The 72,089-nt window shown below is 38.5% G+C and overlaps 1 pseudogene; it reads left to right on the top strand.

Moving 5' to 3' along the window:
- Positions 1-37,372: 37,372 nt before the first annotated feature.
- LOC142452488 (selenocysteine insertion sequence-binding protein 2-like) lies at positions 37,373-57,452 on the top strand (annotated as a pseudogene).
- Positions 57,453-72,089: the final 14,637 nt, after the last annotated feature.

The raw sequence follows: 72,089 nt of genomic DNA, 5'->3' as shown, positions 1-72,089 counted from the left end.
CTTGGTCAACTACATGCGAAGGAATTCTAAGGTCTGGGATTGGAGCCACATCTGATTTGAGATTCCTCACAACTTATCAGAAACAGCTTTCCCCACACTTTGTTGTGCCAGGCTCTTCCCTTTCTGCTATCAATAATATATGCTAATCCTTCAGAGGCTATATTTCAGTTTTTCATGACTTAGGTTTATGGTGAGTTCCTTTCATTATGATTCTATAAAGGCTTTACTAGGAATAAAATGTATGCAAAGCCCAGTCCTCACCCTCAAAATAGTCAAAGTCTACTGAGGAAGGTGGTCACGTGCATAGACGATGTGAACACCATTTTACAAAATCCCTAAGATAAATAGAACACCGGTGGCATAGTGGTAATGAGATGGGCTTCAATCCACAAGGTCTGCAGTTCTAAAGCATTAGCTGCTCTGCAAGAGGAGGACGGGGCTTTCTACTCCAGTAAAGAGTTACAGTCTCAGAAGCCCAGAGGGGCAGTTCTACTCTGGCCTATAGGCTCATCATGAGTCAGAATTGAGTGAGTTTTGTTTTCCTCGAAAAGAAATAAGCCCAAAGCTAGGGTTCTTGTTTTCTTTTGTTTTGGTTTTTCTCAGATCTTCCTTATTTATTTATCTCATTCTTTATATTATTGATGGTACCAAAATTAATTTACACTTCAAACATTTGTGATTATTTCACAGCATCCAAAATGAGTTAGCATAAAATGGACATAAGTAAAACTAAGTGACATGCTTATTATTTTATGTCTTAATCAGACTAGGCTAATCATCCTCCACATTATTCCATGACAAAAAATAAGAGTTTAGCATAAGTACATCACTTTCAGACTTCAGGAATAGTTATAATTAAACAAATGCTGTTATCTCCTCAGCCCAGCCATTTAAACTCAAGCAGAGAGTCTTGGCATTGTTTTGTTTAATAAATTCAATTCATAAAATGTGTGCAAATTAATTGAGTGAATGAGGTTCATACATATGTTGTAGCAATAAAATTTCAGAGTAATAAATATCATTAACAAGAAAATGTCATGGAGTACCCTATAATTTCTACCCATTTGTTATTATTACCCATAAAATTACTCAAAATATATTATCTCAAATTTTCATGAAATCAAGTGATTTTACTTAAGAGCTCCATGACTCCTCCACCCTCTACTTGTGTTGTCCTCATTGAAGGACTATGATTCAAGTTGTTTTATTTGGAAAAATACCAGTATGAGTAAACTTTTATATCAAAAGCTTCCAGGAAGTATACCAAACCAGCCATAAAAGGCAACTAAATAAAACAGCAATTAAAATATAGTTATTTTTTCTCTCATTTAAATTCCCCAAACTAAAACAAACAAATAAATAAATAAATAAGTTCCCCAAACTAATAAGCCACCACTTTTATTTATTGTGTTCACTTCTTTTTTGTATGTTCATTTTTTAAGAGTATGAGGACTATTTTTAAAAGATATCTGAACTCCGAAAAATATATCTACTATATGACATCTAAAATAATGGACAATATTTGTGAAACTTCTAGAAAAATATATAAGAGAAAATTCCCTGGCTGAAATTAAGCTTAGGGCAATGACTTTATTGGAGAATTCATGACAAATATTTCAAAATTTTGAAACCTCCTGGTAGATGGTCCTTCCTGGTAGCTACTTTTAAGTTTCGAATTCCTTGTGTTTCTCAGCATTTCTCTGGGACTATTCCTAAACTTCCTAGTTGCTATTACTCAGCTGTTGGTAGTCCAAAGACAAACAACCAAATATTCATAGACAAAATGGTTTTGAAAGCACATGGCTGGAAATGAGGCTATAGAAACCGGACTCCAAGTTGATCTGCAAAATCCTCCCTCTTGGTATTTTAGCAAAACTAATGCTATGTCACTTAAAAGATTAGGTTATAGAAGACTCTATAGTTCGATCTTTGCTCTCTTTCTCAGGCCATTGCTGCAAAAGAAAGAAGCTATCATGTTGTGAGCAGGGACAAAAGAGTCCCATGTCATGATGACTCAACGCCGTTTCCCAACATCCACACAAATGACCATAAAAATTGAACTTCTGAGTCCAGTCAAGCCAACTAAGGACTGAAGCCCTGGCGGGCAGTGTGACTGCAACCGCCTAATACACCCCGACCCACAACCACACCCAGATTCATGATCTTCAGACACTGTGAGATAATAAACATTTTTTGTTTCAAGGTGCTACATTTTCTATACAGTCATATATAACTAATATACTAGCCATCGGTCTCATTTTGATAAAATCCTCTACAGAGTAGTTGAAGAGGGGAAGATATTTGATCCTAATATCTAGGAAAAAGAGTATTTGATATCAAGACTCAGATCTGTATGCAGGGGATTAGCCAGATAGGAAAGTTTTCTTAAAGGCCAGTTTTTGACACCATGAGTTCTACACAAGTGGATCTGTCAAGAAGTGGATTCAGTGAAAGGACAGATTTAAGTTTAATGTTCACAACGGGTATGAAATCAGGTAAGCAGATATTTACAGTCAAACGCTTTTGGAGTAGCATGATCTGACCCCCACCAAGATTTCAATCTTAAGTCCTGACATACATCCCCCAGCTCAGTGTGCTATAGTCACCTTGGTCACATTGATTTTCCATCAATTCTTGGTGAAGGCCAAACTCATTTCTCACGCTGAACCTTAGAAACGCTCAACAACCAGCTCTTGGCATGAGTTCCTTTCCTGACCTCTCTTTATGGGCAGATCCATATTGTGCTATTCCTCTCCTAAAATGTGTCGTAGTCCGCAATCAGTTATAAATTCATGTAATTGCTTTTTAACTATTTTCCTCATTAAAATTTAAATTTCTTGAGGACAGAGATACCTCTCCTCTTTGGTCATCTCTATACCCACAGAGCATAGTACATTCCCTGGCACATGGTAGTTACCCAGAACAGAATTGTAGCACCTTATTAGAACCACGGTTTCTGATTCGGTTGGTCTGAAGTGGGGGGGTCCAAGAATTTCCATTTATACCAATGTCTCAGACTTCACATTTGGAGACCCATTGGTCTAAAGGAACCATTAATCACACCAAAAATCAAACCCACTTCTGTGAAATCGATTCTACCTCCTAGTGACCCAGTATCAGCCCTCTATGCCCCCAAGGACTTCTAAAGCCATAAATCTTTATGGGAGCAGAAAGCTTCATCTTTTTTACCCTTACTAAGATTAAAACATCTTAAAAATGTCTAGGACAAGATCATTAAATGCATTAAGTAGGTGAGATCTTCAAGAAGTGTAAGGAAGCAAGTCACTGCAAAGAAAGTAATAAGGTAGTCTGGGGCCAGACACACATGTTCTAACCTGTAAATGTCAGTGGATGTTTCTCCTGATGACTCTGTTGTTGCAGATGCTCTTAAATCAGCTCTCATTCATAATGACCACGTGTACAACCGAGCTCGACATTGCTTGATCCTGTAGCATTATCACAATTGTTAGATTGGAACCCACTGTTTTAACCACTATATTAATCCATCTAATTAAGATATTCCTCCTTTTACTGACCCGCTGCTTTATCAAGCATGATGTTCTTTTCCAGGAACAAGGTTCTTCTGATAATGTGCCCGACATAAATGAGATGAAGCCTCACCAGCCTTGCTCCTAAGAAGCACGCAGCTCTACTTCCTCCAAATGCCTCTAGCAGTAAATGCATTACTGTAAGTGGCGGTGCTTTCATTTCTTCCTAAGACTGTTATTGAAATGCATCAATTCTTTGCCCGTCTTCATCATGATTGCCCCGCTTTCACGTATATACCATACTGAAAGTTCCCTGGCTTAGGTCAGGCACACCTTTGTCCTCAAAGTGACAAAAATAGCATTTTCCCTTTCTAAATTATGAACAAAGTGAGAATAAGACAAAGGAAGCCAAGTGGAAATGAAACAAAGCTGTAATAGTTAATAGAGATCAAAAAGCAGAGATCTTAATGAGAAAACTAAAATCGTGTTCCCACATGGAACCCACCGGGGTTCACACTCAACTACAGTAAAGATTAAAACCCATTGTTGTCGAGTTGATTCCAATTCAGGGTGATCCCATGTGTTTCAAAATAGAACTTTCCTTCTATGAGTTTTCAATTAGCTACTCTTCTCAAAAAAGGTGTGAACAAAACTTGGTGGTACAACCGACCCAGAAACTCCATGGGAGAAAGTCTTGGTCCTCTGTGTTTGGGAAAAGCTGAGAAAGCCCAATGGAGGAGTTGTATCCCTAAAGAAGGGTTACTGTCAGTCAAAATCAACACAACAGGATTTATCAAAACCATCAAGGAGTCCAAGCTACACAGTGGTTAAGCTCGCAGCTGGTAATCAATAAATCAGTGATTTGAAGCAACTGGTGGCTCTGAGAAAAAGATGTGACAATCTTCTTCTGTAAAGATTACAGATGATAGCCTAGAACATCCTATGGGACAGTTATGTTTTTATATGGGGCTGTAAGCAGCAGTGGACTCGATCGCATTCGCAGTAACAGCAATAATCTATGTCAGTAGATTGCAAGACCTTTCTTCTTGTGGTGCTGCTGGTTGGATTCAAGCTGTTCACCTTCCAGCTAGTTGTTGCTAGTTGCCCTCCAGTCAGTTCCGACTCGTAGCAATGCTATGTATAACAGAACAGAACTGTCTGGCTCTGTGCCGTCAGCTGCAGCAATTCAGTTAGTAGTCAAATACAAATCATGTGTGTCACCCAGAATAGAAATAAAAGAGTGAAAAAAAATTTTTAAGTAAAGAATATTGACCACTGTTTCATTCTTCATGAACTTTTCAACAACCTCCTTTTTCCCATGGAATAAAGTAGTGAAGAAGTGTAGAGAAAACCATAATGTTTTACCAATGAAGAAAACACCAGTCTATTAAACAAGTGTGCCCACATTACTACAAGTACTACTCAGACTCATGCACTTACTCCTACTCTGACTACCGATACTATCACTACGATCTATCATTCACATTATTTTTACCTCTTTTTTTCAAAGTATTCTTTATGTATAAGTATAAATGACATTCTGATGCTGAGTGATAACAAGAGAGGCAAAAGAAAAAACTGGCCTCCAAAAGCAGACGTTGCCCACTCTGTGGTATGTGTCTGCCCCAAGTCCCTTTGCATGGCATTCAGTGTTGCTGCCTGACCTTGTCTCCACTTGCCGCTTCAATCCATTCCTCATGACTCCGAGACAACTAACTCTATCCTACATCTGAGTCGGTGCACTGCTTTATCCCTCCATCAAGACACAATTTCAACTACAGCTCTAGACCCCCCATTGTGGAGCTGCAGAAAATGACAGTCAAAGAGAAAGTATGCCTCACCCAGGCGGAAGCATTTGTCTGAGGCTTTACTCTGCAAAGTGCTACAGTTCCTCCAAATAACAGACTTTGACACAGTTCTCCCTTCAGGGTTAGACACCGGAGCCCTGAGAGACCACGTAACTACAGCTAGACACAGAAACCAGCAGAGGAAGGCATCTACACATTATGCTTATATATGTTTATTATGAGATAAGGGATCTCGGGGAAAGCTTAGGTCTACCTGAAACTCTGTGAAGTTAAAGTTTTAGAGGATGGTTCTAGACAATACTTTCCAAATCATTTCAGCCAGTTAATTAAATATCCATTTTCCAGAATTGGTCTCATAAATAGAATCTGAGCTATTAATAGACTTTTCAGCAAAATGTACTTTAATGTGATCTTATAAGTTTTGACTAGCACCTAAAAATGACAATAAATGCCCTTTACTTTTATATCTTTTTATCACTTGTAATGGTTCTCAAAAAGTTATGGATGCTGTAGGTGTTTTTCATTCATACATTTTCACTAAGGATTCTTCCCCAAGCTCATATCAGTTATATTTTAAAGAAAGAATTAACTCATATTTATATTACTATTATTTAAGGCTGATCTACTCAACCTTTAAATTTTTCATAGTAGCCAGTTAAAATAAGAAAAAAATCCAAAATCTAGAATATATAAGATTAACTGAAACACCAACATACCAAATTATGTGCCTGAGCAGTATGGCAGTGGGCGGTCTGATAAAGTGGTAACCTACAATTCCAGAGAGATATTTTTTAATTGGTGAAGCATTGGAATAAAAACTCCTTTGTACAATGAAAAATGAATCATTCAGCTCATTTTTAGGTTAATAAAGAACCATGGCAGATTTCCTTTAAATGATGAATGAGCTAATAATCTGCATTGCCTAATAATAAATACACATGGATCTGTAATTCTCTGAAAACCTTCAGGAAAAATAACAATAATAACCAAGGTAGAGTTCATAACATAAAGAATGAGTTATCAGGTGTGGGGAAGTCAAGTTGGGAATTTACCTTTGAAATAAGATCAAATTGCTTAGAAATAAACCCAAATTATTTCCAAAATGATGAATAGTATAAATTATCTATTATTATCCTTATAGGTAGACTTTTCTCTCTTCATTTGAAAAATATTCCTTTAACTTCTTCTAGAACACTATGTGATTAAAATTTACATATTTGGTATTCATATTGTTAGGTAGCCAGAATAGGGACTAAGGGGGTGTTCTCCCTAATGCCTGCATAAGGCCACAACAAAGGGGTTGGAAAGAAGTCAAGTACCCATTAGATAACTATGGAAAGATACAACTGAGCATGCTCAAACACAAGCTCCCTAGGCCTAGATGGGAGGTCCACCTGGGTGCCTAGCCACATGACATCACCTGTTTGCACTTAAACTCAGCCAATGAGATTGGCCAATATCTTCAACCATGCCTCCCCAGCCAGAGGAAATAAGAACCTGCCACAGGTTCTTTGACTTCTCTCTTGTGCAGGTATGCTCTTGGAGCTTGGAAGGGGCGGTATGCTCGTGCCACCCTGGTCCTGAGCTCCCTTTCAGGGTGCTCTTTTGGGATTTCTGGCTCCTGGCCTCTGGGATTTCCTGAGAAAACTGAAAACATCCCTTTTTCTCAAAGAAGTCACTTGGATTTACGAAAGTGTTTCTGCTGAATAAATTCTTTCAGCGTTGGCAAGCAAGAACCGAGGTATAAAGTACTCCAAAAACCTAACAATATAATTGATGTCTCCAAAAGGACAACTTAGTTTAAAAGGCTATATCCATTACTACATACAAAAGTTGAAACAATTTAGTTGATTTTCTTGGTAATTTGTGAAATTTGTTTTTTGTACTCTTATTCTCCCTTCAATCATCTCAACTTGTACACATAGTATGGTTTGGACAGTCTAGTTGCTATCGTGCTGCACACCAGCACCTACTTCCCTCATTCTGATGTCCTACCTAGTCCTATATTTCCAAAACAATGACCCAAAGTTTTCCTGATTTCCAATTGGAAACAGATAAACCATACAACTATTTATAAAAATAAACCACAGAAGTGTTAAAACAGGAAAGAACTTAATGAGGCATCAAGTCCACATTTTTGCAAATGAAGAGAACAATTTACTCTGTGTCATTAAGTGATTAATAGTTTGATTTTCTTCCCTTTCATCTTATAGTTTTAACTCCACAGAAATCGTGAGTTATTGTAGGATACTGTAGAGTCGGTTCTGACTACTAGCGAGCCTACGTATAACAGAACAAAACCAAACCCTGAAAATCCTCCACCATTTTCACAATGGTTCTTATGTTTGAGCCCATTGTCGCAGCCATCTCATTGAGGGATTTGCTTTTTGGGGTGACATTCTACTGAGCTGGGTGGCCTTCTCCAAATACTGATTCCTCTTTGTAATGAGCCCATAGTACATGAGATGAAGTCTCACCATCCTCATTTCTAAGGAACATTCTGTATGTAGTTCCCCAAGACAGATTTGGTTCTGGCAGTCCATAATAGTCTCAGTGCGATCATTCAATAATTCTTCTGAGGTTTTTCTACTCATTGTCCAGATTTCACATGCATATTTCACATGCATTTCACAGAACTATGAAGAGAGTGTAAGCGGACAAATTCTCAACATTCATATGTTAAGGAGTCTGGGAGACCAATGCTCCCATGGAGGGAACCTTCACATTCGTGGATTGGAGATGCAGCCCACTCACATTCTCCTAAGTAAAAGTTAGTCTCCACTATGCCCCCATAATAATAACACCAAATTTAAAGTGCTGTTTGCAAACACAAAGTCACTTACTATACATTTGAAGTTCAACTGCTTGGCATGTGCCTTCCTGTTACATGTATGCCTCTAGTACAACCCCTTCCTGTTACCTATGAGCTTTCCATAGCTTGCTTGCCCAAGATTATATAAGTCTATGAAAGAATACAGTACAGTCTCATTCATGTTCCGGTCTTCATTGGAAGAGGTGAGCCCTTGCATGCTTTATCTATTGATGTCTCTTTAATTTACCCCTCAATTACACAACCACCCCTTGGACTCATTTGGTTTGGGGGACGCTGGTCCCCCACAGCATAAGATCACTGAAGATGCCATGCATACCTTGGTCCTCAAAGTGACAACTTTCCTCTTTAATGCTTTAAACACGTCTTTGATAAACATACTGGACCAATCAATATTTGGTTGATTTCTTGATTGTTACTTCCATGAGCATTGGAAAGAAATTATACCTTCTACCAAATGAGGCACATATTTCCTAAATGCAACAAAACAGAAGCAGTCGCATATGAGTACAGTGTGAGGGGAGTCAGGCAGTCATTGAGAACACTCACACTGCCATACAGGGAGCTACAAACTTAAACATGGAGGCAGGTCAATTTTTTCTGAAATCACACAATAAGTAAGCAAATGAAGAATCAGGGGAAAAAGATTTTTATTAATCAGTAAAAGATATGTTGTAATCCCCCTCTAGAGACACTCAATTAGATGCTAACTCTGTTAACATGTGCCAGCAAGAAGCAACAAGGCAGCTCTAGGTCTACACACATGTGTCTAATACCCCCTCGTGAAAGCCATACTGTGTTCTAAAGTATGTTGTCCCTACATTCAATTTATTTCACATAAAAATTATGAAAGTGAACTAGCAATACCAGATTCTACTATCAATTTTTCTTCACTATCTTAATATATTAGAAAGCATACTAATCTTATAAATAAAAGGCCAGTGTTTACACATTAGTCATTCCACTAATTTTCATTTTCGAGTTTTTCATGGTCATCCTATTACAGAATTATCCCTAGATTTTGCTGTATAATCTTGTTCCTTATAATTTAATATAGATAATAATATTTTTTCAGTACTTAAGCAAAGTAGACTAGAATTCATTTTTTTAAATGAACATTTCTCCAAAATAGACAATTCTTTAAGATAGACTCTATTTTAGGCCATTAAAATAAACTGTAGCAAAGATAAAGTGATTGAAGCAAAAAAATAAGTTCCTGTTCTCTTAGAATTAAAAAGCAATAACAGAAAGATATTACTAAAATACTCAAATATTTGGAAATATTTTAACTTATAGATAACTGACAGTGCAAAATTAATATACCTGGGGAAAGTAAAAAATGTGTTTAACTAAATAAAAATAAAATATATCACAGTGTTTGGGAATCAGATGAAAAAGTTCTTAGAGAAAAATACATATGATAACATAGAAGAAAGCAAAACTACCAAAAGGCAGTGGTTAGATAAGCATCCAGTCTCCATCTTCATGATTATTTTCTCTACTACTCCAGCTCCAAAAGTACCATAATGTGTTACATTGGGTTTTCTAGAGAAACACATCCAAAGACATTCATATATGTGTAAAAGCTTGATATCAGGAAGTAATTATGCATCAATGAAACATCCCACCCCAGGCCAACACAAGTCTACATGACTGACACTAGTCCATAAGTCCCTCTTCAGACTCTTGTAGTCATAGACAATGATGTAGAAAGCAGGCACATCACCAGCCAGTGGGTGTCAAGTATGTGGATCCAATGGCGGTGGTTCTGGCACCTCTCCAAGTGACTCGGTAGTAGGAAGGTGAAGGTAAAGAGGTGGGGGGGAGGTTTCCAGGACCCTCCTTATAAGAAGGCCATTCCCATAAGGCGGTACCATCATGCTGTGGCCTGATTGACAGCCTAGCCTCAACCTCTACACTTTTATATCTTCAATGTTGACATGAACTATTTAACTACCATATGATTCAAAGACAAAGGACAATCTTTCAACAAATAATGATAGAACTATTGAATATTCATAAGTAAAGAGAGAAAGAGAACAAGAAGGGGTGTCGGAGCCAGCCGGCGAGTCAAACAATCCTGAAAGGGGGAGTGAGGATTAAGAAAAAAAGAGAAACAGAAAGTACTGGGAGGGCAACAGTCTGATGGACGAAGCACCCGAGTTTATTCTACACACTCCTTATATCCATGCAGAAACAACCCAGGGTTAATTATCTCATTGTTAAGCAAGCACATTTGATACACATAGCAACTCTATCTTCTGCCAAACCAGATATCCTTGAGAAAATTAAACCACCTGTTTTTCCCAGACCTTGCTTGCTTTCTTGCCCTTGACAGTCTGTTCAAACCATAAAGTCACAGAAGAAATCAGCAAACACATAGGTCATGAGACTTCTCAGCCGTTTCAAGGCTGAGTCTTAATGGCCTTCAACAAAGGGAATCTTATCTATACCTAAAATCTTATATAAAAAATTAAATCAAAATGCATTAAAACTCGAAATATAGAACACAAAACTAAAAAATGAGGAAGAGAACATTGAAAAAATATGTTAGCCAAAGTATTCTTAAGTAAAAGAATAAAACACAATTTATAAGAGAATAAGTTGAAGTACTTTAAAAAAAACTAAACCTTTGCTCTGCTAAAGACACTGATAAGTGAGTATAAAGATAAGCTTAAGACTAGTAGGACGAAAAAGTTATATGATGCTACATGAAAGAACTAGGAATAGAAATATCATATGGATGAGTGTAGACCCATGGAGATTGTGACAACATCGCTGGTTTCTTGAGAGGTCTGGCAGGGAATAGTGCAGGGTGGTGGGGAGCTGATGACAATGGGTACACGAAGAAAGTAGATATTCTGAGCTTGATTGTGGAGATAATTTTACAATTCTCATTAATATGATTGAACTATTGAAATGTATGGTATGTTAAACCTGTACCAATAAAACTGTTTATTAAAAAAGGCATTGTAGTATTGAAATTGTTAAGGATTTTATTTGACTTGGAGCTACAATTGATGCTCATTAAAGCAACAGCACAGAAATCAAACAATTGAGTTGTCTATTGGGAAAATCCAATGCACAAGATCTCTTTAAAATGTGCTTTATACAATTGATGTACGTATATGTATGGATTGTGGTAAGAGTTGTTGGAGTCCCTAATAAAATGTAAAAGAAGAAAAGAGAAAAAAATGATTAGGGCAAAGACTGTACAGATGTGCTTTATACAATTGATGTATGTATATGTATGAACTGTGTAAAGAATTGTATCAGCCCCAATAAATTGTTAAAAAAAAAAATGTTAAAGAACAAAGACATTACTTTAAGGACTAAATTGGAACCCAAGTCATGCTATTTTGAGTTGCCTCGTATGCGTGTGAAAATTGTACAATGAATACAGAACACCAGGAAAAAATGAAGACATTGAATTATGTATGGTGCTGGTGAAAACACTGAAAGAACCAATCTTCTGGATTGCCAGAAGAACGGATTCCTTTGAGCGTGTTCTCAATAGAGATTTAATTGTTGGAGAGGACCTCATGCTTGCTAAAGAAAAGAGTTAACAGAAGTAAAGAAAGAAAGAAAAGGAAGATTGAGAATTCAATGAATTTTCACAGTGGCTACAGCAGTGGACTCAAATGTAGCAACAATATTGAAAATAGTACAAGAGTAGGCCCTGTGCCCTTGCACACAGAGTTGCTGTGAGTCAGAATGGCACTTTACAATACCTTAAAACACTGGCAGTGAAATTAGTCAAACAAAATGATTTATTCACGCCGCATCTTACACCATCCAATATATCCATTTACATATGGTTCTGTTGGTCACTCCCTCGAGTGGGGTTACACAGTCATTAATGCTATCAAGTCCCTCTTTCTCTCCCCCACCCCCACTTTCCATTCCCTCAGGGAATCATTACTTCTGTTACTGTCTATGAAAGATGATCTATCGTGGCTTTTATGTATCAAATGATCTTAATTATGCAAATGAGCATATGTAAGTCTAACATGATTAATAAGGTAAAACAAATTACAAAGCATAACAAAAAGGAGAAGGAATATTAAAGAACTAGAGTTATGTGGTTCCTCGGTGCTATACTGCACCCTGCACTTATCATCCTTTCTGTGTGGCCCTTCTGAGAGGGACTGTCCAATTATCTTGCAGGCCAGTTTGGTGTCTCTACTACATTCCCACATCTTCACATCAATTTGGTTGCTTGTTTTTGAACTTGTGATACCTTTTCTTGTCGACACCTCATGATCACACAGGCTGGTGTGCTTCTTCCATGTGCACTTTGTTGCTTCCCTCCTAGATGGCTGCTTGTTTGACTACAAGCTTTTAAGACCCCAGACACTCTATCTTTTAATAGCCAGGGACCATCAACTTTCTTCACCACATTTGCTTATGTACCCACTTTGTCTTCAGTAATTGTGTCAAGAAGGTGAGTATCATACAGTGCCACTTTATTAGAAAAAAAAATTCTTGTACTAAGGTAAGATTTAAGTAGGAGCCCAAAGTCCATCTGCTTCCATGTTGCATTTGCTTTTATGTGCATATAAACAAATATATACATTGCTTCTCTCATCTTCTTGCCTCCAGCCCCATTATCATGTTTATCCATCATTCACCTCTCAGTAATTCCTCTCAGATACAATTCTGTTCATCAAGTGTGACCAGAAAAGCTACATCCTCCTCGCCATCAGTTTTAGAACCTTTACTATTCCCCTGTATCCATCATTATTGGCTCACCACTCTCCTCGACCCCTCCTCCTTTCCCATGCCCCCAAGAACCATGGGTCCAGACACTGTCCTATGTTGTGTAGATAAACACACACACACAAAAAAGAGACAGAGAGAAATAAAAACATATAAATAATCACAAGTCTATCAGGGATCCTAACACAAAGCCGATGGATATCTCTCTATTAAATAGCGAGAAGGACATGCTACAATCCATCAGTCCAGCCCTCTTTTCTTTCAGGGCTCCACATCCTGGGTCCCGCTTACTTAACAACACATACACCCTTTGGTGTTCATTATTCGTGCCTGAAAGGCACACATCCTATGTCCCCACTGCTATTCTTGTAGTCAGGGATGGAGTGGTCCAGTGTCCCATTTCACCTCTAGACTTTCAGTGTGACTCCCTTATGATTAACCCCCATCCAGTTCAGGTGAGGTACCAAGTTCTGCCCCCGGAATTAGCAGTCTGCAACTGGGATTCCATGGAGACTTTGAGGCTTCGATCCCTTGGCTGATCTGCTGCACTCCCCTCTCAGTTTGCAGCATGTGGGCCAGTCAAACCGGCTGCTCTCCCTGAACTGTGTCTGCAGGGCTGTCCTCTGTAGTGCTGTCATCTAGGGAGAGGACTTCACATCTCTGGCTGAGGCCAGTCCTTCAGTCATCTCTAGGAACAAGCTCCTCTGAGCAGGAAAATTTCCCTCAGGGATTGGCACATCAGAAGAGGTCTACTCTTACTCTCCCTTTCCCCAATACAAACAATACCCTCCTTGTGAGAATATTAAAACATGGGCAAAGGAATATCTCAGTTTTGATACCTTTTTAGTGGCCATTAATGTGTAATGAATTAAAGCGTATATGTATATAGAAAGCTGTATGGTACTAACAGTTTGCTGCAATATTTTAAGAGGTATACATACCTTCTTTATGTTGTGTTAATTAACTTGATTCAATTCCACACCATGTATATGCTAGCTTCTTTAAAAAATGGCATGGGTGTCTTTGCATGTATGTATGTGTATTTAAATGTAATTTCCATCACAAATATTTTTCAAAGCTTGAAAGTAGATGTTCTTACACCTCATCTACATACTGAGGGAAAAAACACAAATATAAATGCAGTACATATATAGGAAGAGAAAGAAATAAATATCGTTTATAGAGGTGACGGTAATTACAAAGAAAAAATGAAAACAAGGTGAATATTTAAAAAGTCAAGTAAAGAAAGACATGGAACCAAAAGCTTAGCTTGCAAATAGAAATTGCTATGCAGAATTAGCAAGGAGCTAACCTCATTAAATCTTTTAATAACTTTCTAACAAAGACTATGAGCTGTGATATAACGTTGCTGAGGAAATCTCAATACTGCGTGAATTAAAAAGAATAAAAATAGATTGAACATATCATTGGAGAGGAATCATGAAGACAAATCCTACCATTGACTTCTAGATTTTACCCTTCTGAAGGTTGCTTTGTGGTAATTTCTTTTTCGTTAGTAAATCAGAGCTGCAGGTTTTCTCAGCAGTGGTTAAATAAGTTTGTGTTCTTAATTTTATATTTGATATAAAGTTGCATTTCCTTCTCAAAGGCCTTCACATTCTGTTATTTGTCTTAGCCAAGAGTGATCGCTGAGAAAAAATTAATATTTGGTTTCTAATTTCACTTTGAGAGATAGTTACTTTTATTTTTAATTAAGTTGGTTCTTGATTTCAAGATTGTTCTCATTTATCTAATCCTAAATTCGTTCAAAATTAATCCCTGAAAATAAAATTAACTCAAATTAAAACTAAATAACTCTCCAATAAGTTCTCTAAGATTAATTTTTAATTTAAAGTCCCAGGCAAATTTTATACTTTATAAAATTGTTTGTTTAGTGATACTGATGTGAAACAGAATTACTTCACTGTATCCAGAAATAATAATAAATCTATTTAGTATCAGATACTATAATTTCAAAGCATCTAAACTGTAAGTAACCATTCTCATGCTTTTAACTCATGGATGTGGCTAATGTTGCTTGATGTCCTAATCTAAAATAGCCACCCAAATCCATCAGTCCTTTATTCTCTCAACTGATTCTATATGTGGTTTTTCAGCATTCATTTGCCAGTGTATTGTACTGCGGTGACTTGTGCATCGCTATGATGCTGGAACGTATGCTACTAGTAATTCAAATATGAGGAGATTACCCACCATGTGCAGGTTTCAGCAGACCTTCCAGAACACAGATCAGAAGAAAGTAATAGGCCATCCACTTCTGAGGAACCAGCCACTGTCTGGAGGTAGAACCCCAAATACAAGAGATTGTTCAGCATTTCTCAATTTGAAAGAACTGGAGGAAAATGTCAAGCCTTAAATTGCAATATTAAAAGATGCTATAGGTAAAAGTGACACAAGGAGTATCAGCAGAAGGTGGAAGAAACACAGAGTCACTGTGCCAAAAAGAATAGGTCAGCATTAAACCATTTCAAGACAAGCATATAATCAGGAACGAATGGTATTGAAAGAAGGAGCTGGAGGCATTGACCAAACACAAGGGTCCAGGAATTAATAGAACACCTACTGAAATGTTTCACAAACCGACGCACTGCTGGAGTACTCATGAGTCTATATCAAGACATTTAGGAAACTGTTACCTAGCCAGCAAACTGGAAGATTGCTATATTTGTCCCTATTAAAAAGAAAAGTGACCCAGCAGAATGCAGGAACTATCAAACAATATTATTAATATCTCTCACAAGTAAAATGTTGCTAATGGTCATTTAAAAACAGCTATAGCAGGACATCAATGAGGGTTACAACAATTTCAAATTAGATTTAGAGGAGGACATGGAATAAGACACACCATTGCTAACACCAGCTGGATCACGGCACAAAGGGGAGACTATCAGAAAAATGTTTACAAGTGTTTTATTGACTATTTTAAAGCATAAGATGAAGTGGGTCGTAGCAAAACTATAGATCACGTTGCTATAAATGGGAATTCCAGAATACTTCATTATGCTCCTGCACAACTGTACATAGACCAACTGTACATAGACCATACACATTGGGGTTGTATCTTCTCATCATACATACTCAATCTGCACACGGACAATTGACCCAAGCACTGGGGCTATATGAGTCGACATAAACTCATAGTGACCTTATTGGACAAGGTAGAACTGCCTCTGTGGGTTTCCAAGACTGGAATTCTGTTAGGGAGTAGATGGCCCTGTCCTCCCTCTGAACTGCTAGTGTTTTTCAACAACAGACTTTGCTATTTGCAACCAATGCTAACCACTGAACTTGGAACTTGACAGTATTGTTGTGAGAATGAAGGTAGCACATCTAAAGCACCGAGCTGCTAGTAGATGTGGAAAAAACCTCATTCACCTTCCTCCATGCCTTAACGAACAGCACTTTATTTCCCCATAGTTTAGGAGGCCAGAGTTCCAAATTCAAAGTGTCAGCTATAAGGAAAGGCTTTCTCTCTCTGCTGGCTCGGGAACAAAGTTCTTTATCTCTACAGTTCTGGTTTCTGGTCCATTGGAGATCTTCAAGGATCTTAGCATTTATTTTACCTCCTCTGTGCCCTGCTTACCAGAGCTTTGGTGGTTAGCATTGGGCCGCTAATCAACATCTCCATCAAGGACACACCCAGGTAACTCGCCAAGGGAAAAGGCTCCGCTTTAACTAGTAGAGATGTGGTGGTAATGCACTTTCTATTTCTCTCTGCGTGAGGGTCACATAGTTCACATTCTTGGTTAATGGTCAGAAGAAATTCAAGAAGGCTTACTTCATGTGGGGATTCCACATGTGGATTTGGGCTTTTAAAATGTTATTCATAGCTTTTTGCAAACCTGGTGCTCAGAATTCAAGCACTGATAGAGAGCTCAAGATTCAATTTGAGGGTATGGACAGGGGTATAAACATTAATTGAAGAGGTTTTCTTCCAATGATTTTGGGGAACAAAAAAAAATTATTCTCACCAATTCTTGAGTACTGATGTATGAAGATACAATTCTAAACCATCTATATTGTTGATACATTAATTTTGTATTTTTGTTTAACAAAGTACCATAAATTTAGTTACTTAAAATTACAAACATTTATTATCTCACCATTTTCCTAACTCAGAAGTTCAGGCATGCCCATTGTGCAGGTTCACACCAGCTATAATCTAGGTGTTAGGGTTCTGCATTCTCATCTGAGGATAGGGGTAGTCTTTCAGGCTCCCATAGTTGTTGGCAGAACCCAGTTCCTTGTAGCTTAATGCTGGAATATTTGGCTCTCTGAAAGACCATAAACTAATTTTTGCAATATACTATATCCATATTCCATATCAAATTCATATAATAACATCCTACTTTATCAAAGCCACCAGGAAAGGTTCTCATTCAAGGAAGATTCAGATAACCTTTCAAGTCTTTTTCTGGTCTCTCTGATAAACATACATTTTATTAAATCAAAATAAATGATTTGTGACCATAATTATGTCACAATTATGGGTGCAAAATTAATTATGTATGCAAGTTTCACTGAGAGCATTACCAAAAACAAAGCTCCAAGAATCAATGGAATACCAAAAGAAATGTTTCAACGAGCCAATAAAGCACTGGACACACTCAATTCCAGGATATTTGCAAGTCAACTACCAACTAATTGTAATGTACCCATTCCAAAGAACAGTAACCCAACATAATACCCAAACTATAGAGCAGTATCATTGCTATCACACACTAGTAAAATGTTTCTGAAGCTCATCCAATAATGTTGCATTACTACCTTGTTAGGGAGCTCTCAGAAGTTCAGGCTGGATCAAGAAGAAAATGTGGAACAAGGGGTATCATTGATGACATCAGATAGATCTTGCAGTATCTGGGGAAGGAAGTGTGAGGATGAATACAGTGAATATCTTAAGCACAATGTTAGAGGTGTTGTGTCCATGGCTAATAAAGGCCCAAACACCAGTGGATCCCAGTTCTTTATCACCTCTGGCAAGCAGACACATTTGGACATGAAGTACACAGTATTGGAAAAGTAATAGAAGGTCTGGAGACCCTAGATGAATTGTAGAAGTTACCAGTAAATGAGAAGACATTCGACCTCTTAATGATGTACATATTAAGGACATAACTATTCATGCCAACCCATTTGCTCAGTACCTGTAATAGACATAGTAGATACTTGGCAAGCTGTTCTCAGAAGACACCTATTGTGGTTTAACTAGTTGAAATTACATCAGAGATCACATCATCATCCTGCTTGTTTACAACTAAAACCTGTGTGTGCTGATGGTTCAATGAGGAGAGAGACATCTTTTACCTCCTAGAGGAGCATATTCTTTACTACACGTGTTAACATGTTTCTTTAATTTTTATATAAACATTGTTTAATTTGTGATAAATACATATTTATTTTTGAATGCGTAGCCTACTCATTAACTCTAGGCAGTGTTGAGCACTCTCCTTACATATTCCTAGTTCATATTCCAGATGACTTTTCAAATGATTCATCCTGTGCATTTAGAACAGGAATAGCCTGGAAGGGCTAGCCTATCCACGGGCTATTTTCTGTACGTGTTAGATGTGTAGTGAAACTCATGGAGCACAGTAAACACTCAGCATTCTCCAGCTGACTTATTTGTAGGACAATTTTCTTAACAGTGGATCTTTTAAGATATTACAAAATAAGAATTCTGTGGACTATCCAATGGACATATGTCCGCGTGGGTTTGTATTCCACTCCTGGCACCAAATGTGTTAGACAGGGTTCTCTAGAGAAACAAAACCAGAATGCTAAATATATATATATATATATATATATATATATATATATATATATATATATATATATATATATATATATACAGAGAGAGAGATAGATATAGAACATAAGAAAAACAGTTATTTAAGTGATAAAGCAGTACAAATGGTTCAGTGCAACTCACTCCCATGAGATAGTTGTGAGACACTGGAAGTCCTTCAAGTCTTGAGGGATGCTGGGTAGTCCTCCGGGGAGCAAGTCAGGCTATCAGGGCACAGGCAGCAAACAGCAAGGCAGGTCACCAACAGTCAGCCAGAGGACAGGGTCCGACAGTCCCCAGCTCAAGAAATGTAAATTCCAACAGTGTGGTGAAGCAGGTCTTGAAGGAACCTCAAATGACAGTGACACAGTCCATGGGTTAGGTGTCCCACAGGTAGTGAAGCTTGCAAATTGAGGCACAAAACAAGCAAGGCAGCCGCACACTGGTCTGATATCAAACAGCAAGAGACAAGAGAGGGGAGGCTCACGGAGCCATTTACCTCTCCGCCCTTCAACTAATCCCACATGTGTTCATTGGCCATGTTGGCACAATAAACATTAACTATTTCACCTTGCTTACAGAAAATGAGGAGGATTTGAAGCACTTTCTGATGAAGATCAAACATTGCAGCCTTGAGTATGGATTACAAGTCACTGTAAAAAAAAAATCCTCCAGACTGGACCAATAGATAACTTCATGATAAATGGGAAATGGTTGACATTGTCAAGCATTTTGTCTTGCTTGGATCCATAGTTGATGTTCATGGAAACAGTAATAAGAGATTGAAAGACACGTTGCATTAGGTAAACCTGCTGCACAAGACCTCTTTAAAAAAACAAGGATGCTATTTTCAGGACTAAGCTGCCCTGACCCAAGACATTGCATTTTCAATTGCCTCATAGGCATGTGAAAGGAAAACTGAAGAGGAAGGGATGCATTTGAATTGTGGTGCTGGCAAAGAATCTCCAAAGGACGTGGAATACCAAGAGAACAAGTCAATCTTCTTAGAAGAAATGCAGCCAGATTACTCCTTAAGGCAGGAATGTCAAGACTTCATCTCACATGCTTTGGACATGTCAGGAGAGACCAGCCCCTGGAAAAGGGCATCATGCTTGGTAAAGTAGAGCATCAGAGACAAAGAGGAAAACCTTTGACAAGAGGAATTGACCCAGTGGCTGCATTGATGGGCTCGAACATTAGGACAATTGTGAGGATGGTTCAGGTCTGGGCAGTTTCCTTCAGTTGTACACAGGTCCCCTAGGAGGCAGAACCGGCTCATTAGTACCTAACAACAATTTGTATTTTGACTCTGTTAAGAGATATACTTCTTATCCAGGCATGAACGTGGCTATTGAATTTTATTTTCAACATCTCAGATTAAGTTCACCTTTCCAGTAGCGAAAGAGGTAACATTCAGCCACATAATTTAGTAAGCCAGAAACACCATAGGAGTCTAAGCTCTTCACATAGATAATCCAAAACTAGAAAAGTTAGTGAAGTAGCTCTTAAACTATCAACAGGACTGGACCATACCAATGAATGTCAATTTCTTTCTCCAGCCATGTATCTAAAGTTGTCATGATGATCTGACTATGCTCCAACAGGGCTTAATCTTTGTCCGGAATTATTTTTAAAGAGCCATGAACATTAATTTTGTCATGCTCAAAAAATTGTCCTGCAGGCTTTGTTAAAACTAATTTAAGATGGAGGAGAAAAAAACTAAAGTCCCCAAATTACATCTTATTCAGCATTTGCTTTGAGCCTTATAGATATGCATAATACCCTGGATGAGTTGATAATTCTTTTACTAAAAAAGTATCAACTCATATATCTTTGAAAGGAATTTTATCATCAAATGCTGTGAAGTTGCTTTTAAAATTACTAACTTTATGTACTCCATTGTTACTGAGAGTCTTGTAAATCATACTGAGCACCACTATTAGGCAGCCGAAATCTACTGAAAAACACCAGAAAAAAATGTATAATGTATTTGTCTATCCTCTCTAAAATCTTCCAACATACTAAGTCAAAATTTTAAAATCTTGAATTCATACCCTCTCTATTATACCATAGCTATGGGTAAAGTTTTAAAATGATTTTTTTCCAAAATTTTCACAATGCTTAAAGTTTCATCATAGCTTTACAACTTTAGATTTTCATCACTATTAACACAAAAATATCCCTAGAGGAAGAAACACTTTGAAAAAAAAAGAAGAAACACTTTGTTCTAATTACTTTTTAAAATATTTCTTAGACAGATAGATAAAGAGCAGATAGAAATACTAGAGAGAGAGAGTACTGCTGAGTTTTTAATTCATTTAGCAAATTCACTGAAATCTTATTTTCTACAGAAAATTCCTGAAACCATGTCTATATATTTTTAAAAGCAATCAATTTTATTTTTTAAATAATCAAAACTCTTTACAGCACATGTGGTATGCTATAAAGTTTTATTTTGTAAAGAATCTCTAATGATTTATAAAATATGAAAACCATCTACCCTTTTCAATGAATGACTGGATGGTTTGCAAAACTATGCTCTATCCTCAGAGGTAAGAAATGGCCAAGGAAAATTGAGCCTGGACAGCGATACTGAATCTTGAAGCAGGGACTTTGCTCTAAGGCTATGTGACTATACTAGACAGAAAATAAAACATAAAGACCATGTAGATTACATGACCAACGTGAACACTTCCACCTACAGAAGCATCCTTGAATGGAAGGATGTGGCAGTCAGAAAGAGAGTAAGCCTACAATAATTTTTTATGTCAGAGGACAGAGAAAGTATCAGGCATTAAGCGGGTTCCTAGAGCCAGGAGCAGAAGGTAGAGAAATTGAGGACAAGTAGCTTATTAGTGAGGAGATCTTAGGAAGTACCAGTAGAAAAGAGACCAAATCAGGGAATGGGCGGAAGCCAATGAAGGTGTGCTAATCTGTGGCAAATAGTTCAGGCATAATTCCCTCCAAGGGAATTCTGGGGAAAGTGTAGAAGTAACTTGATGAAGGCTGCTTCCGGGCTTATAGTCCAGCCGGAGTGAGTCTAGCACATCAGAGAAAAATCTTCCTCTAAGAGTTGTGATTGCTTTACACTAGAAGGTTATGTATGAGCTTTCTTATTAATATAAATACCAAAGAAGTATGGATAGGGTATCTTTTAGTGTATGTGTGCACATATGAATTATCTGAAGAGTGATTTCTTGTTTTCTTTGGATGAAAAATACTATGCCTCATTAATAAGTCTTAATTGATAAGCTATTTTGATTCCCATAATTAAAAGCTCCATCAAACAAATTAAATAGCTGTTGGGGAGAGAAATAAGAAGCTGATTTTGGATTTGGTCCTCTGTTAACTCTAAATTCCAAATAATAATCACGGTATCTAAGTTTTACATTTTATCCGTTTATATATTTAATCTCCAGTTAAAAGTCTATTTTCTTCTATCTCAATTTTTCCTTTCATTTATGATTTTGCACTATCAAAAAATGTCTGTGACCTACAAAGAAAACAAAGTGGCATTGTGAGTTCAGCTTGCTTACTAAGCACAAAATAAATTAAATTCACTTAATGTGAAGTAAATAGTATGTTATTTAAAAGCAGCAACCACAATAAAAACAAATAAAGCTCTGGTTTAAAATAAAGAAATAAAACTGTCAGCATTTTAATCAGCCTCTCCTAAAATATCTATCATAATTCTTCTTTTTTCTTTTAGTTAAAATCAACAGTAACAACCGAATTTCAAAATTAGATGAGTTATCTTATAGCAACATTTTGATCCCACATGTTTTCCATCTTGGTAAACAGAGAACCTAAACAGTACAGTCCATGTCAAGTCGACTTTCTCCCAGTGGATTCTTTTTTAACAGAATTTAACATCAAAGGAGTGTTTTCCTCCCTTGTAGTTTTCTCTTTGAGGAGAGGAGGTCAGTGGGTTTTAGGATGGATAAAGTTGCAACAACAACAAATCAAGAATTTTGCTGTTAATGTAGCCAGAGGTCTTACTTCTATAATTGAACTTCAGGAGAATTAAAATTGCTCTAACTAACCTGAGTTTCTCATGTGCAAAAAAAAAGAATTTCATCTAATTTTTAAAATAACCGAAGAATTATATGTGATAAAGATCATTTCTCTGGTTCAAAGAACAATTTCATTAATATAGCAATGATCAAATGAGTGGTATCAAGGTTAGTTAATAGGGAATCATGCTTGATACATTAAATTTCTTCATAGTGAAATAGTATTCCAAATTAGGGAGTAGTTAAGAAAATAATTTGGCCACCTCTCCATTGGGGGGGGAAAGTCTACTCACAAAAATAAGCATCCAAGAGCGATATCTATGCATAGTCTAATTCCACTTTATTTGCAAAGGAATTACTCTAGAGAATATATCACTAACTCTTTAGTACTGTAGTAAACAATGTAGTAAGTCAAAAAAATTATAGGCACCACTATTTTCCCTTATAACATCCACTATCAATTTAATTCTTTCTCACAAACTGTTGACAGTTTTCTGACTAAAATTAACATTTCCCAGCTTCCCTTGTAGCTAGGATGACCATGTGACATATTTCTGGTCATATGACATATTTGTGGCTAATGAGATTATAATCATACTTAGCTTGGGGTTTCAGGAAATGTTTCATATTACTAAAAGTATGTGAGTTGCCTTTTTGTCCCTTCTTTCTTCATTACATCTGGAATGTGGTCTGGAACTGTAGCAGTCATCATGAGACTGTGAGCATGGCAGGCACATATGAAGGATGCAAACCATACAGACTGCTAACTCAAACTTACACTGCAGGGCCCCATAGCTTCTGTTTTGGCTAAGTCTCTGTATTCAGCGGCTCTATTTTACAAATGCCCAAATGCTTGCCCTAACTGATAATCATCTTACAAGTAACCAATACAAATGTATAGCAAACCCCTTGAATGGGGGATACTACTAATTCATTGTTAGTCTTAAGTCATATTAGTGAAATAAAATCCACAGTTGACCCTTGAACAACTTGGGGGTTAAGGATACTTCTTCCTGGCCCAGAGCAGTCAAAAATCCACATATAACTTTGGACTCCCCCTAACCTAACTATTGATGACTTACTGTTGACTGGAAGTGTTGTTTATCACTAAAACAATCAGCTAACGTGTTATGTGTGTTATATGTATTGTATCCACCACTTGTCTGTCAGTTTATTATGTTGTTGTGGCTTGCGTAAATGCTTTAAGGCAGATATGAGAATGGGAAATCCAAAACACTTAACAAGTTCATGTGGAACTTGCACCTGGGCCAAGAGGCTGCCTTCGAATCTACAATGGAATGCTGGACAGTTTAAAATCAGAAAGGTGTGACTTGTATATGCTTTTACCATACTTATCCAATCTATATACTGTGCAAATAATCTGAAGAGCTGGGTTATATGAAAAAGAATGAGGCCTGAGGGGTGAAAGAAGGCTTAACTACCTGTCATACGCAGATGACACAACCTTGCTTATAGAATGCAAGGGACATTTGAAACAGTGGCTGATGAGAATCAACCAGTTCCTTCAGTAGAGATGGCAACTCAGTATAAAGCAAACCAAAGTCTTTACAATTGAATCAATAGGAAACATCATGACAATTGATGAAAAGATTGAAGGGGCAAGGATTTCATCTCATTTCAATGCTCATAGAAACAACAGTCAAAAAGTCAACTGACATATTGAATTGTGCAAACCTGCTGCACACACCTCTTTATAAGGTGTTGAAGAGCATGGATATCACTCTGAAGACTAAGGTGTGCCTAATCAAACTATGGTATTTTCAGTTGTCTCATAGGATTGTAAACGTTGGACATTGAAGAAAGAAGACCAAAGAAAAACTGATGCATTTGAATTACGGTGTTACTGAAGAATAGTAAAAATTCTGAGGACTACCAAAAGAACCAACACATCTGTCTTAGAAGAAATACATCAAGAGTGCTCCTTAGAAACAAGGATGGGGGGATTTTTCCTACTGTAGTTTGGACTGCTGAGAAGAGAGATCAGGTCTGGAAAATGACATCATACTCGGTAAAGTGGAGGCTCAGTGTAAAAAAGAACATCAATGAGATAGATTGACACAATAGCTGGAACAATGGGCTCAAACATAAACAGCATTGTGAGGATGGTGCAAGCCTGAGTTGTGTTGAGTCTCGGATCATCATGAGCACTGTCAACTATGCAGTCCCTAAAAACAATAGCAAACCCACCCAACTTACTCCATAGAGGAAAGACCTCGTGACCAGCTTCTGTAAAAAATAACAGTGAGACAAGGGAACACGTGATCCAAAATTGGTGGCAAGGAGGGTGTAAGAGGCCTGGTAGGACTTGATCAAGGGTAATGTAACCAAGAGGAATTACTAAAACCCAAATGAAGGCTGGCCATGATAGTGGGACAAGAGGAAAGTAAAAGGAAATAGAGAAAAGAACTAGGAGGCAAAGGGCATTTATAGAGGTCAAAATACAGGCAGGTACATTTGTAACTATATTTATATGATGATGGGGAAATAGATATATGTGCATATATTTACAGGCTTAGTATTAAGGTAGCAGATGGACATTGGGCCTCCACTCAAGTACTCCCTCGATGCAAGAACACTTTGTACTATTAAACTGGCTTTCCATGATGCCCAACTTCCCAACATGATCGCTGAAGACAAAGCGGGTGCATAGGCAAATATGGTGAAGAAAGCTGATGCTGCCTGGCTATCAAAAGATATAGTATCTTGGGTTTAAAGACTTGACGACAAACAAACAGTCGTCTAGCTGATTAGCAACAAAGTCCACATGGAAGAAGCACACCAGCCTGTGAGATCACGAAATGTTGATGGGATGAGGTATCTGGCATCAAGGAACGATGAAACATACAACTTTCCTCTAGTTCCTAAATGCTTCCTTCTCACCACTATCATGATCACAATTCTAACTTACAAATCAGGCTAGACCATAGGATGTACACTGACACAGATAGAAACTGGAAGCACAGGGAATCAAGGACAGATGAAACCCTCAGGACCAGTGGTGACAGTGACGATACCGGGAGGGTGGAAGGATGGTGGGGTAGAAAGGGGTGGCTAATTTCAAGGATCAGCATATAACCCCTCCTCTCTGGGTGACGGACAACAGAAAAGTGGGTGAAGAGAGATGTCAGACCATGTAAAACATAACAAAATAATAATAATTTGTAAAGTATCAAAGGTTTCAGAGAGAGGGGTGTGGGGAGGGAATGGAAAAAATGAGGAACTGATACCAAGGGCTCAAATAGAAAGCAAATGTTTTGAGAATGATGATGGAAACAAATATACAAATGTTCTTAATACAAAGGATGTATGTATGGATTGTGATAAGAGTTGTACTAGCCCCCAATAAAATGATTTTAAAAATTATTAACAGTGAAAAACCCTATGAGTAAGTTCCACTCTGTTATATGGGGTCTTTATGCTTCATAATCAGCTATGTGGCAGCCCCCAAAACAATTGTTCATTTAACTTAAATACTAACTCATCAGGGAAATCTTCCTTAATCTATCAAGTCATATGCCCTCAATTCTTACACCTATATCTAAAAGTGGTTAATCTTCATTCAACATAAACTGTGTTAAGTTAAAATGTATTTGTTAATGTCTTGTGAAGTCATAAAATGGAGGGAGGGGACAAATAAATTAATGAAGTGTAGTTAGGAAGAAAAGAGGAAAATAACTAAAACTTGAAACTTTCTCAACAATCCAGAATAAAGGCAGTGCTAACTTAAGTTTAGCAGTTCAAAACCTACCAACTGCTCTGAGGGATAAAAATGAGGTTGTCAGCTTCTGAAAGATTTACAACCTCAGAAACCTATACGGGATTGATGTGAGTCAATACTGACTTGAGAGCTGTATGTTTGGACAGGGGCAATTCTACCCTGTGTTGTAGGGTCATAGAGTCTGAATTGACTCAATGGCAGTGAATACATATTGAATGAGTCACTTTTTAAAAGCCTTTAGTTGTGTCTTGTATCTTATCTAGTCTGATGGATATTTTTTAAGCATTTTTACTTTTTTTAAGGCCATACTTGTTAGGGCTATATCTTTTCTGTTTTAAATCATTTTACTGGAGGCTCGTACAGCAATTACCACAATCTATACAAGCATCCATCGTGTCAAACACATTTGTACATAGTCTTCACTCCACCATCATGCAGAAGTATCAGTTCTCTGCTTTTCCTTTTCTTTGTCCAACTTTCACATGGATATGAGACAATTGAAAATATCATGGCTGGAGTCAGTTACACTTTAGTCCTCAAAATGACATTTTTGTTCTTCTAGACGTTACAGAGCTCTGGGCAAGCATATTTGCCAATGAATCAGCTGTCCATTTTCTGTGGGTCTGGTTGTGCCTTACTACTACTTGCATGAGCACTGACTGATGATCCAAGAAAAAAGAAACTCATGGCAACTTCGTTCTTTCCTCTGTTTACCTTCATGTTGTCTCTTGGCTCAATGGTCAAGATTCTAGGAGTTTGTCACAAAGTTACTGTGACACTGGAAGCTCTGTCACCATTATTTCAAATGACAGTAGAGTCACCCAAAGTGAACAGGTTTCCGCAGAGCTTCCAGACCAAGAACAGCCTATGAATGGAGTTTAATTAGCAGGTAATTATTACATGGGGAGACAGCTTCTAGATCACTGGTTCTCACCTGTGGGTTGCGACCCCTTTGGGGGTTGAACAACCCTTTCACAAGGGTCACCCGATTCATAACAGTAGCAAAATTACAGTTACAAAGTAGCAACAAAATAATGTAATTGTGGGGGGAGGGTCACCACACATGAGGAACTGTATTAAGGGGTCACGGCATTAGCAAGGTTGAGAACCACTGCTCTAGATGTTAATTCAAAGAATTCTTCAAGTAGAGGGAACTAACAGCAAGGACTTGTATTTTAAGATATTGATTAGTAAGGGAGAAGATTACATCCCTTGGAGGATTATTTTTAAACAGAAAACATTTCCTTTCCAAAATTGTCTTTATTATTCTGACATTACAAGTGGGTTATGAAATTGTGCTCAATATAAATTATTCAAAAGTTTTCAAATTATATACATTAATCTTTGGAAAACCACTATCTATCTTTTTATCCTTTCCAGAACTAATCATGATTATATTTTTTGAGATTGTACATATAATCATGTATTTATATACATAAATATGTTATTTTAATTGTCTTTAAAATGGATCATGCTATACACATTCATCTACAACTTCTGTATTGTATTTCGAAGTATGTCTCAAGAACTTTCCTTTCTAGTAGATATGAGGGGAACCCTCCAAAAACGGATTTTTTCAAAGTTATATATTTAATTTCTTTTCAAAAACAACTTTATCACCTTCAAAGTATTCTCCATCACACTTAATACACTTATCAAATCTGAAATTCCATTCTAGAAAACATTTTTAAAACTCATCTCTTTGGATGGATAAACACATTCCTCATTTTATTTCCTCACCTCTTCGAGTTGTCAGATTTCCCTTCAGGTCCCTCTTCATTTATGGAAACAAAAAGAAGTTGCAATGGGAAAGGTCAGTGAGTCAGGTGCATGGGGAAAGAGAGGTATGCTGTTTGGGCCCAAAACGGCACACTGAGATGACTGTGTGAGCCGGATGCATTGTCATAGGGGCAAAACCAGTCCTTCAGCCATCACAAATCAGGCCCTTTTTTTACTGTGCACTGGTATACTATATTTCCAGAACTAAACAGAAAGCTTCATGAACAGGCTGCCCCAGTAGAAAGAACTCCAAATACTCTATGAGTGTGAATTTTTGTCCATTCAGGAAGTTAATGGACTTCCAGAACAAGATTTGTCATCAAATGAAATTCCACCTTTTTGAAATGAGAAAATCACTTGCACATTTGAGTTGTTCCCACAGAGTTGGCCTTGTAAGCTGTTTACAAGATTACCAACAGCTTCTGTGGCACTTTCCCCAAGAATGAGACACAATTTCACAGCCACACACTGTTCTCTTAAATCAGCCATCACAAAAAAAAACCAAGGTTTTTACGAAAAAATTCACTGTGACCAGAGAGCCTTCCCAGGTGACGCCCGCTGGGTGCACTGGCTCAGGAGTTGCTCCATGCTCACCTTACAGGAAATATGCATACTATGAAATCTTGCCCAACAGAGCTCTTTTCTTTTTTGGTGGGGTACCCCCTCATTTAGTCATTATGCATCCATTTACATATACAAATCAATCTAACCCATCATATAATTGACATTTATATTTTTTCCAATATTTTGAGACTGTGAGTTTTGCAGCAAAACATAGTTTTTACATAGCAGTTTAGGATGTGAGGGTGATCTGGCTATGACATCTGTCACCCCAATGATCGCCAGGGTGGATTCGGCTGGTCTGGCTGGCTAGGCGGGTGTCCCCTTCCTCCCTCACTGCTCCGTGTGCGTCCCTCCTGAAGCTGCGCGTTCGGTTGAAGAGGACGACCTTCCCCGATAAGAAGGAAGACCGTCCTTCGGTCAAGGGTATATGAGTAGCTACAGAGCAGTTTTGTACATGTTCAAGTATTCCTTTAGAAAGTATTTCTAAATTTAGGATATTCTAAATTGCTGAAATTAAAAGAATAAAGTAAACACATACATGTTTTAAAACTTGAAAGCAATTACAGCCAAACTGCATCCTTCTTTTGAAATTATTTTTTATTGTAATGTATGAGAATAGCTGTTTTTATGTACGCTTGCTGCAACTAGATATCATCAATCTTCTAAATTTTGACACAGTTAAGAAACCTGAAGTATCTTCGGCATGTCCATTGCTTTGACACTTCAGTAATTAAGTCGATTAAAGTTTGAACCAAAGTGTAAGGCAATGAGAACTGGCACGCATTTTATTCTCAGTCTTCTTTGTTCATGTAAATAATGGTCAGTCATAAGCTATTAAGCTGTACAAGTTAACAATTTATGTATTTTGGGCTGAAAAGCTGGCCTATGAATGTATAATTTGCTTTTATCAACAGTGTTTTAAATGCTGTACCATTGGCTACACTAATGATACTATCAGTGGAATGACCTTATGACCCATGGAAATGATTGATATATTCTCTGTTATAAAATAGTAATGACGGGAATCCAGGACAGATGATCCCTTCAGGACTAGTGCTGAGAGTGGCGATACCAGGAGGGTGGAGTAGAAAAGGGCAACCAATTACAGGGATCCACATATAACCTCCTCCCTGGGGGACAGACCAGAAAAGTGGGTGAAGGGAGACATGGGACAGTGTATGACATTACAAAATAATAATTTATAAATTATCAAGGGCCCATGAGGGAGGAGGGAGCAGGGAGAGTGGGGGGAAATGATCAGCTGATGCCAGGGGCTTCCATAGAGAGCAAATATTTTGAGAATGATGAGGGAAATGAATGTACAAATATGTTTTATACAATTGATGTATGTATGGATTGTGATAAGAGTTGTATGAGCCCCCAATAAAATCATTAAATAATAATGATGATGTCTCTAATGTGAGCCAGAGACATACAAAGCACATATGAATGGATTTTGGCTTGCACTTCTTAATCTGAACAATTAGTTTATATGACATGCCCTGCTTGAGACTCTCCCTCATAAAGAAATCCTGCAGATATAAGTGCTATAGGAAAGGGTGGTGAAAAATTAGAAGGTGCCCAGCTATCAGCAAAAAATAGCATCTAGGATCGCAAAGGCTTGCCTTAAAACAACCAGCCATATAAGTAAGATATCAGGTAAGTCCCCATGGAGGAAGCGCACCAGCCTGTGTGATCCAATGACTGTAAATAACAAAATCCAAGACCAGAAGAGGGAATCATATTTGAGCGTAACTCCTGAGCACTCATTTACAGACAGCTAAGGTTCACAATGAAAACGGGAAATGCATTTGCTGGGACCCTACAAGGATTAAGCCTCCAGGGACTCCTCTCTGACCTTAGTTCTGGCATGGGAATAGCTTTGCTGACAGGCACAGAGCACTGTGAAGGCTATATCATGGCAGATGAAGATGGGTTACAATGTAAAAACGTACCCTTTGATCTCCATTTTGATCCCTTGTAAAGTTGTTTCCGTTTTTAATACTTTCTGATTTCTTTTTATTACAGTTTTCCTCTAATTCAATTTGTCCTTGTTGATTTTGTTTGCTTTTTATGATTTTCTGTATATAAAGTCCAGGCTAAGTAAATCCAAAGAGATAATAACCAGACAGGGGAGGTTGGGAGGAAATGGGGAGCTAACAACAGTGAGAACAAGAAAGAAGTTCTGAAATGAACTGTGATGATAATTACGCAACTCTTCTTAATGTCACTGAACTGTTAAATGATAAGGTATGTGTATAATTTGCCAATAAAACTATTTTTTAAAAAGAATGCTGAGACCAAGAAGTTCATTGAAAACTGAAATTGTTGAATTGTGAAGTGTCAGCTTCAATAGTAAGTATATCAGTGATCTTCTGCCACTGGTCTCCGTACTTCAGTCACAGCTTCTCCGTTCTTTGAGACTGGGTGCTTTTCCTTGGCTTGGCTCATCTCAAGGTCATCCAGACCTTTCTTAAAATGCTGATTCATTTAAAAACTATTTGTTCTTTCATTTTGTTTTTTGTGTGGGAATGCACAACGAATTGTCTCTTCAGCAATTTGTCTAAAACAATGTCTACTTAATGTATTATTTATTATTATTATTATTAGTTGGACTCTTGGTTTGCTATGTAGACTTTCACCAAAAATACGATAAAAAAAGGTTCTGTTTCCTATTGAGGTGCCCACTTTCCTTTGGTTTTGAATGACTAATTCATTTTATCTTGGGCATTTTCACATGCCTTTAAGGAAGTATATTTTATTCAAAATCTTAGCTGTGTTCTGAAAGAGGATGGTTCAAATAACTTAGCTCTCGCCAATTGGTCTTTTTGCTTTCCCCATCCCCTGTTGTGTGTCAGAAGATAGATCTCTACTATGAAATTGTTTGAACATTTATGGTGGCTATCCATTGCTTTTATAATCAGTAAAAATAATAAGATATTTCCAACTTTAAACCAAGAAAGGAGAAACAAGTGGTAGGCATTGAATCGAAATGCAAAGGACTTCCCCAATATAAAATGACAAATTTATATCAAAGTAAAGCATAGTATAGCCTTATAATAAAAACAGACTTGGGCTGGAGCCCGCCAGTTCAAGATCTCTAATATGAGTGTTTCAAAATATACATATTTTTGCTAGAGTCCTGGAGGTGCAGTGTGTGCAGTCCTGGGTCGGTAACTGAAAGGTTGGCCTTTTGAACCCATCACTCACTCCACAGATGGAGGATGGAGAAAACTGCCTCTAAAGGATTTCAATTCTCTGACAACCTATGAAGCAGTTCTGTCATAAACGATGACAACAGGTCAGAATCAGCTTTCTTCTAGCGGGCTTACTAGGGTTCTAGTTGTTCCACGCTCTTTATTCCAAACAAGCACATTTAAAGATGATACTGAGATAACTGCATTATAACCAGACAAGTTTTTTTTCCCCACTGATACACGTCTTAGTTTAATTAAGGTGCCTTTGAAAAGACCATCCAATTAACACAGTGGATTCTGATACGGGTGCTATAGCAAAATGTGGTGAAAACTAGATGTACTGCTCAGCTATCAGAAAGAATAGCATCTGGCATCTTAAAGGCTTGTCTTCAAACAAGCAGCCATCTAAGTGAAATGCCAACTAATTCTGCATGGAAGAAGCACACCACACTGAATGATCCAAGGATTGTAAATAATAAAATCCACATACAAAGGAGGGAATGATGTCAGAGCTTACATTGTGAAAATCTGGCTTGCAGAAGGCTATGGACGACAGCGGAAGCCCAAAATTTTTTGCAGGGTCCATGCGATAGGTTGGTTTGGTGTGCCAACATGGCCAATGAACACATGTGAGATTGGTTGGAGGGCAGAGAGATAAATGGCTTGGCGAGCCACACCTCTCTCTCTCTTGCTCTTTGATCATCGGACCAGTTTGTGGCTGCCTTGCTTGTTCTGTGCCTCCATTTGCAAGCTAAACTACCTGTGGGACACCTACCCGTAGACTGTGTCACTGCAACATGAGGTTCCTTCAAGACCTGCTTCGCCACGCTACTGGAAGGTACATCGATTGAGCTGGGGACTGTCGGACCCTGTCATCTGGCTGACTGTTGGTGACCTGCCTGCTGTTTGCTGCCTGTGGCCGATAGCCTGAATTGCTCCCCGGAGGACTACCCGGCGGCCCTCAAGACTTGAAGGACTGTCAGTGTCTCACAAGTGTCTCACAGGAGTGAGTTGCACTGAGCCATTTGTACTGCTTTATAGATTAGTTAGCTGATTATTTCTTTTGTATATATATATCTATATAAATATATACAAAATTATTAGTGTCCTAGTTTTGTTTATCTAGAGAACCCTGTCTCACACAGATCACACATGTATTAAGCTTCCTGTAAATGCCATTTTTCTGTCAGTTTGTCTTGTGATGCCAGAAGCTATGTCCCTGGTTTTTCAAATGCCAGCAGGGTCATTCAAAGTAAACAATTAGACTACGAACAGACAATGAGCACCTCCGCTCCCCACTTTGAAGGAAGGAGTCACTGAACCCTTTATGCATAACTTTGAAATAGTGTGAGATACTGATGGCCTAAAGAAGAGGTCTACTCCACAAACCTCTTTAGAGTATTGAAGAGCAAGATGTTACTTTGAGGACTAGGGTGCACCTGACCTCCGCCATGGTACTTTCCATTGCATCTTATGCTTGTGATAGTTGGACACTGAATAAGGCAGAGCGAAGAAGAATCCATGCATTTAAATTGTGGTGCTGGAAAAGACTATCAAAAGTACCATGGACTGTGACAGGACAAACTGATCAGCTTTGGAAGAAGTACAGCCAGAGAGTTCCTTAAAGGCAATGATGGCAAGACTGAGTCTCACAAGCTTTGAACATATTGTCAGGAGAGACAGATTCCTGGAGAAAGACATCATCCACAGTAAAGTGGAAGGAGAGCAAAAAAGAGGAAGGTCCTTAAGGGGACAGATTTCCGCTGTGGCTGCTACAGTGGATCTAGCAGAGGAAGACTTGTAAACATGGCCTAAGACTGCAGATTTTCACTCTTGTGTACAGGGTTGCTATGGGTTGTAACCAACTTGATGCCACCTAACAATAATAAATTTCCTCTGATCATAGTTGAGGGATGTGTGTCGCGCGCTCAGTCTCGCCAGCAAGGATGCGCCACAACAGGATTCTTCCACAGGTGTTTAATGTGGGTTCGATTTGCAAATGCGGAAAAAAGACCCCGAAGCCCCAAACTACTGCTGCTTATATACGCTCTACGGGGACGTGCCATGCATTGATTGGTGCGTTCGCCAGAACCCTCGTTTGCATACTCCAGGGTGGAGTTGTGACTACGTCATCTAAGCAGTGCGCATGCCTCAAGTGGTTGTTTACCACTTAATGGGCCACGCCCTGACTGCCCGGCGCCATCTTGTAATGGCGGCGAGAGCTGCAGCTTCCCACATCTCCTCCTTTCTTATATATTTTAGGCCTAATCCATCGATCCATCCCGGAGCCTCCAGCAGCGCCAGGAGATCAAGATGGATATAAAAACCCAAATCTGGTCACCCTGATGCGTGCAATGAGCAGAGCTCCACATGGTGCAAGGGCTGACCAAGATCCAATTTCTGTCACTCTTCCCAGTGCAATGGGACAATTCCCTTGGGGTGCAAGAGCTGACAATTTATGGGGGTTAATTTTCTCTTAACAAAGAAAGCCAAAGATCATGGGAACCACCGCGCTCAATCGCTAATAACGCCTGCGTGGTGATGATGACTTTGTCACGTTTTTGCTGGGCCTTAAGCTTGCAGAGCAACCATAGCAATAACACTCCTCTACAGCATATAATTGCAGCAAATGTAAATACCCCCACCCACTCTTTAAAGTAGGAAAAAGCAGTAGAAAGCCAAGAAGTAAAATCTCCAACAGTTATGGGTTTCATTTGTGTGCCATTAAGGGTTGTAATTTGAGTCCGAAGTTGTTCTTGAAGTTCTTCTAGCTCAGCTGTCCATCGCCCGGTAAGGTACTGGGATATATTCTTGCTGCTAAAAGAAGACTCATTCAAAAATTTTAAAGGTGTTATGCACAAATTAGGTGTAGAAGAAATACAACTTAATTGCACCATGCTCTTAAGAGTATCTACTTGTTGTTGTAATAAATCAACTCTCTGGTTCACTAACAGTAAACCAGACATCAATCGAGCATCCGTCTTTTGGACTGTAGATAAAGCTTCTGATGTAGATTGCGTAATATTGTTAATGACATTTGCTGTCATTACCTGATTAGACATAGCCAATCCTGCTGTAACCGCTGCTGCAGCTGAGATAGTAATAGCTGTAATAATTGCTGCGGTAATGCCAAAATCTCTTTTATTTCTATAGAGTGTAGCAATAGGAAATGCATTGGGATATGCTTCAACCGGTAGTGGGAATTTTTACTATTAAAGCATATGGCACAGAGCCATTCCAACATTCAGCAAGCCAACACTGACTGCTAGAGCCAGTACATGAGGCTTCCCAAAAACTATTATTCTGATGACTAATATTGAATGTTAACAAAGAAAAATGGGGGCCGGACACAAACAGGTGATGGCTGAAATTGCACCCTTGATATGTTAACCATGGTATTTACTTTCAGCTTCCTTGTAGTGGTATTATACACACCTGTGACATTGAATAAGGTGTCATTAATCCCATCTTTTATCTGCCCGTGTCCAATATACCTTCAAAGTTTTTCCCTTCAATATTCAGTGTTAAAGTTGGGCGTTGATCTAACTGTACCGAGAAGAAAGCCCCAGCTTCTCCTGAGGATCCAAAGCTCATTTTTTTTTCCCCTACTAATTTTGGTACTTGGGAACAGTGCATGCTCGCTAGGCAATACCAAGAGCTGCGCTATACGGTCTCCAGGTGAGATGGCATATATTCCCCGTGGGGCGGAGCACATTGCTTTTACTTGTCCTGTAAAATCCTGATCAATGACTCCTGGGTGCACAATTAAGCCTTTTAAGGTGGTGGAGGACCTACCAAGCAGCAAGCCCACAGTGCCTTCTGGAAGGGGACCATAAAAATCCATAGGGATGGGTTGGCATCCCTGCTGTGGCGTTAGTACTGCTCTGGTGGTGGCACTGAGGTCCACCCCTGCGGATCCCGCAGTGGCCCTTTTGGGAATGGCCTCCCTAGTGGGAAGAGGCCGTCCTCCTGGATTGCCCCCATACATTTGCGGGCCCTGGGGACGAGGGCCCCGCTTCCCGTTTTTTTGGCTCCTGGTCATTTTGCTCTAGGGGGCGCCCCTTGCTATCTTTTACAGATCTGCACTCATTGGCCCAATGTCTACCCTTTCCACACCGAGGACAAACACCCGGGGTCCTTTTGGGCCCTGTCCCAGTTTGGCTCGCAGTGCCAGTAGGGCAATGTTTTTTAATATGTCCTTCCTTACCACACTGAAAGCATCTTAATGGACCTCCTTTTTGGGCCGCCAATACTGCAGCAGCCAGTCCTGCATTTGTCAAAGGACCGCCAACTTCCCTGCAAGCCTTCATCCATGCCTGCAATCCTTTGGACTTCCATGGCATTATAACTGTTCTACATTCTTTAGTACACTGCTCAAAAACTAGCTGCTCAATGAGAGGCATGGCTGTGTCTTGATCTCCAAAATTTTTCCTGCTGCTTCCAACATTCATGCCACAAAATCTGAAAAAGGTTCGGTAAGTCCCTGTATAATTTTTGTTAAGTTGCCCCTAACCTCTCCTTTATTAGGTAAAGTTCTCCATGCCTTGCTTGCAGCAGAATTTATTTGCTGATTTACTTGCAATGGATATGCTGTCTGATTATTAACCCACCTCCCTGTAAGCATTTCAAAATCCCATGCTGGCTGCCCTGCCGCAGCATTTTCTCTAGCCTGAGTTGTTAATAAATCCTGCCATAAAGATTTCCATTCCAAGTATTGTCCTGTAGTCAATACTGCTTTTGTTACAAATGTCCAATCGGCAGGAGTCATAGCATGGCCTGTAAGCCTTTCAATTAGAGATTGAGTATAATTTGCGCTTACCCTGTAAGCTCTCACAGCTTCAGCTAAGTCCTTCACTTGTTTGTGTTCTACGGGTGTATGATAACGAGCATTATTCTGGTCCTCAAATACTGGATACATTTGTTGAATTGCTCTACGGGTATTGGGTGGGCAAAAAGAGTAGCCACACCCTTTCTGCCTGTTTTCCTTATAAGGAGGCGGTGCTGATGGGCTCACAGCTGTCTTCCGTAGAGCACTATACTGCCCTCCTTCGGTTGCTTGTAATGCGTCATATCGACCCTCTTCATAACGAGCAGCTGCCTCCTCTAACTGCTCCTCCTCCTCCTCCTCCTCTGATAGTTCCAAGAGTTCTAATTCTGGCCACGGATATAAAGGCTCCGAATGGTGGGTACAGTTTTTCTTTTGCTGATCAGCTTCCTCCCCTAATTCTACCTGCGGAGTTTCTTCTTTTTTGGCAGCTCTGTGCTGCCTTTTCCGAGTCTCTTTAGACTCGTCCCGTTCTGTTTCTGACATGCTTTCCTGAACGTCCTCCAACGCCTGCTGTCCCTGTTGTAATGGCTGTCTACACTCTTTATCCTCAATACATGCTTTTATTGACTTCCTTAATAAAGCATCAAGCGCTGTAACCATGGTCTTTATTGCTGCGTTCCCCATATTAAGCGGTAGGCTGTCCGCCGTTGAAACCGAAAGCGGAAGTATTAGAGCGCATACACCAGTTCGCGGCTTTAGCAATCGTTCAGGCTCATGTCTCTCAGAACTTACCTTTGCAGCCCACGCCGTGTGGTTCTGAATCCTCCCTGGTAACAGGGGGTCTCCGCTCGTGCCTTAGGTGGTCGTGAGTTTCTGGGTTTCGGCACCAATTGTCGCCCGCCACGTCTCGCCAGCAAGAAGGACGCGCCACAACAGGATTCTTCCACAAGCGTTTTATTGTTGGGTTCGATTGCTGAAGCAGATAGAAGACCCCGAAGCCCCAAACTACTGCTGCTATACGCTCTACGGGGACGTGCCATGCATTGATTGGTGCATTCGCCAGAACCCTCGTTTGCATACTCCAGGGTGGAGTTGTGACTAAGTCATCTAAGCAGTGCGCATGCCTCAAGTGGTTGTTTACCACTTAATGGGCCACCGCCCTGACTGCCCGGCGCCATCTTGTAATGGCGGCGAGAGCTGCGGCTTCCCACAGATGTTAGTAGTCATGTTATCAGACAGAGAGCATTATAAAGTCGATTATGGGAAAAGTAGGTAGGTTAATATAATAGCTTGTCATTTGTTCTCCTCTGGACCCATTTAAAGTTGTTTCAAGATTTTAAAACAGTGAAGGGGAAATACACCCGGAATCAGCCTCTGATGAATCCTCTCTGACCATGGACCAGGGATATAAATAACATTGCTATCATGTAGAATGCATTGGAAAGTGAATTATTGCAGATACCGTTAGGTTAAAATTTAGTACCTCATCATTGGATATCCATTATGATCCATTTTTAATTTTTCTAGGTTTTTAATATTTTCTGCTTTCTTTTCAATTGAGGTTGATATTCTGTCTTACTTTGTTACTGTTATTTGTTTTGGTTTAATGTTTTTTCTGTATATGAAATTCATAATATATAAATCTATAGATCCATTGATTGGATTAATGCTTCTTGGGGGTAAGGTATAGGTGGTTGGAGGGATAATAACAATGAGTCCAAGAATGGAGAAAATGTTCCAAAGCTGATCGTGGTGATGATTGTACAACTCCTGATGTGATTATACAATCTGTGGGTGTACCCCAAAAAACATTTTCTTCAAAGCTGTATACTTAATTTTTTTTACAAAACAAACTTATCTCCTTCAAAGTATTCTCCATTTAACTTAACGCATTTATCAAATCTGCAATTCCATTCTTGGAAACATTTTTCAAACCTATTTGTTTGGATGGCTCACAGCACTTCCCTCATTTTTTCTTCACCTCTTCTGTGTAGTCAAATTGCCCTCCTTTCATGTCCCTCTTCACTCCTGGACACAAAAAGAAGTTGCAAAGAGATAGCAGGTGAGTAAGTACATAGGGCAAACGAGGAATGCTGGGTTTTGTTGTTGTTTTGCCAAAACCAGCTCATTGTGATGTCTGTGTGAGCAGGTGCATTGTCGTGGTAGCAAAACCAGTCTCCCATGTGACACAAATTGGGGCTTTTTTGGTCACACACTGCTATGCAATCTTTTCAGAACCTCAAAATAGGAAGCTTGACTAGCCTGACCTGGTGGGACAAACTCCAAATGTACTATCCCCCTAACATTTAAAAAGAAAAAAGACCATCATCTAGATATTTGATTTGACTTGATGAGTTTTTTGGGGTGAGGTGATAATGGTATCTTCCACTGGCTTGATTGATGTTCACTTTTGGGGTCCTAAAAGTAGCACCATGTCTCCTCACCAGGAATGATGGAAAACCAATCTGGGTCATTGCAGACCTGTTCTTTCAAAGCATGGCGTGTTTCCACTTGTTGCTTTTTTTACCTGGTCAATCAGAACCTGAGGCACAAATTCCACAATGACCTTTCTCATTCCCAAATCTTCCATTAAAATGCACTGAGCTAGCTCCAGGATAGTCCATATAGTCTCCCCATCTTGTTGATAGTCCATCATCAGTCTTCCTCATTGGCCTTTGAGCACAAGTGCATGATTTTGTCGATATTTTCATCTGTTCGGGGAGTTGACTGACATCCAGAATGAGGTTTGAAATCAATCGACATTTCACCTTTTTTGAAATGTGAAAATCACTCGTACACTTGAGTTTTTCTCATAGCGCTGTCCTTGTAAGCTGTGTTCAGCATCACAACAGTTTCTGCAGCATTTTCCCAAGCAGGAAACAAAATGCCACAGCTGAATGCTGTTCTCATAAATTGGCCATCACAAAAAATGAGGTTCCCGTGAAACTGCTTGTACAAAAAAATTCACTGTGACCAGACAGAACCTCACTAGGCCACACCATTGGGTGTCCTCTTGTATGGGAGAATTATATAATATGTGAATTATATTCCAATAAAATTGTTTGAAAATTTTTTCAAAGGGTTTCTGAAGGGATTTGCTGAGCCTGCTGAATTTAAGGCAGAGATCAGCTCAGAGGTATACGGCAACAAATATTTTTGGATTCAAAACAATTAAATTTAATAGATTTTCTTGAAAGACACAAGATAGTCATGGAGGTTTCCTATGAAAAATGAGTTGATTTTTTAAGTGGAAACCTGAGTTGGTGTGGAAAAAGCCAGGAAAAATATTCTGAGAAATTGTTTCAGGACAGCAAACCCTGCTCATTGGTCAGTGATAGCAACAGCTGTCCAATTGAGAAAATTACTCCATCTACCATACCACTTTTATTTTCGAAAACTCAAAGAACATTGAAAAGGTATATAATTTGCATCCTTTGAGGATACCCAACCTGGTGTTTTGACATGATGTCAATCAAACAGCACAGAATTCTTCTAGGAAGGGTTAGAGGGGTGGAAACACGGCCGCCATCAGAAGTTTACAGACATAAACTGAGGATAAGCCAAGAAATAATATAGACTCTGATTTGACAATTTGCTTAGTAAAACTTTCTATGATTTCACAGCATTACATTTTGACTTACATGTCAAATAATAAATAATAAAGCTCTTCAATAGGAAGATATCATTCCACACTCTTCATTGTCCTTCACATCCTTCCAATTGTATGTTCATCCATCTTTTCATATGCAGATAATGCTCTTAGTTACCTATTGAAGTGTTGACATTTCTCTCTCATATGCCTTAAGATATGATGAAAATTATCTACTGCTCTGTACCTGTTATGCATCACCATCAATCAAGATAGAAGTAGAATGTTAAAGGGAGTTATTATATTTTCATTAAGATTGATGCAGACATAAAAAATAAATCTAATTAATTAACATGTGCTTGGTGTAATGGGTTATGAGGTAGACTGCTAACTACAGGGTCAGCAGTTCAAACCCACCAGCCACTCAGCCAGAGAAAGATAAAGTTTCTGCTCCTAAAAGATTTACAGTCTCAAAAACCCAAAGGAGCAGTACTACCCTGTCTATAGAATCTCTGTGAGTCAGAATTGATGCACTGACGATACACGAGATTCTAGACATGTATAGAGCCAACATATTGACAACATCAAAAATTTCATTTCTCTTCCCAGGGTATTTTTGAAATCACTTTCTGAACTCACTATTTTTTAAAAAAAACACTTCTTGCTCTTTCTGATTTGCAGAAGTGTAGTAAATTGCAGATGGCAGTGTTGTAAACTGAAGCTGTTACATTAACCTAAAATTCTATTTGTAGATTATTCAAAGAAAAATATTTTCTATACTAAAATACAGTTCCAGACTGGAAGATTTCCCCTATGTTGTTTCCAAACCTAATTAGAACTATATTTTTGACATACGCTGGCATATTTGAAGGCCATGGGTGTGAAAAAATGCAGATGTACAAATTACCAATCTCAATAAACACGCTTTCTGGCTTGGACACAGGTTGTTGATGCCAAGGAGCCTTGAAAATTTGCTTAGCAAGTTTCTCCAATGCAGCATATTTCTGGTTTAACGAGCTCTCCAGACTTCTCACAGTATCAACACTTTTCAGATTTGCTTAAATAACTGTATGATAATAAGAATTCTTACAGGAAGTGCAATTCAGTCCCAGGCTATGTTGTAATGTTAGCAAAATAGGATGGGAGCATCACCTGGTAGAGACAATGTGGGCATCAGACTAAGAGACTGTGTTTCAATTCAATATTATTTAATTGTGAATGCTGGACAGCTGCTAGTCCCTGAATGGGTAAGCACTCCCTGGCACACCAAAAGGCTAATAGTTCAAACATATCCAGAGGTACCTTGAAAGATAGACCTGATGATTTGATTTCCAAGGTCAAAACCTTGCAGTTCTACTCTGCACAGTAGGGGTCACCATGAGTCTGAATCAACATGACTCAGAGAGCAGCTGGAAACTAACCTGTACTGGTTTATTGTATCAATCTATTAGACTACATGGAATATAGAGAGCAGTTAAGATGTTGGCAGAACACAACTCTCTGGTTAGAAAATACTATTTTTATTTAAAACTTTTTCCCCTTGATGTTTCTATCCTATGGATGAGCATGGTTGAGTCAATTAACATGACCTTCGGTACAAGTGTCCCTTCATCCCTTGCTGTTTCTTATGTAACCTTTCAAAAGCATGGATTTCTGAGAGAGAACTGGCTTCATGCCAAAATTCCATGAGGAACACATTTGAAGTCATCAAATGATCATGCTTGCCGTCCAATATATTTCTCAGTCTCTCCAACCTCTCCTTCCCACCTGGCATTGATACCATCATTATCATCAGCTGCTACACTCTGTCTTTCTGTCCTATTCCCTCCACTCAGTTAAAAAGTAACTCTTGGCTTTCTATACAGTAAAATAAGTATGCCCATCTGGAACAGGGAGTTGTCTGATTGTGGGAAAGTGAGGAACGGGAATAATGTATGTGCACAAATTCTTTATTCTCATATTTTAAGAAGCTAGGCAGGCCAGGATTCTAGGTGGAAGGAGGCCTTTGCACTTGTGAGTTAGACACGAGACCTAATCACATTCTCATAACTAAAACTAATCCCAACAATATCATCCCCTAATACTGCTACCTTAAAGTTACTTCCTACAAACACATGGCTGATTGCTATCTGGTCCAACGCTATATTTCTAGGATAAACAGGTAAAGCTCCCTGCTCTTATGTTGCAATTGCTCTCCCTCCTCAGAAGACTGTCAATTCCCCTTAGCTGCCCCCAGCACTGAGGTTAGGTCATTCCTCCAATGAAGTCAGACACCTCTAGGGTTAGGGTACGGCCCACTTTGTTAACTATATGGTTACCTGTACTTAGAGGGCCTTGCATGCCCCAAGACTTTGTAAATTGATGCTACGAATATATTCTCTCTCTCTCTGCTCACACCTGGCTCCTGATGCCATGGTGGAGGTGAGTACCCGAGACTTTTGTCTGTCTCTTAATTTCTTCCCTTCAATTACAGAACTGTCCCTTAGGATCCATCCAGATATGAGGCTGCTCTCACAACTAATAACCACCATAATTTCAAATCAAGTCTGACTTACGATGAAACATGCTCCATTTCAGTGGCTGGAGTTTTCGAAGTATTTGTCAGACCTTTCTTTCCGAGGTTCAACAGTTGCTGTTTCTCTGCTTAAGCTCCACCAACTTAGCTCTGCAACAGCATCCAATCCTGCAGCACTTTCACAACTGGTGCTATGCTCCAGGAAATTGTTGAAGCCACTACGTCAACCCATCTCATCAAGGGTCTTCTTTTCCTGCTGACCACTTCCTCTACTTTACCAAGCACGATCTCTTTTCCAGGGCCAATCTCTTCTGTTAACATGTTCACAGAACTTGAAATGAAGTGTTGTCATCCTAACTTCTAAGGAGCATTTCACTACAAGGTCAGCAGTTCAAACTCCTGTAAAGATTCACAGCTTCAGAATCCCACAGCGGCATTTCTACTCTGACAGAGAGGTTTTTGGTCGTTCTTCCGAGACAGATTGGTAGTCCATGATGCTGTCACTATCGCCACCAATACCATAATGCAAATGCATCAATTCTTCTACGATCTATGTTATTCATTATCCAACTTTCACATGTTTATGAGGCAGTTGAAAGCACCATGGCTTGGATCAGGTACATCTGAATCCTCAAAATAACACCCTTTACCTTCAACACTTTAAAAAGGTTTGATGCAGATTTTCCCAAGACAATGTCATTTAATATTTTGACCGCTGCTTCCATGATCACAGATTGTGGATCCAAGCAAATTGAAATATTTGAGTACTTCAATCTTTTCTCCATTTATAATATTTTCTATTGTTCCATTTGTGAGAATTTTAATTTTCTTTGCATTGAGTTGTAATCCATACTTCAATTGTAATCCAAGGCTCCAGTCCTTGATCTTCATCAGCAAACACTTTGAAGTCCTCCTCACTTTCCAGAAAGCTACCTTAATCATCTATATTAATTAGCCACCATTCTGATGCCTTGTTCTTCATATATTCCAGTTTCTTGGATTTGCTCAGCATATAAATCCAATAAGTATAGTGAAAGGATACACTATAAGGATGCTGTACTGGCTATATTAATATCATATAATGTCGATTATAAAAGACAGAATATTATCAAATATATAGAGGTTTATTTCATAATAATAAAAGTTTATCAAGAATATATAAAATTCTAAATAGGAATACACCAAATATCACAAATTCAAAAACCATAAAATAATCATAAAATTAAAGAGATATAAAAATACATAATTGTAATAGTTTTAATATTTGTTTTAGTAATTGATTGAATAAATAGACATAATAAACCTAGTAAATATTCCAAGAAAATCATCTTAAAGTATATTTTAAAGAACCCTATACCTACTAACATACTTTCTATAAAAGTTATTAAGAAATATTACCATGATGGACCATATGGCAGCCTTTAAAACAGCAGCGAAGTAAATTTCAAAGAATTGGAATTAAGAATACCTTTGCATAACAATAAATTTAAATTATATGTCAATAATTTCAAAATACCTGAAATATAAGAATATTTTAAAATAAGAAATATAATTCTAAACCTTCAAAATCATTTAGGGTGAAAAAATAACTATTGAAATTGTAAAATAACTCAAGTAAGTGATAATAAAATACTGTGACTACACATATTGCGGGATAGAGCTAGAGCAGTGTGTGCAGGATACATTCGATTTTTAAATGCTTTTATTACAAAGCAAATGTAATTCAAATTAGGCTGCCTAAACTTTCATCATATGAATATAGGGTCAAAAAGACAATGTAATAAATTAAGTTGGAGGAGGAAAAATGAAGACATTAATAACATGTCAATGGACAAGCTGATAAAAATCTATTAAAATAAAGATTTTTTCTTTAAAAAATAACAAAATTAATAACCCTATAGACTGACAGATTAGTAGAAAATAAAGCACCACCAACAATAAATGAAAAATAAAATATTCCTATACATTATGAAGATGTTAAACAAGGAATTATTATAAAATAAAACCTTATGCCAAATTTAACAAATCATCAAAAATGTATATTCATTGAAAATCCCAAATTGATTGAACTTACACAAGAAGAAATATAAAGCATCAACAGTAAATTATCTGTTAAAGAAATCAAATCTATAAATAAAATCCTTCTGCTAAATATATCAAACCTTAGAAAAAAATATTATCCCTAAACAAATTTCTAAAGAAAACATTGCAGAAGAAAATACTTTTGAACTTATTTTCTGAAGTCAAAATAATCTTGATATCAAAATCTGGAAGGAAAATTACCAAAAAAATGAATGCCAATATCCTTTCTATCAGTTTAATAAATAGTAGACTTGAACAATATTTAAGTCATGAACAGTAGAATTTGTTCCAAGTACGTAGAGTTGCTTAACATTTAGAACTTAATGAATAAATTGAATATATTAATAGGATAAAAAGTAAAATCATTATGTTCATATCAACAGGTATGAGGATAACCATTTTTTTAAAATCATTTTATGTGGGGTTCATACAACTCTTTTCACAATCCATACATACCTTCATTGTGTCGAGCACATTTGTACATTTGTTGCCATCATTCTCTAACCATTTGCTTTCTACTTGAACCCTTGATACAAGCTCCTCATTCTCCCCTTCCCCGACCCCCATGAATCCTTGATAATTTATAAATTATTACTTTTGTCATGTCTTACACTGTCCAACATCTCCCTTCACCCACTTTTCTGTTGTCTATCACCCAGGGAGGAGGTTATGTAGATCCCTGTAATCGGTTCCCCCTTCTTCCCCAACCTCCCTTCACCCTCTTGATATCACCACTCTCACCACTGGGTCCTGAAGGGATCATCTGTCCTGGATTTCCTGTGTTTCCAGTTCCTATCTGTACTGGTGTACATCCTCTGGATTAGCCAGATTTGTAAGGTAGAATTGGGATCATCATAATGCAGGGGCAGGAAGCATTTAAGAACTAGAAGAAAGTTATGTGTTTCATGATTGCTACAATACACATTGACTGGCTCATCTCCTCCCGGCAACCTTTCGACAAAGGGATGTCCATTTGCCTACAGATGGGCTTTGAGTCTCTACCCTGCACTCCCCCTCACTCACATGATTTTTGTTCTTTGATACCTCACCTCTTCTTAAATTGGACTTCATCAAATTAAATAGTTCTATCTTGAGAAGTAGGAAGGAGCTTCAAAAAGTTCATGATAAAATGGAATTCGAAGCTAATGGACTGCCATGCAATAGTGAAAAATGGGGGGGGGGGGGGGAAATAAGCCATAGCATAGGACGGAGTACTTAGAAAATACACACACAATGAAATTGATTCTGACTCATAACGACCTTGTGTGCAACAGGTCCTGAGCCATCCTCAAAACAACTGCAATGTTTGAGCCCATCAATGCATCTTCCTAAGCATCTTCCTCTGTTTTGCTGACCCTCTACTTTACCAAGCATGATATCCTTCTATAGGCACTGATTCCTACTGATGGCATGTTCAAAGTGCGCGAGTCTCTCCGTCCTTGCATTTCTTCCAACAAAGATTTATTTCTTCTCTGGCAATCCATGACTTGTTTAATGACTTTTAGCAACAGCAGAATTCAAGTGCATTAATTCTTCTCTGCTTTTCCTTATTCAGTGTATTGTTTTCACCTGCATATGAGGTGCATGGCAATGCCATGGCTTCAGTCAGATGAAAGGTAATCCTGAAAGTGCTATCTTTGTTGTTCAACACTTTAAAGAGATCCTTTAAGGCAGATTTGCTTAATGCAATACATCATTTGGATTCATGGCTTCTGTTTCAATGTGCATAAATTAGAGAGCTTAGAAAAATGCAACACTTCACAAAGTCAATATTTTAACCATTTATCAGGATGTTGTTTATTGATCTACTTCTGGAAAATTTGAATTTCTGTATATTGAAATACAATCCATACTAAAAACTGAATTTTTTTAACTTTCATCAACAAATACTCCAAGTCCTCTTCACCTTCAGTAACCGAGATTGTGCCATCTGCATGTTGCACATCATTAATACATCTTCGCATATAGGTTGAATAAATAGGATGGAAGTATGTATCCCTTATGCACATTTTTCAGATATTAAATCATAAATACTCCCTTTTCTGTTTAATAATAGCCTCTTTGCTATGTATAGGGTCTTCATGAGCACAGTGGAATCCCCATTCTTAACAATGGGTTTGTTATAATACATACAACCTTTGGGTAGTCAAAAAAAACACTAGTAAATAACTTTCTGATATTCACTAGTTTTAACCATGATCCAACAGGCATCAATGATGATCTGCCTCATTCCAAGGCTTTTTCTCTAGGGTAGTGACCAGCGGGGCTGCTAGCTGCAATGTTCTCCGTGTGAAACCAGCAGTTGCTCCAGGGAAGAAAGATGAAGCTTTCTACTCTGGTAAATCATCACAGTCTCAGAACCTTACAGGGGCAGTTTATCCTGCCCTTTGGGGTAACTGGGAGTCAGCATCAACTTGAAAGTGAGTTTGATTTTGTGTTTGTTTTTAGCTATGTACTGGTACAACTGTTCTTTTAAGTATCTTCAGTAAAATTTTGTTTTGCTATCATATTAATGATATTATTTGATACTTTCTGCATTCCGGTGGATTATATTTCTTTTCGATGGGGACAAATAGGGATTTCTTTCCATCAGATGGCCATGCAGCTGTTACCCAAATTTCTTGGCAAAGAAGAGTGAACATTCCCAGCATTGCAACAACTTGCCGAAACATTTCAATTGGCATTACATCAATTCTTCAAGACTTGTGTATTTATTTTTTGTTTGTCTTTTATATTTGCTTGCTTGTTTGTTAATTTTGTTGGTTAGTGTTTTTAAACCTTCTGTAAATCTTGGGCTTCTTCCTTCAATACCACGGGTTCATGGTCATATGCTACCTCATCAGATGGTTGAGTACTGGCCAATTTTTTAGGTACAGTGACTTTATTCTTTTCACCTCCCCTTGATACTTCCTGCACTGTGCAATATCTTGGCCATTGAACCTTTCAATATACACATGGAAGTACACATCAAAGCATGAATTTTCCCTCAGTTTTATTAGCTTGAGAAATGCTATGCATATTCTCGCATTTGGTTTTCTAACTCCAAGTTTATGCATATTTCACTGTTGTTTTGTTATAATTGGTAGGTGTCATCTTTTTTTTTAACCCATAGCAATGCTATGCACAACACAGTGAAACACCACACTGTCCTGCATCTATCTCACAATTATCCCTAGGCTTCAGCCCATTGTTGCAGCCATGGTGTCAGTCCATCATCTTGAGGGGCTTCCTCTCTTTCACTGCCCCTCTACTTTACCAAACATGATGTCCTTCTCCAGGGACTGGTCTCTCCTAACATGTCCAACATGTCATCCTTGCCTCCAGAAGCACTCTGACTATACTTCTTCCAAAAAAAAAAAAAAGATCAGTTTGTACTTTCAGCAGCCAATGGTACTGTCAGTATTCTACTCCAGCACCACCATAAAAATGCATTGATTTCTCTCTGGTCTTCTTTATTCAATGTCCAGTTTTTACATCATATAAGGCAATGGAAAATATCATGGTCTGAGTCAGGTGCACCTTAGTCCTCAAAGTAGCACCCTTACTTTTCAATACCCTAAAGCGGTCTTGTGTAGCAGATTTTCCTAAAGCAAAGTGTCTTTTGATCTCTTGACTGCTGCTTCTGTGAGTATTGATTGTAGATCCAAGCAAGACAAAATCCTTGACAACTTCAACCTTTTCTCCATTTATCATGATGCTACCTATTGGTCCAGTTGTGAAATTTTGGTCTTTACATTGAGTTGCAATCCATACATTTGTGATCCATACAGTTGTAATCCATCCTTGATCTTCAGCAGCAAGTGCTTCAAACCTCCTCACTTTCAACAAGCAAGTTTGCGTCATAATCGTTTCTCAATTTGAGGATTAAGGGTGTAGGGGTGGAGTTTTGTATCTGATTATCCTTTATTTGTACTGATTTCTTCTGCTTATTGTTATTGGTAAAATGGTTGAAAGAAATTATTTGAGGAAGTATGATTAGGACACAAAGAAGGCTCTGAAAAGATAAGCCCAACCCAGTGATTTGGAGTACTCAGGATATTTGCATTTCAAGAGATCTGCCTAAGGGCAAGATTAAAGGAAAAAGGGAACTCTTTGGATTTGAACTTTGAACTCTAGAGGATTTTGTGGGAAGCAGGAAAAAATATAAAACCATAAAGAAAACTTCTCTCTAGGACTGAACATTTGGAAGTGGGAGAAATGCAGCAATAGAGAGATGGGTTGAGTTTGGCGGCTGACATCCGTGGACCTGGTTTACAGGAACTAGAGGGGAAGACAAGAGTGGGTTGACTAGTCTGAAGTTCATGACCTAGCACCAGGGGCAAAGGCTGTTGAGAATTTGTGATGGGGCCATGGTCTCAGGCAAGGCGAACAATGGATGCCCCAGTGAGACAAAGAGAGGCGGCCCTCATTGAGTTGACCAGAACCCGACCAGATGAAGAGAAGATTTTTGAGCCTGTGAACTGGTGCATATTGCTGTTGACTTTATGGATGGCCTGTCCGGATTTGTTGTTGCTTATGGATGTGGATTTCACAAGATTCCAACTTGAATGAAGATTCTTCACATTGGAGAGTGTGATTGTCTCCTGAGAGCACTGGGTTGGTGTAAGTGGGTAGTATAGAGTTGGATACCCAAATTGGGGGATAAAGGCATGAAGTGGTTGGCTTACAAACTTTCATAGTTGGGGGAATATAGTTATAGAATTATAGGATCAAGGTGTAGTGTTACTTAACTGCAATTGTTAGGCATAGGATGGTTTGGTTTTGTTCATTTATAAAATGACTGTTTAAATGAGGGTGGTGCATATTGAATTGTATGCATTTCAGTTTTATCCTGTTAGGTACAGATATGATTTCATTATTGTTTGTTTGAAAATTATATATGGTAACAGAGCTATGTGAAACTGTCAAATTGACATGTGGTCTGTGGTAGATATATAATTGTCCATTTGAGGATTAAGGGATGGACTCTAGCTTTTCAATCAGATCATAGCTAATGAGGCCTCTGCATGGGCATAGCCTACTCATGAGAATTCTGGGAAATCTGGTACTGTTAGGCAGCTTAGTTTAGGGAATTGGGAAGTCCATTTTCGCATGCCCAGGAGAGCCAGCAAAGGACAAAGCTGGATTTTCCCGCCGGTGGGCCCAGATGGGCGTTACACCTGGAGCAGCCCACCTGGGCCAGGTGACTGCAATTCAGCCAAAGGGATCTACCTAGGGTCGTTCACCACGCCTCCCCCGGGAACCCTTAAAAAGGCAGGAACCGAGAGGGAGAGGTTCTTGCTTGGGTGGTCTGGTCGTCTTCATGGGAGGAGAGAGATCCTTGCGTGACCTGGGGCAGTCTCTGCCAGGCTACATGGTCAAAGGAATCCTATGGTGCCGCATAAAACCTGAAACTTCTTTTAACTCTCATTAAATTCTCTTGGATCACGAGCCCGGCTTCGGCGTGAAATCTTTCTCGTGCGGAGCCAAGGACCGAGGCTGAAATCTAGCCAGGAGAGAGAGAGACCTTACAGTACTTCCTCCTTGGAGGCAAGAGACAATTCTCTTTGCCATTCTCTGGGAGACAATGCTGCTGACAAGACATACAAAACTACCCTAGTACCCTGAGCCGGAGAAGCCACAAGGCTGCAACCAGACCTCTGAAGCTGGAGAAGTCATGTACAGACTGCTGCCAGCACTGAGATGCTTACATGGCCACTGGATCCAAAGACTTTCTATCCACTGGCTTGTGATTGTCCTGCATTTGGCTTCATTGCATGTGTTTCGTGAGGCTGAAGAGGAATTTATAAATTGATATCAGACTTATGGGCTAATATCAGACTTATGGGCTAATATCAGACTTATGGTCTTAGACTGGGCTGGGTTGGAATGTTTTCTCAATGATCAATTGCTCTTGTATATAAATCTCTTTCGTATACACATGAGTGGCCATGAATTTGTTTCTCTAGTCTATCCAGACTAACACAGCCTGCCTCCAAACCGGATGCCACATTCTTCTTCATATAATCCAGTTTCTCTGATAATTTGCTCAGAATACAGATTGAACAAGTATGAGAAGATACATCTCTGTCACACACCTTTCCCGGTTTTAAGCCATGTACTATCCCCTTGTTCTATTCTCACAACTACCTCTTGATACATGTACAAGTTCTTCATGTGCACAATCAAATGTTCAGGAGTTGCAATTCTTCAGAAGTTTACCCATAGTTTGTTTTGATGCACACAGTCTCATGCCTTGGCATAGTCAATAAAACACAAATGTTTCATCAACTTGTTGATGCATTTCAATTAGTATCTCATTATAAGACTTTATTTTGTCTTCTTGAGCTACTGGTTGAAATCTGTTCAGTTCTTTTACTTCATAATTTCTTATGTTCAGTTTACCCTCTCTAAATTCAAGAGTATGTTTCAGAATCTGTTCTAACATACACTTTATTCTTTTCTTCTTGTTGTCATTTTTAACGACCCTTTTAAAAATTTATATATAATATCCTTGATATCATCCACCATTTTTCTGAAGACATTAGCATTCAGGGTGCCAAATGTATTCTTAAAATAGTCTCCAAAATTCAATTGGGCTGCATCCAATGCTTTTTTTGGTTCTCACATACTTGTTTTAATTTTAATCTGCTTTGAATTGAAATCACCTATGATTAATGGATTGTGTTTGTAGTAGTAGTTCAGTAATTGCAGGAATTTGGCAAAAGCCATGTGATTATACACCTGTTGTTGGGGATGGGTGCCATCAAATTGGTTTCAATCCACAGCAACCTGATGTACTATTGAACTAAACACTGCCCAGCTCTGTGTCATCCTACAACTGCTGTTAGGTTTGAACCTGTTGCCACAGCCACTGTCGATGTGTCTCTTCTTTTTTTGCTGGCTCTGTAACAACCATGATATCTTTTCCAAGGAAAGACACCCCCTGCCCCCCTCACAACATGGGAAAAGTTCCTGAGACAAAATCTCTTTACCTTCTCTTCTAAGGAGCACTCTGGTGGTGGTTCTGCCAACAGAGACTTATTGGCTTGCCAAGCAGTTCATGGTACATTCAGTATTAAGTGCTAACACCATAATTCAATGCTTAGATCAATTCTTCTGTAGTCCTCCATATTCATTATCCAGCTTGCACATGCATATGATACAATTGAAAATATCCCATTGCTCGGGTCAGTAGCACCTTAGTCCTCCAAGTGACAGCTTTCCTCTCTATTACTTTAAAGAAGTAGCAAATTTGTAGCAAATTTGCTCCAAGCAATATGTCACTTGATCTCTTGACTATTGTTTCCATGCAGGTAAAATAAAACCCTTGACATCTTCAATCTTTTCTCCATTGTTCATGATGTTGTTTATTGATCATATTGTGAGAATTTTTTTCTTTACATTGATTTGTAATTTAAAATTTAAGACTATCATCCTTGGTAAGCACATCTAGTCTTCTTGACTTTTAACAAACAAGGTTGGATCATCTACATTTGGCAAATGAATGAGCTTTCTCTAATCTTGATTTCACATTCTTCTTCATAAAGTCAACCTTGTCTAATTATTTTTGCAACACGTAGATTGACTATATATGGTGAAAGGATACAACCTTGACACACCTTTAAATCATTCCATATCCTCTTGTTCTAACAGTACAACTGTCTCTTGATCTGTATACAAGTTCCATATAAATACAATGAAGTGTTCTGGAATTCCTGTTCTTCAAAATATTGCCTATAGTTTGTTATGATTCACATAGTCTATGATCAAGAGAACAGTAAATATCTTTCGAGTATTCTCTGCTTTCAGTCCATGGAAACTTTAATCCACTTCCTCTTCTGAATCCAGCTTCAATTTCTGGTGATGCCCTGTCAATGTATTCCTGCAATCATTTTATTAATTATATTCAGCAAAATTTTCTTGAATGTGATATAAATGATATAACTTGCTAATTTTCTAGAAGGGTGAATTTTATCTTGTGTAATCTAGAACCCATTAAATAAACAAAAACTAAAGATCTGTTTCATAAACTAAAGTATCAATATTAAAAGAACATTGTCAAAAAGTAGAATTTGTATATCCAAAATTAATATATCTGTGTGATCTTGAAAACATTAAAATAAAAATTTTAAATTAATTTAGATGTGGCAAAGAAGGAAAACAAAAAAGGCAAATAAAGAATTAAAATACACATTGAAGACAATAAAGAATATAATTGATACAGAAGAAAATAAAATCTCTCACTTGAAAATAAACATGGAGAAATGCTATCAGTGTAAAGAAAATGCATAAAATACCTTTTATAATGCCAGCTATAAAATACATTATGAAAAAGAGAATAATAAAGAAGAATGAGAACATATAAGAGGCCTTTGGATTAGGATGTCCTTGTGGGAAAACAGAAATTGCTGAAAACATAAATGCAGAAAACTCTATTTACAGACGAAATAACAGCTTAATACATAAACTTAGGGTTCATTGTATTAAAAAAATTAGTGTATAGAAAACCCACCCATAAACATAATCTGTGAGGGGAAAAATTTGAAAGGGTGAGTGATGGAAAATCCTAGAAGCATTAATTAAATTTTACAAATAATTTCAAATTCTTTTGTAATTCTAGGTGGCAAGTAATAGAGGAACACCGTTGACTTAACTCGTTGGAAAGGAAAGATGTATTAAATAATTTCCCAAGTACTTGGTAATCTTGTAGGACTTATAAAAGAACTTATACCATAGTCCTTTTATGGAGAATAATAGGGTTGTCATTCACTTTGTTATATCAATCATATGAATAATTAATCATTAACAAAGTAAAAAAAAGCTCTTGTTATTATTTGACTGTGTTACCAAATATGACAAGGATTTCATCTGCACTGCTGAATAAAAGATGAGGCTTTTAAAATATGCTTTCTGATTTTTGGAGAGTAGCTTAAGCCAAATGGGAAAACAAAAGGGAGGAGAAAAACTGTTTAAGTCAAAGATTTGCTTTTTGGTTGTATAATGTATGTCAACACACACCATTTCAAGGGATTTCTAACCATGTGGCCCAAAGTGGCACAAGATGCCTATGTTTATTTATAAGCTGACATCCTTATTCTTTCATGTATTTTTTTTTGGTCTTGAAGCAGATGTGAATTTTCTATTTAAGTAGTGTGTGTCGATTTTTTAAGAGTGTACCTTGTATATTTGAAAAGTTCCATTTATTACGTGCATGTATGAAAGATATATTCCAGATCCCTTCTGTGGCTGGTGGTAAAGGAGAAATGCATTGCAAGGCTTCCCAGATCTGTGGTCACTGAGAATGTTTCATGTGACTCTGACTTGGGTAGGTAAGCCAAAGGAACTTTATCTCTCCTTGTTGCTGTTCTAACCCTCAGTGATCCTGGGAGCTATGTATAGTACAATAGTATGCTCCCTATGTCCTTTAAAGCCTTCATCTGCCCGTCACTATTCCAAGCAAAATGTATTGAATCTTTCTAAGTGAAACATCATCAGAGAAACAAAAACCGGAATCAAAGAACCAAATCCTCCCTTTCCGAGAAGCAGACGCAGACAGACCTAGACGAATCTGTCATCAATAAGACGGATAAGTCAACGGAACCACCAAAAAGGAAAGACTGGACATAAAAGAAGACCCTCCTCCATTTACACTAGCCTAGCAGAAGCAAGGAAGGACAGTTACATCGGACACTGAAAGCTAGCGTGGTGTGATGATCAAGGTCACTTCAGGAAGAGAAAAGTAATCATCAGAAGTTAAAGCTTGTCAATTACTTTAACAACTCTGGCACAATAATTGATAAAATTAAAAAAACTAATAAGTCATATAAATTTAGCATCTGAAATATCTTTGTCAATTAATAACAGAAAGTTTGGCATCTTCCCCCAAATCCCATCTTCCCAATGCCCATTTCTTTTCTTTTTTTTCAAATATGTGCAAGGAGCAGGAAATGATATGCAGGAGGAAATGCACTGCATTGACTTTGGAATAGAATAATTAAGATCTTACAGAAATTACCAGCATCTCAAATATCATAAGAGTATGTCTCTCTTTTTATTAATCATTTTATTGGGGACTCATACAACTCTTATCACAATCCACACATGCATCAATTGTGTAAAGCACATTTGTACATTTGTTGCCCTCATCATTCTCAAAATATTTGCTCTCCACTTAAGCCCCTGGCATCAGTTCCTCATTTTATGCCCTCCCTCTCCCCCTGCCCCCTCCCTCATGAACCCTTGATAATTTATAAATAATTATTTTGTCACATTTTACACTGTCCGACATCTCCCTTCACCCAGTTTTCTATTGTCTATCCCCAGGGGAGGAGGTTATATGTAGCTCCTTGTAATCGGTTCCCCCTTCCTTCCCTCCACACTTCCAGTATGGCCACTCTCACCACTGGTTGTGAAGGGATCATATACCCTGGATTCCCTGTGTTTCCAGTTCCTATCTGTACCAGTGTATATCCTCTGGTCTAGCCATATTTGTAAGGTAGAATTGGGATCATGATAGCGGTGGGGAGGAAGCATTTAGGAACTAGAGGAAAGTTGCATGTTTCATCATTGCTACACTGCCCACTGACTGGCTCATTTCCTCCCTGAGACCCTTCTGTAAGGGGAGAGTATGTCTCTTAACTGCTCATTTTAACAGAGCATAAGCCATCTGTATAAGTCAGTAATACTCTCTACTATGGGCTGGATCTGCAAGCAAAGCATTCCTCAATTTTTAGATGAAATTGCACTGGTAAATAAAACCCCACCAAGGAATTTTGTCCCAAATCACAGAAAGCACTTTCCCCAGCACATTCTGAATGGGAATCAGAACTGAGACTCTGAGTCGTAAGTCTACCTCATCCTCAATTATTATGCTAGACTAGCTCCTGACATAATTTGTCTGTAAAACATTCCAGTTAAGAGACAAATGCATTCATTAAGAATAAAACAGACTTCAGTAAATACTCTACAAAAGGGGGAAAAGCAAGAGAAAGTAATGCGAAGTACTATGTCCTGCCAGCCATCATGGTGGCACCTGGCTTCTCCCAGCTGGACCCCCTCAGATTCACCCACCAAGGTGCTGGGGCTCCAGCGAGAATCTGAAGGCAGAAAATAAATACGGAAAAGATGGCCTTTGGAGCTTCAACTTTCCCACCTCAGTATTTATCCCCTAATAGTTACATCAGCCTCGAGTGTACATGAAATGTTTGTTCAGTGCCTGGCTCCCAGTATGATATAATCAACCCATTTGTCACCAAGTTACAAGTCACTAAGCCCCAAGGGGGGTGCGTGTGTCCTCTCCCTCAAGAAACTAAAGGTCCTATTTAGGAAAAGGCTCACAATGAGCCAAAGTTTGACAGTAGAGGAGCTGGAAGAACTATATAGTCTGATATAAAATCAGCTAAAGGCCCCCATCATAGACACATTCGTGCAGAAATTAGCTTTAAATCAGGCACCGTAAAGAAACCTAAGACAAAATATTGTTCAGAGAACTTGACTGCAGCCGTCCACTAATCAAAGGGTGAAGTAGTGGTCAAACTAAAAATGCAACTCAATCAGTAGCAGATAATGATGCCAACAGTTCAACCTCACATACAAGAGAGTTATCCTGGACGCCAATGGGCCATGTTGTTCAGCAGACATTGTCTACAGAACTATCACCAGCCACTAAAACCATTACTTCCATGAAAAGCCTACAGACAGTCGCTGCAGCAGCAGATTGTAAAATGGTTAGTACAGCATCTCCTGGAGTTTTATCTTCTGATCCTTCCTACAATAAAGAGAAACATAGTGTTCAACTAATTTAAAAGTCCACAGATTTACAAAGTGGCAACCTTGAACAAAATGAAGTTTCAAGAAAGCGAAAGAAAAATAAAGAAAAATCTAAATCAAAATATGAAGTCCTAACCGTTCAAGATCCACCAGGGATTGAAGATGCTGAAGAGTTCCCCAGTTGGGCAGTTGCTTCTGAAAGAAGAAACAGAGTAGAGTCAATAAAATACCAATCCAGACAGCAACAACAGAATGATTTTCAAAAGAGTAGAACGAAGAGTGAAATTCCAGTTCAGCTGGATTTGGGCAGAATGCTCGCAGCATTGGAGAAAAAGCAGCATTCCCAGAATGCAAAGCAGTCTTCCAAACCTGTGATGGTCTCAGTTGGTCCTGTGCCAGTTCTTTCCAAAGAAGCCACCTCGGGGATGAACAGCCACCACTTGAATCAGGAGCCAACCCTTCATAACCCCTTAGACTCTAGTGTCCCACTGAGGAAGAAAGAGAGGTTCCCAAGGCCAAGAAACCAGTCTTTGAAGATTATTTTGAAGGAACATCAGGAGAAAAAGCAGCAGCATCTTCAAGAAAATGGTGCAGCTGACATGCAAGATGTAGACAGCAGTGGTGCTGACCAGTCCTTTCAGCAGGGGAAATGGAAGAATCGAGCTCCTCCACGCTGGTAGAGGAAAGAAGGTCAGAAGAACCATTCCGAGCTGAGCCCCACGTGACTCAGAAACCGGCCATCTTAGTCTCGACTCAACCAGCTTCCCGAAGACTCGCTGCCGGAGTTTCACCACAACATGAGGCTGGGATGTTTTCTTAATATACAATTACTTTTTTATACAAAGCTCTTTCTTATACACATATGAGTGTCTTGGATTTGTTTCTCTAGTCAACCCTGACAAACACACTAACTTTGTAAAAATGCCTACGACATTGGTAACATTTGGAGAAATCGTTGGTTTTTTTCTGAATTTTTCTAAGGTACACAACTAAAATAAAAATATATCTAATTAAGGACCAGCAATCTTTTTTAATGGATCACAAGTCACATGTATACTAATATTAAAGGCATTATATATTTAATAAATAGAGACACCATTTTGCTCAAATTTAGTAAAATTTGGCATTTCAGAATAAAACAAAGTGTTTGGAATTTCCTAATAGGGACATATGAAAAATAGTTACTCTTTTGGTTATTTCACTTTTTACTTAGTTTCTTATTTATTTTCTAGAACTTAAAAGCTTTTAATAGCAAACAATTATAAAAATAAATATGTTTGCCAGGTTCTGGTAATTATCAAGTCAAGGAGGTCTGCCAGAATTAGTTTTTAAAATTATGCAGTTTTCTCTCAACAAGCCTTTGGAGAGGTAAACAAAGCAGGAATGGGAATTAAGTAGACTGATATCGTAGGCATCCTGCTCAACACAAGAGCTACAAAGATGAAGAAATTGTTCCTGTTCCAAGGAACTTATCATCGATGAATAACACATGCTCACAAAGAGGCAATTATGAATGTACGATGATGGAGTGGTGCACATATGCTATATGTCTCCAGGAAGTTTGACTTGATTCAGATCATGGAGAATTGGGAAGACTTCCTGAATATCTGATTGAACTGAAACCAAAAGGATGTATAGGTGTTAACCAAGAAAACAGTAGGCATAGAATGACATGTCAGACAGCAGGAGTACTAAGGACAAAAGTAAAATGCTGAGAAAATATCTTGGGGACTGAATTGTGGCCAATTAATATGAGACCAGTCCCTGGAGAAGGACATCATGCTGAGTAAAGCAGAAGGGCAGTAAAAAGGAGGAGCGCTCTTGACAAGAAGGTTCAACACAGTCCCTGCAACAACAGACTCTAGCATTAAAGATTTGAGGATCATGCAGAACAAGGCAGTGTTTGTTGTGTGTATGATGGAAGTCCCAAACTACTGGATAGCAAGTAACACAACCACCACCACCAACAGCAGTCATTCGTATGTGATACTTTGAAATTCTGTGGCTATAGTGCCATATTGGAGCAAGTTCTCTACTGCACTAATGAACAGGGTTAGTGTAGCATTAAGACCTAATGGTTTTAAGTCAGGAGCCCCGAGGGGATAGTGCAGTTGTTCTCAACCTGTGGGTCGCGACCCCTTTGGGGGGTCGAATGACCCTTTCACGGGGATCACCCAATTCATAACATTAGAAGTAGCAATGAAAATAATTTTATAGTTATATGTAGATCCCACTTTTCTCTTGTCCATCCCCCAGGGAGGGGAATCTACCTATAACCTCCTCCCTGGGGGATAGGCAACAGAAAAGTGGGTGAAGGGAGACTCTGGGCAGTGTAAGATACGATAAAATAATAATTTATAAGTTATCAAGGGTTCATGAGGGAGGAGGAGTGGGGAGGGGGCGTGGAGAAAAATGAAGAGCTGATTCCAGGAGCCCAAACGGAAAGCGAGAGTTTCAAGAACACTGAGGGACGCAGCTCCTCGTCACGGGATCGTGTGTGGACAATCCTACTGAAAGCAAAAGGCAATAAATCATCACGGTTCGACATTGATGTGTTGAAAGTTCCACTTCAGTTTATGAAATTGTACCTAAAATCTGTCATTGCCTAAAAGTGAATACATCTCTGATGTGTACTTCAATCTTCGCCAAAATGATTTGTTTCTTTGATACTCCAGGACAGAGATTTTTTTTCTTCTCCACAGCCCTATAGAATTTGCAATCTGTGATTGCCTTGTAAAAATAAGAGTGCATATGTCACTATATTAAACATTTGGCGTTTCTAAATAGTCAATTATGTTGGTGAGCACAATGTATTAATTTAATGGCATGGATCATTCAGACCCAATTTGCAAGTATTGGGTCTTAAACTTCAAGTGCAATGTATATAAAAACCAATCTGACCCTTCTATTCTCTTAAATATTTATATTTTTGTTTTGTTTTCAATGTGTGAGCCGTTCAAGAGGGGTTCTGCATTCATTTCAGTGCTGCATGAAGACAAAAGTCAGCAATACTTTCTCTCAACTATAAAGTTACATTACTGTTGTACCTTCCACTGAACCCTGCCCTTTTAAAATACTCCAGTTTTGTGGGTTTAGCAAACTTTGAATTTTCACTTAGAAACTTACCTTTTTTATTATGCAACTTAAATATTTTTAGTTTGTTTTCAATTTTGTTAAAGTGACTTGATTAAAAGATGTCCCTTTTAAATAGAGGTCACCGGTCAGCAGAATGGACATTGAGAATAACTTGCCTGTGAGTGTTGATGTAAGTGTATTTGATTTTCTCCATGTGATGGTCCTTGTTGTATTGTTTGGCTCATCCTTTGAGAAAGCTGCCTTGCAGGCAGCTTTAGGTTATGGCCAATTTGTCATTTGGATTGTTCTGAACTTTGGGCTTATTCCTTATAAATTTTCTAAATTGAAAATGATTAGTTATATTAAAAACTTCTCAATGAACATGTCAGCATTTTATGAAAAGCCAGATGTTGTTAGATGAATGCAATGGATGAATTTTTTAAAACATACTTGATGGCGCACAAACAAGTATTTTCTTTCTCTGCAGCTAGAAATCTATATGTTAGAAATAATGTAGCTAAAAATGTGAATCTAAAGAATCTCTTTGCCAATATTTTATAGCAAGCATATGAACCAAAGTGATTTGAGTTTGTAAAAAAAACAAAAAAAGATAGTATGAACAAACTTTGCACTATACCAGAGTTGAACATCTAGTGAGATTCACATTCATACTAAGTTTTCAATATTGTGTTCTTTTTGCATTCATTTCATTTTTTTTTACTTTTATTAAAGGTTCAAAACCAAAAAAAAAAGAATGATGAGGGCAATGAATGTGTAAGTGTGCTTCACACAATTAAGTATGTGTGGATTGTGATAAGAGTTGTATGAGTCCCAATAAAATGATTAAAAAATAATAATTTTATGGCTGTGGGGTCACCACAACATGAGGAACTGTATTAAAGGGCTGCGGCATTAGGAAGGTTGAGAACCACTGGTATTATGAAGACCATGCTCCGTTGCTAACTGCAAGGTCAGCAGTTTGAAACCACCCGTTGTTTGGTGGGGGACAGTTAGGTTTTCAACTACCAAAAGTAATTACTGTCTTAGAAAGCCTGCTGAGATAGATATAGTGACTGAATGACAGTGAGTTTGGGGTTAGTGGGGGCTGTGAATCAAGCCATACCCTTTTACCCTTGAAGGCATCTTTCAGACTAATTTACTACAATGTGTGGCACTACCTTTGCTTTCTTTGGGGATATGGTCTGCTAAGAGGCAAAAGACACACACACACAAATCCATCAAAGCCATACCTCTATTTTCTGACTGGACCTTGGCTAGAGCAAGAAGACTTTCTTTGACTCTGGACATTTTTGGCTTCTAGCTCTGGACTCTGAATGTGGTTCCCCTCTTCCTGGCATTCAGATTTGAGACTGAACATCCCCCAAACCACTTGAGATATAATGTTTAAGTTTTGTGAGTTTCTGTGGGACTTTGCAGCTAACTGAATATCCAAGAGATGGGAGGAGTTGATGGAAGGAGGGGTAGCAGATGAAATAGAATACCATCTTGGAAGAGTTGGACATTTGGGTCATCTTTAATCTCCCACTCCTTGAAAATAGTCTAGTATAAATTATTCACAAAGAAATGATTGCCACCAAGACCAAGAATAGTTCTGAAAACCTAGATTGTAAGTTACAAAGTAGAAACTGAAAATCTTTATGTACATAAGAGATTGTAAATAGTAAAATCCAAATCCAGAAGAGGGAACTGTATTACAGCTTAAATACTGAGCATACAATTTGTGGAAGGCTATGGATGACAATGGAAACACAAAATCCATTTGCAGGATTCCCACATGGAGTAAGCCTCCGATAAATCCCCTTTGACTTTAGTCCAGAGATGTGACTAGCCATGTTATCAGACAGAGAGCATTATAAAGTCAATTACTGCAGATGTGGGTAGATTAAAATGGCATGCCTTTTCTTTGATCTCTCTTTTGACCCATGTTACATTTGTTCCAGTTTTTAATAATTTCTGCCTTCTTCTCACTTGAGGTTTTTCTCTGATTTATTTTGTAGTTGTTGAGTTTGGGGTGTTTAAAAATTATTTTCTGTGTATAAAATCCAGGATATGTACATTTATAGAGACAGTAACTGGATATATAATTTCCTATGGCATTCCAGTTGGAGGGGAGAGGGGTGTTGGGGGAAATTGAGAACTAACAAGATTGAGCAAAAGAAACAAGAGTGTTATAAAATTGATTGTGGTGATGATTGTACAACTCTTAATATAATTGACCTATAGATTTTATGATATGTGAATTATATGTAAGTAAAAGTAATTTTTAAAAGAAAAAGATAGTGAAGAACTAGGCTTAAAACAAGTTATAGATGAGAAGATGTGTCACATTGAGGAGTTCACCTTTGGGGAGTCACTGGAGGATTTAAAACAATCCGATACTCTTATCAAACTTAAGCTATAAATGGATTCCTATGGTGGTCACTTGGAGGGTCAGTAGAAATGGTAGCAGAGTAAGTAAGCGACTTTGAGGAGCAGAATATTTAAGGAAAAAGTAAAAAACAAAAACCCACCAAAAAAGGCAAAAGGGAATCAGTAGGAAGTAAAGCTGTGGAGTGGGTGTTATTGTTGTCATAGAGTAGAGACTGTGGACAAGGCAAGAGCAGCAGAGCAGAGCTGTCTAAGAAAACAACAACTGGAAAAGTCCCAGTAAAACTCCAATTGGCAAATCAGGAATGCCTTTAATAAAAGCAATTTATTTAAGCAATAATGTGTGCATATCATACATCTATATGGCAGTGTCTATATCATCGCTATCATTGACTATATGTGTGTGCATATGTATATGTGGCAGTATAGATATATCTTTGGGAATGGCCAGTACACCTTTGCGGTCATCCATCTCCTGACATGTTGTTAGTAAAATTTGTGATATGTGGCAATGTTAGTATTTCTAAGGGGATGGTTCTAGAAAGAACAGACTGCCCTTATTTAATTAGAATCAAATTTCTTAAAGCTATCACCCTCAAGTCTTATTTTTTTTAATTGATTAAAATAAAAGGTTAGCTAGAAAGCTTAAAGGGCAGGGATTTTGTACTAGAGGAAGGAGAAAAATTTGTAAAAGAGTGTGAATGACATTTGCCATGTCAAAACATTCTTGAAGATTTATGCCTGAAAGTTGTAAAAATAACTCTTAATTGTGGAAGTAGAATAGTTAATAGGTTAATGGTATTTCAGGAGTTTCAGATAAATTTTCTATAATTTTCCAAGTTCCACCACATTTATAGATTTCTTTTATAGATCTTAACATGAATATTGCTCAGCTTGCAATAAAAATATTAAAAATGAAACTGTAAGTGACCTTAAGATAGTTTTCCCCGACAGAGCAGTCGGAGGGGGCGGAGCGGGTGGGTTTAGGGACTAGTCCGGGCAGCACACGGAGTAAAAAAAAAAAAAAGATAGTTTTCCCCGTCTCCCAACACCCTGATCCTCATGTCAGAATTTCATGATGCCCATAAACTCCACTATTTGTCTCCAAAAGTAAGTGACTTCATCCTTCCCATAGGTGCCACTAGTGGCTTCTTGGCTCAGTCATGGGCCCTTGCTCCCCTACTGCACCTTGATGATGAAATCTTTATCGCAATCTCTGTCAAAATTTAGGAACATTTCCTCAGTTGGGGGAAAATATTCTGTTATCATTTAAAAGCAATTTCCAAGAAAATAATGCTGGGTTTAAAAATCCAAGCACAGTTACCTTGTATTCCTCCATAATCAGGAGAATGAGCTCATTCACTCTACACAGCATACAGTAAAAAACAGCAGGCTGTCACCCAAAGATTAATGTCCCCAATTGTCAGTGAAGCCTTGCCTTACACAGTGTGTACACCGAAGGGAAGCTGAGAAGAGTGCTTCAGTTCTAGGGCTGGTGGTTTTGTGACCTAAACACAAAAGACAATTTTGTTCAACATACTGTGAAATTTCCAGCTTTCTCCCAGTTGGGCCAGGAAATCTTGACTGTGCTAACGCATGGAACTTAAGATGATCAATTCACAAGGACATACTGAGCACTTCCAATGGGAAACTCTCAGCATCTTCGAGGTTGCTAGGACAAAGTTCTCACTTCCCTCTGACTCATCGTCCAAATCTCCTGCAGAGACAGCTAATGAGGCTCCAAAATTCCCTTGGTAATACACTCTACACTGTGTATGTGCTTGAGAGTGGAAAGGTGAGATAAAGGAAAAAAACCATATGAACTGAGCAGGGTTAGAAAGTGGCCTCTGACTCCCGAGACAGGCTGTTACCATGTTCACCTAACAGCAAGCAATAGCTTTGAGAGTGAAAGGGTTTCATGATTGATGTGTTAGTCTGGGTGGACTAGAAAAACAAATTCATAGGCACTTATTTATACGTATATAAGAAAGAGGTTTATATATAAGAGCAATTGAATATTGAGAACAGGTCCCATCCCAGTCCAGATCAAGTTCCTAAGTCCAATATTAGCCCATATGTCTGATACCAATCTATAAATTCTGCTTCAGACTCACAAAACACATGCAATGATGCCGAATGCAGGAGGATCACAGACCAGTGGGTTGGAAGTCTTCTGGATCCAATGGCGTTGTGAGCATCTCAGTGCTGACAGGGCTTCTCTAGGGTCAGAGGTCTGGTTGAATCAGAGTAGATTCATGTGGTTTCTCCAGTTCCCAGGATGTAGTCTTGTCAGTAGAGAGTCTCCAAGGGAGTGAGCAGAGAAAGAGAGTCTCTCTCGCCTCCAAAGAGGAAAATCCAGGAATTCCCAGAATTCTCAGGCGAAGGCCATGCCAACACAGAGGCTTCGTTTGCTAGGATCCAATTGACAGACTAGACTCCACCCCTTTGCTCTTAATCCTATCAAGTCCCAAATTGACACCAGATTATGTTACTGCCACAATCAATAAAATATATTCCACAAAAAAATCATCTCACATGCTATCCTGGGTATATGTGCTCATGTCAAAATATTTCTCCATGCCTCCACTGCTACCCCAGAGACACTGAAGAAGCTGCACATCAAAGCAAAACTACAAAGCTGAGCATGGTTGAATTCGATTTCTGAAATAAGAAAACCTGCTCATCTTGTGGAATTATCATATTACATGCTTTGAACATGAATTTAATAAATAACAAAATACTAGTATCCAAAATATAGAGAGCCTATGAAATATAACAATAGACATTTGTCATCTCTGTAGGAAATATATACAAATATTTTCCCTTTCTAATCAAAATCCCCAAAGAAATGTAGTGTTCTATCCATTGATGCAAAAATACGAAAACAAAGAAGAAGGGGGGAGGAAGACAAAACAAAGAAAGAGAGAAAAAACTGTTTCCAAGCTCCCAGCTCCCTGGCAGCTAGGACATGATTGTGAAGTCTGCTGCCAGTAGACATTTGAGATTTTGTAACTTGAGATAGTGATGCAAAAAACTTTGAGAGGGCTTGGAACTCAACAAAATTTTCAAACAGAATATTCAATATAAAAATAATTTTACATCATTGCCAAAAAGAACATATCATAGGTATGCAACGTTCAACAGGTGAAAATCAGTAAAATAACCCAAACTCAACTGCCAGTGAGTGAAAACTGACTCATAAAGAACCTATAGGTCAGGGTAGAACAGCCCCTGTAGGTTTCTAAGGCTGTAGCTTTTTAAAAAATCATTTGATTGGGGACTCATACAACACTTATCACAATTCAATAAAATATCCTTTGTGTCAAGCACATTTGTACATTTGTTGACATCATCATTCTCAAAACATTTATTTCTACTTGAACCTTTGGTATCGGCTCCTCATTTTCCCCTCCCTCCCTGCTCCCCCTCTCACGAACCCTTGATAATTGATACATTATTATTTTTTCATGTCTTACACTGTCCAATGTCTCCCTTCACCCATTTTTCTGTTGTGTGTCCCCCAGGGAGGGAGTTATAGGTAGATCATTGTGATTGGTTCCCCTAAGACTGTAACTCTTTAAGAGAGTAGCAAGTCACATTTCTCCCAAGGAGCAGCAGGTGCTTTTGAACTGCCAGCCTTATAGTTAGCAGACCAATGTGCAACCACTATGGCACCTGTGCTACTTAAACCTTATAGAATAAAGGACAAAAACATTGAAACACTGCAAAAATTCAAGGAAAGATGCATTTTACAAAATCCAAGACCCATACAAAAATTTTAAAAAGAAACTCAACAAATGATAATTGATGGGAAGGTTCTGAATTTAATAGAGAGCATCTATGAAAATTCCACAGCTAACAATAAACTTGATGGTGAAAAACTGAATGCTTTCTACCGGTGATCAGGAACAAGACAAGGATTCTACTGTGAACCCTTCTATTCAACATCATGTTGAATTCCATTGAAGGGGAAATTAGTCAAGGAAAAAGAAGTAAAATATATTATTCATACATGAAGTACTTACCAATTAAAGTAATGTTAAAATAGACTCTCCCTAATAGTAAGGCTATTTGAGACTCTTGCCTGTGGCTTGGGTGGATTTGCCAGTGGCTCAGTCTGATGAGACACTCTACAGATAAGTTTTTGGCTCCCACAGTGCCCCATAGCTCTCCAAAAATAAGGTGTTCATAATTTTAGTTCTCATGCTTTCCTCTTCACCATATTTGAATTTGTTAATTATGACCTTTGGATCACATAAACTGCTGAGCTTCTTCTGTGTGGACTTAGTGAAATTCTCAGGTGGCTGCTTATTTGAATATGAGACTTTAAGACCCCAGACATTATTTTGATTGATAGTCGGGCACCATCTAATTTCTTCACCATACGTTGCTGTAGCAGCCTTATCTTCAGTGATCATTTCATGAAGATGAATGTCAAGCAGGGCCATGATGTAAGAAGCGATTATTATTTTTTTAATCATTTTATTGGGGGCTCCTACAACTCTTAGCACAATCCATCCATAAATACTTTGTATCAAGCACATTTGTACATTTGTTGCCATCTTCATTCTCACAACATTTCTTTCTACTTGAACCTTTGGTATCAGCTCATTTTCTCCTCCCTCCCTCTGCCACCCTCCCTCCTTCCTGAACCCTTGGTAATTTATAATTTTTTTCATGTCTCACACTGTGTGATGTCTCTTTTCACCCACTTTTCTGTTGTCCATCTCCCAGGGAGGGGGTTCTATGTAGATCATTGTGATAGGTTTCCTTTTCTCCCCCACCTTCCCTCCACCCTTCTGGTATCACTACTCTGATTATTGGTCCTGAGGGGTTTATCTGTGCTGGATTCCCTGTGTTATCAGCTCTTATCTGTACCAGTGTAATCGTCTGGTCTAGCCGGATTTGTGAGGTAGAATTGGGATCATGCTAGTGGGGGGAGGGAGGCAAGGAAGCATTAAAGGACTAGAAGAAAGTTGTATGTTTCATCGTTGCTACACTGCACCCTGACTGGCTGGTCTCCTCCCGTGACCCTTCTGTAAGGGGATGTCCACTTGCCTACAGATGGGCTTTAGGTCCCCACTCCACACACATCCTTATCCACCATGATGTGATTTTTAGTTCTTTGATGCCTGATATCTGACCCTATTGACACCTTGTGATCACACAAGCTGGTATGCTTTTTCCATGTGGGTTTTTTGCTTCTCAGCTAAATGGCCACCTGTTTATCTTCAAGCCTTTAAGACCTTGGACATTATATATTTTGATAGCCAGACACCATCAGCTTTCTTCACCACATTTGTTTTTGCACCTGCTTTGTCTTCAGTGATTGTGTCGGGAAGGTGAGCATCACAGAATGCCAGTTTAATAGAACAAAGTGTTCTTGCATTGAGGGAGTGCTTGAGTGTATAACCAATGTCCATCTGCTACCTTAATATTAAACCCATAAATATATGCTCATAGATCAATTTCCCCATCATATATCAATATATTTACATATGAACATGCCTATATTTAGACCTCTATAAATGCCCCTTTCCTCCTAGTTCTCTCCTCTATTTCCTCTTGGTTCACTCTCATGTTCAGCCTTCATTTGGGTTTCAGTAATTCCTCTGAATTACCTCAAGCCCTACCAGTCTCCTATACACGCCTCGCCATTGATTTTGGATCACTTGTTCCTTTGTCCCTGGGATTGTTAACACCCACTTCCTTTCCCCCGCCTCCCACACTCCACTGATTATTCTTAAGTTGGAGCTAGAATTTAGTGCAAACCTAAAACCCATTCCTGGATCTATGTTTGTTTGTTGTTTTTTATTGCTGTAATTTAGGAGTTAATACGTATGTCATATCATTGCATATAGTTCAATCATATCAAACATAATTGTGCAATTGCTTCCATAATCAGTCTCCAAACATACTGCTTCTTTCTGGACTCCTAGACATCCTCTCCCTCTTAATTCCCCCATCCCCCACATATCTTTCTTCCCCTAAAACCCTTGTTTGATTTCTTTACCTATAGGCTCACACACCTGGGTTTCATTTATTGAAAACCAAAGAAACACCACAGTTTCAAGAGGTTGATCCCCAATGGTAATGCAACTCTTAGATACAGCCTAATATAAATAAACATAGCAAAATATAACAGAATGGCCATCATATGATTGCCAGAATAATACAGAGCATTGAAGTACTGTCTTCTGCTTCCTCGGACACTCAGGTACATGTATTTTCCGGCTTAAGTCCTTAGGTTACAAACGTGTCTGAGGTAGAGACCAGTTCACCCAGTGGAGGTCCCATATGTGGTCTCACTGATGCAGCCTCTGGAACATGACACACCCCCATAAGATCCAGGATTCAGTGTCCCAGCATTTTAAGGGGCCAGTTGGGTTCCTGGGATACCCCCAGAAGCCCTAGGTCAGTTCTGCCCACCAGCTGCTTGCCACTAAAGACCTAATGTTACCAAGAGCATTCTCAGTCTTTCTTACGCCAACCTAGAGGTCAGCCCTCCTCCCCTCCCCTCAACAGACATGTACCTATGCTCCCCCAAACTTGACAGTCCCCTCTCCTTTCTCCTTTGCTGCCCCTTCCATCAGTGAGCCTCATCCCTATGACAAGGGCTGTCTCCCTCTATGGGGACCTCACCTCAGATCCACATGGCTATCACTCAGCAGACAGCAGCACCCTCCCCATCCCCCCGCCACTGTCTCCCAACCGTTTGATCCCAGTTGTCTTGAGGTGCCTTTGGCCAAGTGACCTATACTATACAGACCTGGTGTGGATGGCGTGTGGTTCATTGACACTGGTCCGACATAAACAGAGTTAATTGGAGAGATGACTACAGAAGATCAAAAGAATAAACCTGACTTGAAAGATTACTCAGTTGACGCCCACTCTGATGGACTTTAGGCCTGATCTGGTTTTCAACCTTCTCTCTATTCTTTTGATTTTTTTGTCTATTCATATTGGGATTTATCTCAGATGTATTATGTCATTGGGGGGGGTGTCACTCTGTTGAAATTTTGTTACATGTTTTTCTGTTTTTCAGTATATGAAACCCAGGATTAATGAACCTATAGGGATAACATGAAGAATAAATCATTCTAGAGGATACAGTGGGGTAGAGGGATGCGAGTAAAAGGGAATTGATGTCAAGGAGTTCAAGAAGGAATAGAATGCTTTAAAACTGATCGTATTAGCAAGTGTACAATACAGCTTGATGTGCTTGAACTCTGGAATGATATGATATTGGTATTAACTCCCAATAAAAATGTTTTAAAAAAAAGAAGTAAACAACATCTACATAAAGAGAAAATATGCATATTTCTGGGTTTGGATATAATGATTTTATGTATAGAAAATCTTAAAGAATTCACTAAAATTAATTAAACTAATTAATTCATCAAGGTTTCAAAACACAATATGAATATATAACTATAAGTATAAACATAAACACATAGTAGCAACGGAAAACCAAAGACAGGTCTATAAAGGGAATAATAACATTTGGGAGGTACCACATTTTAGAATAATCAACCATTTGAGATCAAATTAGCATATTTACACAAGGACAAAGCACAAAGTTGTTAGGAAAGGAGAAATGGCAGTAGGAAACACAGGGAGGAACCAGGACAAGTGATATTTTATTGTGGGGTTTACAATCAGTGTGATGAAGCAAAACATGTATGAATTGTTTGATAGAAAAATTATTTGCTCTGTCAATCTTCACTCAGTTCAGACACACACACACACACACACACACACACACACACACACACACAGTTAAAGTTAAAGACTCTGGATGAAAATTCAGCTTAACTAGCTATCCGGGAGATAGAAACAAGAAGATATCACCTTACACTCACAACTATAGCCCAATTCAAACAAAGCAGAGAGCAACAAAAGCTGGAGAGACTGGAATTCTCATACACTTCCAGTGGAAATGTTAATGCACACAATTGACATGGAAATGGATATAATGCTTCCTAAAACAACCGAGAATAGAAGTACGATATGACCCAGCAATGCCTCTGAGTCACATCTTTACCCTTACAAATGAGGTGACATGTCCCCAGAGGCACCTGCAGAGCTAACGCAGATGAGAGCTCACATCCTATATCACAAACCCCTTGATGTCATTCTTGCCATAATCCAAATGCAGCGACACACGAGGCAGATAATTTTAAGGTCCCCCACAAACCTCAATACAGAGCTATGGAGATGCCTGTGTGGACACTTTCCACCCCTGGGCGTTTTTCCAGATAAGATCCCCTTTGTTGGTTTGCATTTGCTTATTCTTATCTCTGTATATAACAGTTTACGGAGCATCTGGTGGCTTGGAACTGTTGACCATGTGGGTTGCAGCCCAGCTCATCACCCCTACACCACCTGTAAACCGTTTCTGTCTCAGAAACCCACAGGGGATTTCCACGGGTCAGCATTGACTCGATGGCAGTGAGTTCGGTGTGGTTTCATTTGTTTATATTAATGCTCACCAACTCTTCGTGCCTCTATTTCTCTGCTGCCTCATTTGAGCAGCGTGCCTGGCTCTGGAAGCCTCGGAAATTGATCTCCAAAATCATCTTTATGAGCCTTCACGCTATTTTCTTTAAACTGCTGAGTATCAATTATGACTGACCTTGGAAAACGGAAATTCTATTGTTCACTTGGAGGATCTTTCGATGTAAGTTGTTGGTTCTTATATCTGGATAAAGGTTCCAGAAGACTTCCATTGAGATTGAAAACAGAGCCTTCAGTTCGGTCCATTCCCTTGTACAACCACTAAACTGTAAGCGATTTCATGGGTCATAAAACTAGTAGTCAGCAATGATCAGCAGTTTGCTAGCCAGCAATGAAACCAGCTCAATGCAATAATGTGATAAGGGAATTTTTCATTTATTCAAGCAATATTTTCTTTCCATGCAGGGAGATAATTGCAGGCGAGGATAGAATTAGAAAGCAAATCTTTAACAATGAAAAGTACCCAACTGGTAAAATTTACTTGATGCAATTTATACAGTCTGATGAACAATTTCAGTTGGGTTATTTTAAATGGTATATGTATTAAATGATAGCTTTGAATCTTTCTAAAGGCAATTTCCATAGAAAATTTATGATTTTGAGTGCTTTGCTCATATTCATAGCCAATCTTCCTGAATTTAAATTATAAAATAGATCAGCTGTGTAAACCTTCACCCAAGTCACAATATAAAGTTCTTTTAAAAAAATAACATAAGTAAATTACATGACTTTGATTTCAGGAAAACAGGTGGGAGAGACCTCTTAGTGAAGGAAGCACACGAGTTATTGATTGATCCATTGATTAGAGTTATTATTGGAACCAGCTTTCATGGAGATTTAGCAAAGGTATAGAACTGCCTTTGTTCTTACTTAATTTTTCTAGCTCCATGTAAAACCTTTCCTGAATGCCTAAGAATCATCAATTTCTCAATACTTTATAAACATTGGGAGGACCCTAGACCACATGGAGTTTGGACATCATCCCATTTAGTTAGAAGGAGAATGTGTCCGGGTAAAATGGTGTTTCCTATTGGGAGATTTCACAATCTCAAAAGAACCCGATCAGTGGCGCAACAGTTAAGCACTCTGTGACTAAACAAAAGATGGATGATTGGAACCCCTGAGTGGCTCTGCGGGAAGATGACCTGGCAATCTGTTCCCATAAAAACTATAGTCATGGAAACCATGTGGAGAAATTCTAACCTGTCATACATGAGGTCACTGAAGTTCAAAATCAACTCAACAGCACTACAATTCTTAACTCTTGAGTAAAGAAAGAAGGAAAATTCCCAAGATTCCTGCTCAAACTGACTAGAATTTGAAGGATATACTGAAGCTCTACTCCAAATATAGCTCATCCAAATTTAACCCATTCTACTGTTGTTTGGCATCCACTCAGAGTGACCCCAGGAGTTATGTAAGCAAGCAGTTGATGAAGAACTGCTTTGCTAAATTATA

The sequence above is a fragment of the Tenrec ecaudatus genome, chromosome 7 (genome assembly GCF_050624435.1).
Source record: "Tenrec ecaudatus isolate mTenEca1 chromosome 7, mTenEca1.hap1, whole genome shotgun sequence".
Lineage (NCBI taxonomy): Eukaryota > Metazoa > Chordata > Mammalia > Afrosoricida > Tenrecidae > Tenrec > Tenrec ecaudatus.
This window is presented reverse-complemented; position numbering and strand designations above follow the sequence as displayed.